We start from the raw sequence: 72,089 nt of genomic DNA, 5'->3' as shown, positions 1-72,089 counted from the left end.
GATCAGTAACAAAAGAGAGCCAAATCTTGAAGACTAAACTTGGACTCAAGACTTAAAGTGAGAAATTCTCTATGAAGCATAAGAGAAGAATAAACACTAAAACCCAAAACAACGAGACTAGAAAGAACAAAAGAAGCCTTCGGCTCTCTGGATACAGGGAAAATTATGCAGCTTGGTCTTCACATGAGACTCTTAGAAGGGAGCAGAGCCTGTCTCTGACTCTGTTGCCTGCCGTGGGATCCCTTTTCCTTAACTGGGTAGCCTTGTCTAGCCTCAGTGGGAGAGGATGCACCTAGTCCTACTGCAACTTGATATGCCAAGGCCAGTTGGTATCCATGGGAGGCTTCCCCTTTCCTGAAGGGAAAGAGAGAAGGAGTGGATAGGGAGGAGGAAGAGGGAAAATGAGGGGAGGACCGGGAGGAAAATAGGGAGGGGAAACTGCAGTGTGAATATGAAGTTTAAAGAAGCCTTCAGAGCTGGGTGTATGGATGCATTCCTAAACTCCCAATTCTGGGGACTGACGTAGGATGTTCAGTAAATCAAAGTCAGCCTGATCTACTTAGGTACTGATGAGGAAAAGGGTACAGGGTGAGAAATCTAGGATGGTGATGCCACACACAGTCCTTCAAATAAAATTAAATGACTTAAGAATTGCAAAGCTTAAGAGCACTAATTGCTCTTCCAGAGATCCTGAGTTCAATTCCCAGCAACCACATGGTGGCTCACAACCATTTGTAATGAGATCTGACACCCCCTTCTGGTGTGTCTGAAGACAGCTACAGTGTACTCATACACATAAAATAGATGAATAAATCTTTTTAAAGGGTGGGGCTGGAGAGGTGGCTCAGAGGTTAAGAACACTGGCTGCTCTTCCAGAGGTCCTGAGTTCAATTCCCAGCAAGCACATGGTGGCCCACAATCATCTGTAATGGGATCAGATGCCCTCTTCTGGTGTGTCTGAAGACAGCCACAATGTACTCCTATACATAAAATAAATAAATTTTAAAAAAGAATTGCAAAGCACTGTTAACAGTGCACAGCATAAACCAACTATGAACATCATTAGCTTCCCAATGAAACCGGAGGAACGAAATCCCAGGATGTGACAGAAAAGGTCCACACTTGATAAAAACAGTTCTGTTATATTTTTAAATATTTATTTATGCATTATGTTTATGAACATTCGCCTTTATATGTGTGTGTGCATCAACCACCATATGCATGCCCGGTGTCTGGAGAGGCCATAAGAGGATACCAAGTCCTCTAAAAATGACTTGGTGGTTGTGAGTCACCATGTGGATGCTAGTAAATGAGCCTGGGTCCTGCACAAGAACATCAAGAGCTCTTAACTGCTGAGCCAACTCTTCAACCCAGATTTTGTGTGTGTTAACTCTGTGATACATACCCTTCCAGACACACAGGTAACTGGTTCGAGACAAGGACATTGTTGGAATAATCACACTAACATTCACCTATCACTGTACCTTGAACAAAGTGCTGTCAAGTGTCTTTTCCTTTAGTTCTCCTCAAGAACCCCAAAAGAGAGGCAGAGGTGAGGTACAGGCTCATTACTATATGCTCAATGCTTTCTCTGTCTCCAGCTCACATTCTTTGGGAGCAAGAATTGTGTCTTTTTTTTTTTTTAACCCTTAGCATGCCCTAAAGAACCTACCACTCAGCAGACAGTTATAGGGATTCACTTGAATACAACAGCAATATTAAAACAACTTACTCATGGGATGGAGTAAAATGCCTGATAGGCAAGTATGAGGAATTTAGTTCAGAGCCCCCAGCACCTACGAAAAAAATAGGACATGGTAGCATATGCCTTTCAGCCCAACTGTGGGGAACAGAAAGGAGGATCCCAGGGACTTGCTGATCATGTGGTCAAGAAGATACTGTGAACTCCATGTCCACTCAAAGATCCTGTCAAAAATAAATCAATGAATGAATGAATGAATGAATGAATGAATAAGGAAGAGTTGATGAAGGACAGTTTCCCTGATATCAATCTCTGGCCTCTACAGACACCTGCTCAGGTGTACACACTGCATGCAAATACACACACACACACATACACATATACACATGCATGCACATGAACACACACAAATACACATGCGCACGCACACACACACACACAAACACACACGCATGCACGCAAACTACTGACTCAAAACCAAAGAACCAGGAACAGAAGACCAATTTTACCACTGTGTAATCTTAAGAAGCTAGCTTACCTATAAAGCCTCAAAATATCCCATGTGTAAAACAGAAGCAATCGCAGTCTTTTTCTAAGATAGTGTCCAGAGAAACAAAAGAGATAATACACAGAATGCATTTGGCACAGGATCTGCCCTGTGTACAAGAAAAGATTGTTACACTTGAATGTATGAAACACAATTAACAGAGAGAAACTAAAGAGTAATGAAAGCAAGAATTAAGGTACAAAACTTTGAGATGGTTTTGTCCTACAAAATAATGATTTAAGACAGTATGTGCACAAAATGAGATTTGCACAGCATAGACCCAGTTCCAGGAAAGGAACAAAGCACGCTGAAGGTGAAGAGGAAAAGAGATGAGGGAAGAATGTCCAAAAATAGATTCAGAAACCCATCACTTGGCCTGGAAACCTAAAAACTGGAAAGTCAACTCCTCTGAATATTGGTTTTTTGACTTGAAAATGTGAGGTCTGTTACATTAGGATCAAAATACCCTGGCATGAACTGCAAACATCTGGGCTTTTGCTATAAATTCCTGCCTGTGACGGAAGTATAACGAAGTTGTGGCTTTTTGCATTTATTTTTTAACCTGTGTTGGGAAGCTAGAGCTCCAGAAAAGGAAGAAATGCAACTGTTCCTATTAGAGTCTATTTGAGTCTATTTGAAGCCAGAAACAGCAAGCGCTTGCCAGTCAAATCTAAATGTTTTCCCAAGCATCCCAGCTGAGCAGAGAGAAGGAGGCATATGCAAGAGGTCATTTGTCTTCCTCCAAATCCTGAGATACATACAGCCACTTTTCTTTGGTACTCTAAAGAACCCCACCCCAGCCCACCCATAGAAGTGGCAGCTAGGTTTGACATGTGAAAGATGGTAGCAAGGCAAATGCTCCTTCCTCTGGCTCCGTGGCAGCTCTTAGTGCCCACGAAGATGGAGTTGTTGAGCATTTGCCTACTCTCACCTGGTGTCCTCCTGGCTCGTAAAGCAACTTGTATCAAAACATTGTAGATTTGAAAATGATCACAAACCTACTTCTGACCATAAAGGACTGCTATATGGTTGTTTGTCCCAGAACATTCCAGGCACAGATATGGTTAGAATTTAACCTGGATGGGATAGGAACGGAACTCCACAGGAAGAACAACAGGGTCAACAGACCTGGACCCTTGGGAACTCTCAGAGACTGAAACACCAAGCAAAAACATACACGGGATGGACCTAGGCTTCCCTGGACATATGTAGCAGATGTGCAGCTTGATCTTCATGTGGGTCCTGAACAACTGGAGCAGGGGCTGTACCTTAAGTGGCTACCTGTGGATCCTGCTCCCATAACTGGCTTTGTCTCTTCTCAGTGGTGAGAGAATGTACCTAGCCCCACAGTGACTTGAATAAGCCCAGGCTACCCTTGAATAGTGGAGATGATTTCATGAGGACTCAAAAGTACTTCTAGAACTGAGGTTAGTAAACTTGAGGTGTAAGAAGCCACAATCTACAAGGTAAAAGGTTAAGGATGAAATTGTTCGTATATCAAAACAATCTCATAAGTAGTATAGAGTAAAAGGAAAACTTATCATGATTTCTTAAAGATAAGGCAAAGAATTCTAATATAGAACTGTCCTGATTTAAAGTGGCACACTGGGAAAGCACCTGACTCCTACCTGCACTATGGATTCCCCATGTGCCTTCTGATCAAATAAAAACAGTAAAAGCATTGTGTTATTTAAATCTTATAATTGAACATTTTCTGTTTAACACATTGGAGATAAACTCCCAGAAGTTGGGTATTGCATCTACCTTGACTTCAAATATGAGCTACATACTTTTAGTAACATCCATACTTTTAGTTTTACATCCATGGCCTGGTCCCTACTCACCTCACCAGCATCGTCTCTGCTGCTTTGGCAAACCCAAAGGTCCAATATTGACAGAATTGTGTGTAATTGCTGGGCATGGTAGAGTACACCTCTCATCTGAGCATCTGATGAGATAAGGTGTGTGCAGGATACTATAGGTATAAACGAATGCCAACATCTGGTGAGAGGATTGTGAGTTCAGTGGCAGCCTGGGCTGCATACTGAGACTCCATCTCAAAGAGGCAAAACAAAAGTAAAAAAAAAAGAAAAAAAAAAAAAAAAAAAAAAAAAGATGATACTGTGCAGCCATCTCTTAGCTAGCTGAGCAGCCCCAAAACTCTAAATAAGAAATTCTGCTTCTGGTATCAGTTTCTGTGGTAGGATGTCAGAATACACCCTAATATAATTTATAAAATGATTCAGGGCCAGAGGAGCGCGCCGGCCCAGGAAGCCAGAGCGCTGCCCAACCATGGGGCGAAGCGCACGCGCGCGCGCGCGCGCGCGCGCGGAGAAACAGACTGGGCCAGGGGCTGCCCGCCTCAACCCCGTAGGTGACTCCTCGGCCCCCCAGCCCGGACCCAAGATGATGAAGAGGCAGCTGCACCACATGCGGAAGCTGGCCCACATGGGCAGCTCAGGACGCACCCCAGAGACTGCCGAGTTCTTGGGTGAGGACCTGCTGCAGGTAGAGCAGCGGTTGGAGCCAGCTAAGCGAGCAGCCCACAATGTTCACAAACGGCTGCAAGCCTGTCTGCAGGGCCAAAGCGGGGCTGACATGGACAAGCCGGTGAAGAAGCTTCCTCTCATGGCTCTTTCTACCACGATGGCTGAAAGCTTCAAGGAACTTCCAGCATGGGGAAGGCCTTGCAGATGAGCTGTGCCATCCAGAACCAGCTGGCCCGAATCCTGGCAGAGTTTGAGATGACCCTGGAGAGGGATGTCCTGCAGCGGCTCAGCAGGCTGAGAGAGGAAGAGCTGCCTGCCATCCTTAAGCACAAGAAGAGCCTTCAGAAGCTGGTGTCTGACTGGAATATCCCTCAAAAGCAGGCTCACCCAGGCAGCCAAGAACTCAGGAAGCAGCTAAGGCCTGAGTAGTGGCTCAGGCAGTCACACCCACAACACCACTGCCAACAAGGTGGAGATGCTGAAGGAGGAAGAGGAGGAGCCGAAGAAAAAGGTGGAACAGTGCAAGGACGAGTACCTGGCAGATCTCTACCACTTCCGCCAACTACTTTATTCATCTCCTGGAGATTCAGGCTGACTACCATCGCAAGTCATTAACCTCACTGGACACAGCTCTAGCTGAGCTGAGGGACAACCACAGCCATGCAGACTCCTCCCCCTTGGCGGCCGCCCCCATCTGCGCCTTAAGCAGACCATGACCTCAGATCCCCACAGCCTAGAGGAATTCTGCTCAGACCCCTGTGCCGTAGCAGGTGCCCTCAAGTCCTATCTCAGGGAGCTGCCAGAGCCTCTGATGACCTCTGACCTCTACGATGACTGGATGAGAGCAGCTAGCCTGAAGGAGCTAGAAGCCCGCCTGGAAGCCCTCCGTGATGTTTGCAGCCGTCTACCCCAAGAGAACTTCAACAACCTGATGAAGTTCCTGGCACTGCTGGCAGAGGAGCAGGACATGAATAAGATGATGCCCAGCAACATCGCCATTGTCCTGGGACCCAACCTGCTGTGGCCTCCTGAGAAAGAAGGGGACCAGGCCCAACTGGACGCTGCCTCTGTGTCCTCCATTCAGGTGGTGGGTGTTGTCAAGGCGCTGATACAGAATGCAGACACCCTCTTCCCTGGAGATATCAACTTCAATGTGTCAGGCATCTTCTCAGGCCTGGCCTCCCAGGAGAAGGTCAGTAGCCAACAGGTCTCAGAGGAGTTGCCACCTGTTGCTGTGCCTGCCCCAGCCACCACCCCAGCCGCCACTCCAGCTCCAGCCTCAGTGGCTGTCAAAGAAAGGACAGAGTCTGAATTGCCCAAACCAACTTCTCCCAAGGTCAGCAGGAGCCCCACAGAAACAGCTGCTTCTGCAGAGGACGTGACTCGCAAGACCAGGCGCCCAGGACCAGCCCGGCCTACCATGCCACCTCCCCAGCCCTCCAGCTCACGCTCATGCCCTCCAGCTCCATCCCTGGCCCCTGGCTCTGTCAGCCCTGGCACTCCCCAAGCTCTGCCACGCCTTCTGGTGGGCACTAACTTCCGGGCCCCCACTGTACCTTCCCCATTACCCCCTGTTCCTCCACAGCCTGCCCGGTGCCAGAGCCTCCCACTGCCCAGCCTCCCCTGGCCTAGTCATTTCAAACATTCCTGCTCAGGTGGACCAGGGAGCAGCTACTGAGGATGGAGGAAGCCCTGAGGTTGTGGGTGGGCACCCCCCCTCTCCCAGCTCTGCCACCCCAGCCCCGGCCCAGGGACCTCATTTCTGAGGCAGATTAAGCAGGCCCTCCTGCCTGGCAAGTCCTCAGTGTCCCCTTTCTCTCTGTCCCTCCTTCCTCCCTTATCCTCCTAGGACAGCCCTCTCCTGTGCCTAGGTGCCTGCTGGGCCGGCCCCTATGGCCAGGAGGGTTCAGGCCAGCCCTCTAATTTCTGACCTGTTCCTCTTCCATTTGAGCTTGGAGTTCCCACCTGACTCCACACTCTCTGGCAGGGTCTCAAGAGAGCTATCAGAAGGAAGGACTGACTTGCCTGTTCATACAGAACTTTTATTTTTTTCTCTTGCCTATGTGTTTTTGTAAGGCTCGTAAATAAATTATTTTTAACAAAACTGAAAAAAAATAAAAATAAATAAATAAAATGATTCAGAGGGAGTAAAGGGAAGAGGAAATGGAAGGGGAGAAAGGAGAATAAGAGGAGAGGAAAAGAAAGGGGAAAGGAGGGGAAGACGGAAGTGAGGGGCAAGGTGGGAGGAGAGGAAAGGGGGGGAGGGGGGAGGAGGGGAGAGGAGAGGAGAGAAGAGGAGGATTATAAATAAAGTGAACTGGATAGCAGTTCCTCAAAATATAAAACAGCATGTCCACTTCAAGCCTTGCAATCAGAGACACAGTAGACAGCCTAACAATGGAGGCAAACTAGAGCCAACCTGCCACAGTCATGGAACACCTGTACCACCAGAAGCTAGAAGAAGCAAGGACATATTCTCCAGACCCTTGAGAGAAACAACACTAACACTTAGATTTCAGACTTTGGCTCTCCAAAGTTGCTAATTTTCTGTGTTTCAAGCCACTCATTCATGGTATTTTATTATAGCAGCTTTAAGAATTGAAAAGACCGGAGGGTCCCCCTGACCTTCTACCTCCTGCTGTTGCCTGTTTCTATTTTTTATGCTGGCCCTCGGGGCTTCATTCCTTTCCCCTCACTCAATACCAAATCAGGTTTTCCTCTTCCCTCCCACCCCCATCCGCATTCCCTCCCAGGTCCCTGCCTCCCTACCCCCACTCTGTGGTTGCTTTCTTCTCCCTCCCAAGTTTGACTGAGGCATCCTCACCTGGGCCCTTCTGCTTGTTGACCTTTTTGAGTTCTGTGGACTGTATCTTGAAGAAGAAAAAGAAGAAGAAGAAAAATTGAACATACACAAAGATGGTCTCCCTGAGTAGTTTTAAACTGAACCTTGGATCACGAGAATTAGTCAGCCATGGGGAGGTTGGATCTGAGAGAATGCTCAAACAAAGAACAGAATGTCTAAAGGAGAGGTCCTGAGGCAGAGATAGCTTGATAAGCTCACAGAACCGGAATAGGAGCAGGATGCCTGGAGAACCAAACAAAAAAAACAAAGAAAGGTTCAGAGGAGGAAGATTGTGCAGGGTTAATAGGCCACAGTAAGGAATTCAGCATTTGTTTAACGTGTGATGGAATGGTTTAAAGTTTTCCACTACATTTAGAGTAAAAATCCTAACTCCCAACCATGCACTAAAACACCAAGCAGGATTTGTGCTGACCCTACTCCTATCCTTTTCACTAACACTGTTCTACCTTCAAGGCTATTCCCTTCTTCAGGGTCTGTGTCTTCTGAGTCTTTTATCCTGGAATGACCTCACACACCTCTGACTGGCCTAGCTTTTTCAAAACAGTTTTGGGTGTCAGCTCACATATGCCCTTTTTTTGTACCTGACATTAACATTCTAGTTTTTATCATTAGCGTGTATTCTTTATACAAAATAAAGGGTTTCATTATGACATTTTCATGTATACATTTGAGTACTTTGATAATATCCCCCACCTTGTCTCTTCCTTTCCCCACTCTGCCCTTCGTTGAGTCTCATTCATCTTCAGAATTGCTGGAGTACATAAAAAAAGAGTAAAAGCTGGAGAGATGGCTCAGTAGTTGAGAGTGCCTACTTCTCTTCCAAAGGACCTGACATCAGTTCTTAGTACGCATAGTGGATGACTGAGAACCAACTCTAACTCCAGCTCCAAAGGATTGGATGCTTTCATAGATTCTGCAAGCATGTGCATGGTCCCAAACCAAAAAAAAAAAAAAAAAAAAAAACACATAAAAGCATAATTTGAAATAATAATAATTGAAATAATAAACAAACAAATAAATAGGTAACATGAAGGAGAAAAGAACTGATGGAAATTTAAGCAGTTACATTTGGGGAGTGGTATTATGGTGTGTATGTGCTACATGCCCTATGTGCACACACGTAGAGAAACCAAAGGTCTTCCACATTCTCTCTGTGCCTTATTGCCTTGGGACAGAGACTCTCACACTTTTAGTTAGAGTGACACACTAGATAGATCCACAGCATCTATTGCTGGTATTACAGAAACATGTATTTGTCATACCCAAAACTTTACATGAGTGATGGAGATTCAGTCTCTGGTACATGCTGACTCATTTGTCTACCTACCCCCTAGAAGTTACATCTTATTAAAGTATTGCTTTAATAACTAATTTGTTGTGTCCCAACAATGTAAGAAAAGAAATTATTTTCTCATCAATACATATTAATTATTACCCATTAGGAGTCAGGCATTGTTTGGGATCCTTCAGGATACAAAAATAAACAAAAGCTGTTGTCCTCTTGGAGAGTATAGTCTAATGAAACTCAGTTGTGGAGTGATGAAGAAGGTAATGAAGGCCTGGGAAAAGCATGAAGCAGTACAGGGAGACAAATCTAGCTACATTTGTGACGTGCTTTGAAAAGAAGATAACTCGATAAAACTCAGAATTAGAAATCACTTTTTCCAAGACTGAAGATATAGATCAGTAGCAAAGTCCTTGCCAGGAATGTTCAAGGCTCTGGGTTCAATCTGCAGCCCTGCAGAAAACAGACGTGATGGCACATGCCTTAATACCTCAGGAGGTGGAGGCAGGAGTTCGAGGTTATCCTTATCAACATAATGAGTTTGGGGACAGCCTTGGATACATGAAACTGTGTCTAAAAAAGAAGCCCTGGGCATGGAGAGATGGCTCAGCAGTTAAAAGTACTTTCTGCACTTGTAGAAGACCTGGATGCAGTTCCATAATTCCACCTCTAGGGGATCTAGTGCCTTCTTAATTCCCTCTTCTGGGCCATGCTGTTACCAGCTTGTATGTGGTGCAAAACATTCATGCACATAAAATAAAAACTTTATGTACACTTCACCCCCCCCCCAAGAAATAAACATCCTAATGAAACTCATTATTGTATATAATTAATATATGCTGACAAAAAAATAAATAAAATTTTAAAGAAAGAAAAATGGACCACTTCTTCCACAAAGTATTCTAAGTTTTCCCCAATCTTAGATTATGTCACAGCACCTCATGTTTGTCCTACTGGAACACACCCTGTACTGTATTCATTAATTTGTCTTTTTCCTGTCTCTTCAACACATCATACCAAAGTCCATGGTATGATGCATAGCTCAGAATAGGTACTCTGTACATTTATTAAATAAATTTATTTATTATACTTATCTCTCAGTATTCATGGAGTATTGATTCTAGGGCTTCTTACAAATATTTAAACGTTTTAATTCTAAAGTCCCTTATATAAAATAGTATAGTATTATATATAAACCTAGTATATTCCTCCACAGACTTTAAATCATCACTATATTAATTAGAATACCTAGTGCATTATAAAAACTATGTAAATAATTATTGTACTATATTGTATAGAAAATTATGATAATAGAATGTCTATGATAATAGAATGTCTATATGGGTTCAGTATATATGCTATTGTTTTCCAATGTTATGACCCTAAGTTTTCTGAAATGTGTGAATTTAGAATGTACAAATAAGAAGTTTAAAATGGGTGGTGGTGACACACACCTTTAATCCCAACACTTTGGAGGTAGATCCTGGCAGTTCTCTAAGTTCTAGGCCACCCTGGTCTACAGACCAAGTTCCAGGACAGCAAGGGCTACACAGAGAAACCATGTCTCAAATAAAATAAAATAAGGATGATGGACTATATTTTGATAGTCATCATATTTATTATTGATTAAATTTACTAACTATATAAACCAGGTACCTTATCAGGATAGCATTTATTGACCATCATGTGGAAATTTCTTTGTTTTAATGTGCTGAAACTTTGATCAAGATTTGTATTGATACAAAATTTTCCTTTCTAGATTGACATAAGATTTCCTATTTAAGTCCTTCCAGTCTGGGCCTGAGCATTGAGCAGATCCCTGGCAGCAGCTCTGCCCCCAATCTCACAGAACCCAGAGAAAGCAGGCCTCCCAGGAGCTCCAATCCAAGCAGTATCTTAGGTAAGGAGACAGAAACATCCACCCCAAACAGGGAGTAACTGGGACCCACTGGGACCCAGGAATTCACTCCTAGCCCGGAGCACTGGTTCCATCCAGTCTGGGCACCAGGCACTGAGCAGATCTTGGACCCCAGTTCTAAGCCCAGTAGTAACACCCACCCCACGTAGTTTTGATAAAACCAAGATAATAGGAAAGACAGGGTCCAGTCAGAGACAGTGAGCGCAGATAGCACTAAGGAGATCCAGATGACAAAAGGCAAGTGCAAGAACATAAGCATCAGCAACCCAGGGTATTTGGCATCATTAGAACCTAGTTCTCCCGCACAAGAAAGTCCTGAATTCCCCATATCACCAGGAAAGCAAGATTCAGATTTAAAATCACTTCTAATGATGATGATAGAGGACTTTAAGAAGGACATAAATAACACTCTCAAAAAAATTGAGGAGAACACAGGTAAACAGGTAGAAGCCCTTAAAAAGGAAACACAAAAATCCCTTAAAGAATTACAAGAGAACACAACCAAACAGGTGAAGGAATTGAACAAAACCATCCAGGACATAAAAATGGAAGTAAAAACAATAAAAAAAATCTCAAAGGGAGACTACCCTGGAGATAGAAAACCTAGGAAAGAAATCAGGTGTCATAGACACAAGCATCACCAACAGAATACAAGACATAGAAGAGAGAATCTCAGGTACAGAAAATGCCATTGAAAATATTGACACAACTGTCAAAGAAAATGCAAAAAGTTCTTAACACAAAACATCCAGGAAATCCAGGAAACAATGAGAAGACCAAACCTAAGGATAATAGGTTTAGATGAGAGTGAAGATTCCCAACTTAAAGGGCCAATAAATATCTTCAACAAAATTATAGAAGAAAATTTCCCTAACTTAAAGAACAAGATGCCCATAAACATTCAAGAAGCCTACAGATGCCAAATAGACTAGACCAGAAAAGAAATACCTCCCATCACATAATAATCAAAACACAAAATGCACAAAACAAAAAAAGAATATTAAATGCAGTAAGGGAAAAAGGCCAAGTAACATATAAAGGCAGACCTATCAGAATTACACCAGACTTCTCACCAGATACTATAAAAGCGAGAAGATGCTGAACAGATGTCATACAGACCCTAAGAGAACACAAATGCAGCCCAGGCTACTATACCCAGCAAAACTCTCAATTACTGTAGATGGAGAAACCAAGATATTCCACAACAAAACCAAATTTACACAATATCTTTCCACAAACCCAGCATTACAAAGGATAATAGCGAGAAAGCTCCAATACAAGGAGGGCAATTATACCCTAGAAAGAACAAGAAAGTAATCCTCTTCTAACAAATCCAAAAGAAGATAGCCACACAAAGATAATTCCACCTCTAATAACAAAAATAACAGGAAGCAACAATCACTGTTCCTTAATGTCTCTTAACATCAATAGACTCAATTCCCCAATTAAAAGACATAGGCTAATGGACTGGATACATAAACAGGACCCAGCATTTTACTGCATACAGGAAACCCACCTCAGTGACAAAGACAGACACTACCTTAGAGTAAAAGGCTGGAAAACAATTTTTAAGCAAATGGTCCTAAGAAACAAGCTGGAGTGGCCATTCTAAAACGTCCAGCCTGAGAACACAAAGGAAGGGACTCATGGCTCCACCTGTATAGGTAGTTGAGGGTGGGTGGCCTTGCCAGGCATCAGTGGAAGTGGACAGCCTTGATGCCTGAAAGTTTGGATTCCCTAGTGTTGAGGAATTCAAGAGCAGGGAGGCGGGAATGGGAGGATGGTGGGAGCACACCCTCATAGAAACTCCCAGAATTATATGGATTAGACATGACAGATGCAGGCCGCCAGATGCTCCAACGTTTTGTAGTATAGGGACTGTCTAGGTGTTCAGCAGTCTCTATAAATTGGCTAAATTTTAGAAGCTATGCTTTGTGCTTCTCATAATTTCAGTTAACTCAGTCATTCTGAATTCCTGACGGGGTTGAAGACTTATAGTCTCATAGCCAATCCCGGCTATTTACTTTGAGAGAAAAGATTTGAGAGGATGGTTTTCAGCTCACATTCATTCTAAAGCCAAGAAAAAAAAGCCAGGTTCAGAACTAAGTCTTTTAGTTAGGAGAGATGACAGAGGTTCTGGTTAGTCAACAAAATGATGGACTGGGTATTAGGTCTATCTTACACCTTACTGACACAAATTGGTATAGTTATGCTCTAATTGTATTTTGAAAGAAAAGGTTTTTTTTTTTATTTTAACAAGAAGGGTGATATGTAGGAGGAGCTAAGGTGGGAGGAGTAAGGAGAGGAAGAGGAGGAATAAGGAGAGGAAGAGGGAAAGAAGAGGAGGAATAAGGAGAAGAAGAGGAGAGGAAGAGGAGTAAGGAGAGGAGGAGGAGAGGAAGAGGTAGGGGAGGAGGAGGAGAGGAAGAGGAGGAGGTAGGGGAGGAGGAGGAGAGGAAGAGGAGGAGCTAGGGGAGGAGTGGGGGGGACATGGAGGCAGATGTTCTTGTGTCTCCGCCAGTCAAAGATAGTTGGTATATCTAGGTTGGGTATTGGGTTACACTTCTGATTATATGGGCATCTTGTTGAGCATTACCAAACTTATAAAACCTTTGATTAACATTTTTTAAAAGTTACTAATAAAAAAAGATTTCCTATTTAAACCATAAAAACATTTGTGTAAATACTAGAAAAATCACACTTTCTCATTTCGGTGTCATAAACATTTATCCTGATTAAACATTGCACAGTGTCATACAAGTAAAAGAATTTGAGATTATAAAAATACTGTCAGAAATATTAATAAGGAATCAAATATTCATTCAGAATGCTATCACAATTTACCAACAGGCAGAAGCATGGCACATCTTTAGATAATTGTCACCACAATTATACTGCAGAAATGCAGCTGAAAAAATATACTAGCAGTGAACCTTTTTATCATTTCATTTATTATTATTGTAAGAGGGCGGTGTCCCAGTGCGTGTTTAGCAATCAGTTCCCTCCCTCCACTGTGGGTTCCAGTGAACAAGTTCAGATCATTCGGCTTTATCAAAAGCACCTTCACACAATGAGCCATTTCACCAGCCTGGAATTAAAGTTTTAATAAATTCAAAATTTACATTATCTAAAAATGGACAACCAAATTGAACGTGAAATAAATAAAAATGTCACATGCTGCCAAATACCAGTATCTAAAAAGCAACGATAGTGTTACATTAAAAAACATCTTTCCACATCTCTAGGACATCTAGTATTATGGAATTTCTCGGATTATCCAAGGAAAGGTTAAAATCCTTGTTCTCAGTGACTGACATATGACTAATTTCAAATCTTCAAGTCCACTGCAAGTTAATGCATATAGATGTCTGTGAGCTGTTGAGCACTGACTCCTGAGTTACTACTTGTCAGAAGGAGGATAGGCGAATGCGTCAGGCTGACTCTAGTAGATCTCCTGTCCTGAAAGGAATCAACTCAACTAGGCAGCATAGTGGCTGGTTCTCTTCTAGACAAACCTTTCTAAAGAACCTAGTTCCCTTGTGACTGATCACCACTTCTCACATTGTACAATCGGCAGAGGAACTGTTAGTTTTCCTCTAGGGTAACATGGCAATTTCACAAAAAAACCCCAAAGCCCCAGCATCTAATTTTCAAAAACTGATTAGAATAAAAGATCCTGGAGACTCCATGGCCCAAAACTTCACAAAGAAAACACCCATCACCGCAAATTCCACCTTGTTTCACCTGAAATTTTCTGAAAGCCTCCACCATCCATAAAATATTCCTAGGCTGATCAAAGGACAGCAGGTGCTTTCTCCAGTTCCATGCTTTTGACTTATACTGTAACTAAAAATCCTCAAATCCATAGAGAATGCAGCAGTGTTTACATTTGCAGTTTTTCACGTTAATTTTTCTAAAAATCTACCAGTTAACCTATGCTCTAAAAAACAGGCATTAGGTACACTGAGAAGCACAAAAACACTTGTCCTGGAACTAGGGCAGCTGAGGCAGAAGGACTGCAGTAAATTCCTGGCCAAGCAAAGCCATAGAATAAGACACTCCCTCAAAAAATATCCATTACAGGGCCTATAGAGATGTCTCAGAAACTAAGATCACTTGCTGTTCTTGCAAAGGACCAGGTTCAATTCCCAGAACCCACTTGACAGCACACAACCATCTGTAATGCCAATTCCAGGGGATTCAATTCCCTATTCTGGCTTATGTGAACACTGTATGCATGAGGTACACAGAGATATATGCAGACAAAACACCCAAACACATAAAATAAAAATAAACCATATATATATATATATATATATATATATATATATATATATATATATCATATGATATATATATAGCAAACATAATAACAACAGAAGAAAAGGATGTGACTTTTATGATACTCCTGTCTACAATGAATAACATAAACCTAATCATAGTATACACTGAACAGTTAAATTCAGAGACATTCTTTTAAAAATAAAATAAAATAAAATAAAACTAGTCTGGACCCTTTTACATTTAGTGTTTTGTTTTCCCCATCTTTAACATCTTCTTTTGTTCTTCTCATGGTCCTATTTCTAGTATTATCTGCATGATAACTCTTACTCATGGCTTTCCACATTTTTTATGAAAGGATGAAATCTCCAGGGAATCATTTTCAAACATCTGGTAAATGTAAACATAGCCTGCTATTTTTAAACATGAAAAGCTGAAAGCATTTTAATATTTTATGTGTATGTGTGTTTTGGTTACATGTATATCTGTATACTATGAGCATGCCTGATGCCTACAGAGATGAGAAGAAGGTATCACATCTAGACTGAAGTGACAACAGACAGCTGTGCTCAAGCATATGGGCACTGGGAATCAAACCCAAGTCCTCTAGAATTACAGTCAGTTCTCTTAACGACTGAACCATCTATCCGGCTCACCTGAAGTTTTTTATTTGTTTTATTTAAAGAAATGCTTGTCTTTATCTGTTTATTTTGTATAGACTTTCAGCTAATACTACAGGGGAAAATGTTTGAAACCAAGCATTTCTGTTTTGTTGTGGTAGGGCTAGGCTGAGATAGTAAAATATCAAATCCTTTAAGCCAGGAGAACAGCAATAGAACACTTCAGTTGTACAGTAACTGTGCCTGCATCTGAAATTTTTTAAATAGCATCATTATTAAAGAAGATTTCAAATTAAAGAAGGGTCCAAGAGACATAACAATTGTGTACGTTAGGATTTTTGAATAATAAATAAAAATATTATTTAAATATTAATTAAAAAGACATATCAAAGAAGCTAGAGATATAACACCCTTAGAACACTTTCACAAATGAGTCTCTGAAGCCCTGGGTTCATACTCAGCATACACAGAGAGAAGAAGGCAATGGTTTAGCTAAACCAGAACATGATTTATATTTGTAAAAGTAGATGTTAGAGAAATAATTCAGAAATTTGAGTAAAAGCTGCAGATTAGGAAAGAGTGGTGTTCGTGTTCATTTTAGATAGTTGTACTGTGGTTTTATAAGTCTATGTCCTTGTTTATGAAAAATGTGTACTAATTTAAGCATAAAGGAGAACTAATTTTCAAACAGATAAAATATACACCGTTATAATTAAGGGCAATTATAAAGCAAATGCGATAAAATGTTAAACTGAGGAGAATCTGTGTGAAGATTATCCTAGAAAGTGTTTTCGCTTCATTTGCAAGTGTTCCATAAATCCCAAATTATCTTTCTCCTTTTTCTCAGGTCTTCTTGGCCCACTTACCTTAAAGACTACACAATAAGATTTTAAACTAAATATATATATATTTTTAACTGTGATTTCACTAATAAACCTGGCACGATTATGCAAACATGTTAAGAACAATGCCCTAAAGGGAAAACATGCCAACTTTCATGAGAAGTCATTGCCAGGTCTGGTATAGTAGCACACATGTTTGTTCCCAACACTCTTCAAGAGCAACCTAGTCTTCATAATGAGTTCTAGGACCACATAAGGTTAAGACATGGCTTCAAAAGCATTTGTTATTTAAAAAAAAAAAAAAAAAAAGTCATTTCCTTTAGATTCAGTGTAACTGGTTTTATGTTGAGGTCCTTGATCCACTTGGACATGATCTTTGTGTAGGATCTATTCAAATAGATAAATATGGATCTATTTGAATTCTTCTACATGCAGACTGCCAGTTAGTCTAGCACTCCTTGTTGAAGACGCTTTTTTTCCATTGTATGGTTTTGGCTTCTTTGTCAAAGATAAAGTGGGTATAGAGGAATTCTCCTCTAATTAATTGAATAATAAAGATGACAAGAAGTCAATCGCTGGGCAAGGAGGAGGCTGGTCTTCTGGGTCCGAGAGAAGAAGAGGGAAAGCAGGAGGAGGGCACTTCCTTTTGGACAGCTAGAGGAGCAAAGCAGACAAAATATAGGCCGGGAGCTGTTAGTTCCGCCACCGGAAGTTTTCTAACTTAGAATAGCTGGTGAATTTAACATGATAGATTCCTTGCCCAGTGATTCTGTTATCTGTTGGTTCTAAACTAAAATTGTCTGGTGTTTTCCTTCCCCAGTGAATCAGGTAGGCCAGAGAGAAAGAACACAGCCGATGTAGAATTCAGACAGGCTTTGGGACGAGAAGATTGGTCAAGGACAGACTGGGCTCCAGGGGAAAGGTAACTGCAGTGGAGCGTGGGCTGGTGAGAGCACACCCACAGCTGCCCACGGGAACCAAGAGAGCTTTCTCAGAGCTCTGGAGAGGCAGAGCCAGCTTTGGTGGAAGAGGCAGTGGCTGGGGGAAACAGGCTCAGGCTATGTGCTAGGCTGGGAACAGACCAAGACCGCCGGTCAGTGCTAAGCTGGCAATAGCGTGGACTGTTTTTAATTACTACACACAACATGTGGGTTTATTTCTGGGTCTTCAATTCTATCCTGTTGATCTACCTGCCTGTCTCTGTACCAATACCATGCAGTTTTTATCACTATTGCTCTGTAGTACAGCTTAAGGTCAGGGATGGTGATTTCCCCCAGATATTTTATTGTTGAAAAGTTTTTGCTCTCAGGGGTAAAGTGGAGGAGAGATGGTGGAAGAATTCTGTGAGGGGGCACCAGGAGGGAGAAACAGCATTTGTTATGTAAATAAATACAAGAATTTTTTTAAAAGTCAGTGCTGCAGTATGCTATTTGGCCACATGAGGGCGTGCTAAAACTATTTTTTTTAACCCACAAATTTCCAGCACCTTAGGAGGAAAACGTGTGGAATATATGAGGTATCTATCCTCAGATTTCTCCTAAGCTTCCTTACTGGACAGAAATAGAAGGATTTAGCAAAGCTAGAATGTCTTCAAAAATCCAGCTTCAGCGTGGGCTAAATGCATCGCCAGTCCCTTTTGCCTTATCAGTGAACTGCTTCCAAATATACCATATCTCTTGTTCTACCTGGTTTCTGTCCCCTTCCTCCAACAGTTTGGCGCAAAAACATAGATTACCACTCATGAGTAAGGCGATGCAGGTGATAATCACAGAAGCAGAATATGGCAGTGCAATAAGGCTGGAGAGATGGCTCAGTGGTTAAGTTGCAAAGGACCAGTATTTAATTCCCAACACCCAAATGGTACCTCACAAATGTCTGCAACTCCAGTCCCAGGACAGCTGATGCACTATCCTGTCCTCCTGGAGCACCAGTTACATAGGTGACGCATGGGGAGAACACAAAATATTTGCATTATAATAAAATACATAAAGGTCTTTTTCCAAGAACATGGAAGTGTAAGAAACTGATTGTGGTGAGAATCTCATGCTGGAAGAATTGTCAGCTCTCTCATAGAAAATTTTAATACTAATAGGAATTTATGCCTTACCAAACTGGCGAAGGCGTATATAGGAGCCTTCGTCACTCTCCTAACGAAAGCTTGGTCTCTCACTACCCCAGAAGGTAAGGAAACAGAGTGAATAGTAACTGGGAAGAATTTTCATTTCAAAACAAAACACTAAAGTTTAGAAACATGCCAGCTGAAATGTAGAGAAACCGACGGAATGAAAAAGATCACACACCTTAGGGGGTTTAGCAAGTCGTCAGAGTTATCACAGCCTAAGAAAATGTTCAGTGAATCAAGGATGTGTGAATACATCTATAATGCCAGTACTTGGCAGGCTGGATGATCCAAATTCAAGGACCACCTGAGCTACACAGTGAACTCACGGTCTGTCTGGAATATACAGTGAAACCCTGTCTCAAAATTAAGTAAGACATTAACACAATCGTAAAGCAAGTTGCTTATTGTTTTGTAACTGCCTTTACTGCATCTCCTCAAAGCATACTACTCTGTGCTTTAAAGCAGAAAAGAAAGATGAGTTAGGGCTCCTGGGACAATTGGTACTACCAGAAGATCAAAATCTATGTCTTAGTTAGGGTTTTCCTGCTGTGAACAACACCATGACCAAGACAACTCTTATAAGGACAACATTTAATTGGGGCTGGCTTACAGGTTCAGAGGTTCAGTCCAGTATCATCAAGGTGGGAACATGGCAGCATCCAGGCAGGCATGGTGTAGGCAGAGCTGAAAGTTCTACATCTTTATCTGAATGCAGCCAGAAGGAGACGGTCTTCTGTAAGCAGCCAGGAGGAGGCTCTCTTCCTTACTGGGAGGAGCTTGAGCACTAGAAGCCCTCAAAGCCCGCCTACACAGTGACATACTTCCTGCAACAAGGCCACACCTCCCAACAGAGCCAGTTCCTATGGGCCAAGCATATTCAAACCACAACAATCTACAAAAAAGAAAATTTAATCTCTCATAAAAACAGAATTAAAACATCTGGTGCCCACCATTTATTTTAAGAGAATTGACTACTGATGTAATTACAAAATATTTTTTTTTCTTCCTGCAACTGAAGGTAGAGGTAACATGTTCTAAGTCACACCTCCTGGAAGGTGACACATGTATGTCTTTCATCAAGGAGCCTGTACCAACTATATCCTCTGACTACCTGATATCTGCACATTTCTGGTTTAATAAGTTTTAAATGAGTCAACTTAGGAGTTGGAAGTTAGTCTGAAAAGTCACTTTTTTAAAGTGACATGCCACTTCAAACTGACAAATCCAAATCACACACTTCAACTCCATAATGACAAATTTAATCTCAATGAAAACCACATTCCTTAAAATATAGGAAGACAAATATCAACAACCACGACAAAAAGACAACCTTTGTGAGTGAACTTTCATCTATATTAATTATTTGACTTATCACACACCTGTCCTTTAATTAACTTGAAAGACTTAGGTCCATAAGAAACACACTGTGGGTATTCATCCATGCAGAAGAGTGGTGTGATGTAATGAACAGAAACATCTGCATACTGCCAAAAATTATCATAGCAGTATTACTAGCTAAGCGTGACTGTCTACCAGGACACCAGCTTTTTTTTTTCGAGACTAAAACCAAGGGTTTCCATTTCCCATGCCACATTTCTCTTTAGAGACATACCCCTGTCAGCCAAGATTCCTCCAGTATTTCTCTCTGCCAGGCGCTTGCTGTGCCACTACACACATCAGCCTTGTCCAGGGCATTCTTAATCACATTTGTCTGCTCCTTTATTCCACCACTCTCTTCTGCAAAAGATCCTGGCTGTATTTAACCTTTTAGCTCTGTATTTGATAACGTAAGATCCCTTGGAACACGTCTTATATTTGGATTTGTTCCTAGCTGTATATTATATTTGCCTGCCTGCTGTTCCTTTTAGTTGTAACCTTCCAGCTGATTTCTCCAAAGGAAGTTAAAACATTCAATCTTTAAACCAAGGAGGACGCTTGAAGCCTAGTTGTCCAGCAGAGGGAGCTCCTGATCAGTTCAGGGTGAGTCTGGCAGCTAGCCGCCCCAAACTGCAGCCTGGCTCTCAGCCTTGCCAAAACACTACCTCCTGCTTCTCAAGAAAACCTGTTGTTTTTTTTTTTTTTTTTTTCCAGCACAAGTAACTGGATATAACTAGTAACAGTACATGGTACAGGTATCTTTTCCAAGAATATATATGTTCAGTTAATAATCTAAGATGCAGAAACAGTAGGAAGATAGTAGTCTCTGCAGTAAGCATTTAATCAAGGTGACAAATGCCTCCAAATAATAAGTCTTGTTCTAATTATAAAATACTTGATGTGAGCCCTATAACAAGTGTTTTGCCTTTGCATTAACTTTCTGAACAAGTCTGTAATATAGAAGCCACTGTTTCCTCCCACTTCACAGAGGTTCAAAGAAGCTGATAAAACTTTCCTATTCATATAAGAAATAGGCATTCAAAATCTGTCTTAGTTGATTTAGATCCCCCACACCTGTCTAGTGTGCTCTACTGCTTTGGGTATAAAAATAGCAACAGAAATGAGGATTGTAAATGTGGGATGACAGGATGGTTCGCTGGGTATAAACCCTAGCCACCTTCCATCCTCAAGACACCCACATAGTGGAAGGAGAGACCTCTGTCCTCTGACATTCTCCTGTGAACCATGGGATGATCTCATATCTCTCTTCCTCCCCCTCCTTTCCCCTCCCCTCCCCTCCCCTCCCCTTCCCTCTTTCTCTCTCTCCTCTGTAAATAAATAAATAAAGTTTTTTAAAAAGAATAAGAAATGTGTAAAGCATGGTGATGTACATGTATAATGAAGGGCAAAGATATGGCTCCACAGCTAAAGGTGTTTCCACCCAACCATCAAAGTTCAATCCTCAGGACACACATGGTAGAAGGGGAGAACGGACCTACCCATTATCCTCTGACCTCTCTACCTATGTTTCAAGGCACAATCCCATACAGAGGGAAGAACAAGCAGGCAGGCAGGCAGACAAAATAAGACATGGATGCAGTTTAAATGTTTTAAAGAACAGGAAATGTGACTCACTTAACAAGAGGGAAACCAGTCCTGATACTGGAAACCCAGGGCTAGTGACATCATGGACCTTGGAAAAGTAGTTACAACCAAACCAGCACAATCCCTAACTACACTCTAAACGTTTGTCCTTATTCCCACAGAAGTGTAGTCCTCACCCCTTAACAAGGAAACTTTTCTTTGCAGTAGATGGAGACAATTACAGAAAAACCCAACCAATCAAAATGTGGACAGTCCCAGTGGACAGTTACATCTACAAAACAACTCCAGTACCTAAGGTCAGGGGACATGGCAGAAGATGGCAGCAGAAAGATTGTCAGAGCCAGAGTGACAGGGAGTTTGCTGTGAGATTGTGTCTCCTAAGAATTTCAGAAGCTGCACACATACCGTCTCACCACAAACGAAACAAGGACAACAGACATGTCAAAGTGAACAGGGGAAAGACTAAGAAGCCTCAACCCTACAAAAAGGACTACAGGCAAGTAAGGAATGGTAAGAGTGAGAGAAATAGTCCTCCCCAGGGAAGAACATACCAAGTGGTTATCCAATACCAAACCACCAGGTCTGAAGACATGTATGCAAGTAACATAAGACTGAGAAGCTTATATTTAGAACTATATATGTATGCTTATATACATATATGCATACAACAACAATAAATGAACAAAGAAGCTATACATTTGAAAGAGAGAAAAAAAGGGGTATATACAAGGTTTGGAGGGAGGAAAGGGGAAGGGGCTGTAATTATATTATAATGTCAAAAGTAAAAGAAACCTATTTTAAAGAATAGGATATGTGCTGTGCATAGTGCCTGTAATTGTAACAATCTTGGAGTAGCTATTACTTCGGAGGTTAAGAACTGGCCAGCACCCACACGGTGGCTCACAACCATCTGTAACTCCAGTTCCAGGGTATTGGATGCCCTCATCTGGCCTCCTTGGGCACTAGGTGTGCATGTGATACACAGACTTACATGCAGTCAAAACTATACACATAAAATAAACTTATTTAAAAAAAAAAAAAAAACACTCTTGGGGCCCAGTGAGATGGCCTAGAAGATAAAAAGTACCTGCCAACAGTACTGAAGAAGAAGACTGACTTGTACAAGTTGTTCTAAGAGTACCATATGTGTGCCATCAAAGATGTGTAAACATGCACAGAGACAGAAAGTAAATCAATGTGATAAAAAATATGAACACCTTTTGGATGTGGTGGCCAAGAGGACCATGAGTAGGGGACAATGGACCTTTCTAGGAAACTTGGTAAGGTGGAGCAGGTCTGAGTTCCCAAAACCTCAGGTACACACCTGAGATGGTAGGCAGCTCCCTGCTCCCTGCCAGAATCCTGGCCTGGAACATACGCCACACTTCCCACATAAAGAAGCATGACTTGTGGTCACACAGGCACAGAACAGAGGTCTCCATGCTAATGAGGTTCCTAAAGGTCCTGAGAACTTAGCCAATAAGCTTTCCTTCCCAGACCCTCCTCCCTAAAAAGGATATTAATCTCTGGCCCACCCTGAAAAGTAGGTGCACATCCATCTTCCAAGATGAACAACCAACAAATAGTTTGGAACCAAGGACTGTCTCTTTCATCTACCACTGTCATGCGGAGCATGAAGAAGGTCTTTACCTGCTGCTACCTTCGCAGATGAGCTAGACCAGAGCTCCCAGCCCAGGCTGCCCCTAGATGCTGTCCTCAACCAGCAGTCCTCCAATGGCCCTGGTCTTGTCACAGGCTATGGACCCCAATCCTTCGTTCCTGTCTCCTCTGTGCAGCACTCTAGCAGTGACTGGAGGTTCAGGGGTCACAGAATACCAGCTTTGGCTTCCCACATCTCAGACTGTGTTTTCCCATCGCTGAGCAGTATCTCAGCCCAGCACCCACCCAGCAGCCATATTGGGATGCTTAGTAAAGCTCCTCAGGGTCTCACCTCCCTAGCGGCCATGCCCAGCAGCAGGGCAGAATACAGCCCCACATATGAGTTTTAGGATATCCTGGACTTCACAATGAGTTTGGGGCCAACCTGTGAGATTCCCGTCTCAAGAAAAATAACAGGAAATATGGTCAAATAGGATACAACAACATGGGTTAGTTAAAGGGTGGTTCATATTTTTAGAAAACTTGTCTCTGTCACCTAAAATTATATTTTCATTATGCATGTGTGTATGATAGTGTGACTGTCTATGTATATGTGAATGGTATATGTGGTGTGTGTGTGGTGAAGTGGGGTGGTGGGTGGTTTGGGTATGTGGTGGATGTGTTTGTGGTGTGTGTGTGGTGGTGGTTGTGTGCATGGTATGGTGTGTGTGATGTGTATAGTGTGTGTGTGCTGATGGTTTTGTGTGTGGTGTCTTTGTGGTATGTCTGCGTGATGTGTGGTATGGGTGTGGTATGTGTATTGTGTATGTGGTGTGTGTTTTATGTATGTGGTGTGTGTATGGTATTTTGGTATATGTGTGGTGTATGTGTGGTGGTGGTGTGTGTGTGTGTGTGTGTGTGTGTGGTATGTGTGGTGTGTAGTGTATGTATGTGTGGTGTTTGTGTGTGTGGTGTATGTATGTGGTGTGTGTATGGTATTTTGGTATATGTGTGGTGTATGTGTGGTGGTGGTGGTGTGTGTGTGTGTGTGGTATGTGTGTGGTGTGTAGTGTATGTATGTGTGGTGGTTGTGTGTGTGGTGTATGTATGTGGTGTGTGTGTGTGATATTGTGGTATGTGTGTGATGTAGAATATGTGTGGTGGTGTGTGCGTGTGGTATGTGTGTGGTGCGTGGTGTGTGTGGTGGTATGTGTGTGGTGCGTGGTGTGTGTGGTGGTATGTGGTATGTGGTGTGGTGTGTGTGTGTGTGTGTGTGTGTGTGTGTGTGTGTGTGGTGGTATGTGGTGTGTGTGTGTGTGTGTGTGTGTGTGTGTGGTGGTATGTGGTGTGTGTGTGTGTGTGTGTGTGTGGTGGTTTGTGGTGTGTGTGTGTGTGTGTGTGTGTGTGTGTGTGTGTGTGAAGTCAGAATAGGATGTCAAATATCCTGCTCTATCTACCAGTCTCTGCCTCATTCCCCTGAGACACTGGCCTCTCACTAAACCTGAAGCTCACTCTTTTGTCTAAACTGACTGGCTACAAGCTGAAGAAATCCACATGTCTCCACCCTACAGCGCTAGGGTTACAGGAATTTATGGTTATCCTAGACTTTTGTGTGGTTGCTAGGTATTCAAACTCATACATGCATAGCCAGCACTCTTACCCACTAAACAATCCCCTCAATCCTTGGAGTTAACATGCCTAAAACAATATCTGTTCGTAGATTAGTGCATTTCTTAGCGATAATCTGAGAAGCTTTTATTTGCAGTGGATGGTAATTATCACAGAGACCCACAACTGGCCAAGATGCAGAGAATAAGAGACTGTAGAATGCTCAGCCATAAGTGGGGAAAATATACCAGTGCCCCACCCAAGGTCAGTGATGGGGCAGAAAGATTGTAGGGGCCAGAGGCAGAGAGTAGCTATAGGAAACTAAACATCTTTGGCATATATCAAGGCAGCTGTGCATAAAAATTAACAGTGCTTATGACAGCATGTAGAAAACCTTTGCAAACCCAGGCCAGACAAAATCCCACTAAATAGAGGGGAGTTGGGCACACAACACCACCCCTAACTGTTGAGCACATGGTAGTTGTTACCTGATGGGAAGGGACGGGTTAGTTTTCTCTGAGACTGTGGCTCCTAGTGGCTCAACCATGTCCACTGCAGGATCACAGAAATAAACATATTTTGGACAGTACAAGTTTGTCTGGAGGGCATTTATTAAAGGACACAGGGTTGATCAACAGGGGACAAGATTGGATCTAGAAGTACTATGGATGAACATGGTTAAGACATGTGCAAAACTCCCAGAGAATCGATAATACTATATTATGTTATATTTAAGTTAGTCTTTGTGGCATAAACCTAGGAAGAATGAGGCAAGATCATGAGCTACCTAGTGAACCACTGCCAACTAAACTAAATTAGCCTTTTTTTAAAATTGTCTTCCTAATAAACCAGAGGAAACAGAACATCTCCCCTCCTGCTCACTATATGAGACTGAGCAGCCTGTCCCTGTAGCCTGAAAAGGGAGGGAATTGAAGCAATTAGCATAGTGTCTTTTAGATTTATTACAGCCTTGCCTCTAGATACCAAACTTCAAGGCATAGTTCGGGCCAATTAGAGCATTATTCTTCCACTAATTACAGCCTTTTGAAAAATGGATTTTTATCTAGTGCAATTTTGTTCCTGGCTGACCTGGTACTCCTCCTGTCTCTGCCTCCCAAGTGCTGGCATGTAAAGTATACACTGCCACACCCAGCTACTGTGCTGTTTCCTTGCACCTGTCACAGCACCTCACCCGTTTGTGAGGCAACCAGGGCAAGTTTTTCTCCCCAGCCAAGGTGAAAATTCTTGCAGGGCCAAGTAGACATCACTGATTGGGGCTTGTCCTAGCCAGAAGTCTGGTACAAATAGTCTTGGCTAAATATGCTTGCATGATTTTCTCAAGGCACCCATGGAATATCCAAAGACAGCTGTTGAAAGCCAGCTGGCTGATTTGACTGGCAGGTCCTTTTTGCTCAGACAGCCAGGGCAGCAAGGGAAAGTCTCACAGATGTTAATTAGGGAGCTGTCCCCACAACATCTTTGTTTGTTTATGGGGAAATTGATGCCAAGAGTGCTTACAAATATCAATTTAAAGAACTGTCATTAATATTAATAAGGAGAACCTTTACAGTTGCTTGAGGGCAGAGCCAGTGAGATGTCCCAGTGAGTAAAGAGAAAGGCATTTGATGCCAAGCCTGACAACCTGAGTTCCATCCCTAGGACCCACATGGTGGAAGAAGAGAAACAGTTCCTGTAAGTTGTCCTCTGACCACACACACACATCACACACACACACACACACACACACACACACACACACACACACACAAATGAGTGAAACAGAAAAGTTTACAATCAAATTACTACAGTTCTCAAAGGCTACACGCTGGATCCCTCTTCTCCTGACAATGAGAGCCACTGAGATGTCTCTAAGCTCAGCTCTCTGAGGAAGACAAGTGTCTGTCATATTTTGCCAGCCTGAGAGTAGCTATTATGGCTCTATTGCCTTTATAGACTAGCCTCCAAGGGTAACTAACTGCACTGCTATATATGTCACCTCAAGATGTCTGAATCACATTCAGTCAATTCTTTATAGAGAAGAGGAACACCAATGAGAAGGGCCTTTTATTATCCTAAGCAGGGCCAGAAACCAAGAAGGCATTTTGCAAAGCCTTACAAAAACACTCCTGCAAACAACTGAGCAGAATATAAAGTCACAAGTAGAGGCTTTTCCCCACCCCAGCCAAGACCAGAGCTGGGTTTTGTATAATTTTTGGTCCCTGCTCCATTTCTAAGTGGAGCCTAATATAAACGCTAAGCAGTGAGCCTTGCCTAGGAATCTGTGTTTCCAGGGTTCCTTGCCTGCAGTATTGATGAAAATGAGAGAGCTCTGGGGAAGCTGTATGCCAAGCCTACTGCTTCTGCTAGAGAGGCCATCCCAAAAAGCTTGGTTTTAAGGAGTCCTGGAACACATTTGACAAAAGTAAAATGGACACCACAAACTGTGATATCATGAATCACGTGGTTAGTGGGGGGGAGGCAATTAAAAGATAATTCTCGTGTTATTGTCCCCTTTTAGGTTAGTATGTCTATTGGTATTGTTATTATTCAGATCTTGTTTAGGAAGCTATATTGTTGAGGTATTCTTGGGTATAGTTTCCCTGTCATTTGTAGGAGACAAAATCTTATTGGACTTCTGGCTCTTATAGTCTTTCCACTACCTCCTCTCAGATGTTGTTCCTTAATGGTTTGGTGTGCTGTTCCTTGTTGTGATGGTTTGTATATGCTCAGCCCAGGGAGTAGCACTATCAGGAGGGGTGGCCCTGTTAATGTGGGTGTGGTCTTGTTAGAGTAGGTGTGGGTGTGGGCTTTAAGACCCTCACCCTAGCTGCCTGGAAGCCAGTATTCTGCTAGCAGCCTTCAGATGAAGATGTAGAACGCTCAGCTCCTCCTGCACCATGCCTGCCTGGATGCTGCCATGCTTGACGATAACAGACTGAACCTCTGAACCTATAAGCCACTCCTTATTAAATTTTGTCCCTATAAGAGTTGCCTTGGTCATGGTGTCTCTTCGCGGCACTAATTATATAATTTTAAAAATTGTAAAAAAAGAAAAATCATAGGTATCACAAAACTATGTTCAACTCCTTTTTTCGAGGTGGCAGTGGTGCACGTCTTTAATCCCAGCACTCAGGAGGCAAAGGCAGATGCATATATGTGAGTCTGAAGCCAGTCTGGGCTACAGGGTGAGTTTCAGGACAGGCAAGGCTACACAGAAAAATTCTGTCTCAACAAAACAAACAAAACCGGTACTTTTTATATATTGGTTAAAAATAAAATTAAGAAAAATTAGGCTATACTTTAATGTGGTTTTTTTTTTTTTTTTTACTTTTGAAGTTCTTTTTAAAATGTATAGGTATGGGTGTTTCGCCTGCATGAATAGCTATATGCCTGCAGAAGCCAGAAGAGGCTATTGGAACACCAAGGCTAGAGTTACAGAAGGTTGTAAGTTGCCATGTAGGTGATGGAACACAAACCTGAATCCTCTTGTAAAGCAGCCAGTGCTCTTAACTGCTGAGCCATCTCTTGAACCCAGTCAATTAATCAATCTATAAATCAATTGAAATAAAATATTTATTAAATGATAACATCACAGGGTTTACAAAGGTAAATGATAAAAAGGAAAAAAAATTTAAAATTGTGGGTCAGCAATATGGTTCAATAGATAAAAGCACTTGTTGCCAAGCTTGATGATGGGGGTTCATTCCCCAAGACTCACATGATGGAAGGAAATAATTGACTTCCAGAGGTTGTCCTTCGACATACATACACACACACACAGAAAGAGTGAATAAATTTTTTAGAAAAGAAAAATAATAAATAAATAATAAATTTTTTAGAAAACTGGCCGGGAGAAGGTCCTTGTGAAAATCATATTTAGAATTTCCTCACTCCTAGAGGAAATCCTCACCACAGGAAGCTTAGTCATTGAGGTGGTGGAGAGTATGCTCTCCATGGGAGTGGACTCAGTACCCTTCACTTCCTCAAAATCAGTCTCTCTTGCCTGTAAATGAAGAACATTGCACACTGTTCAAACAGAGAAAGATGGTTCACACTTATTATGGTACCAGGGCCAAAATCTGCTCCCATCTAACAGAAACCTGAGTAAGACTTCTAGGCTGATTTCTCATTCAGCTTAGAGAGGTAGAATGATGGGGCCTCGTTCATATATTAAAGGAAACATTTATTTTCTTCTTGTCCCTTTCCTCATTTTTTTCAATTCCATAAAATTTTCAGACCTTATTAGGCTTAATCAGATAATGTGTTTGAATTAATTACCATTAGGGGATTACTGAATTCAGAAAACAAATGCTTACATAAAATAAACTGCCTAGTTAGTTCAGAAAACATAGTCTTTTTCGCTTTGATTACATGTTTATTGTAGAAAAATTCATAATCTCCAGTCAGCTGCATCTCTTTTTCTTTCTTTCTTTTTTAACCATGCCATGAGGTGTATTTTATTTTTCATCAATCATACAAAGAATTTTCTACAATATTCCAGGGCAAACCGGTGAAATTTGGCAGTCCGATTACTGGGGAGGGTCCCCTTCAGAGATCCGTAGACCGGTGGAATCGGCGCGGAGAGGGTGGGTGGGTTCACAGTGCAGCTTGTGGCTCTGTGGCTCGGCAGGAGTTCTCCTGCATCTCGGTTTTCTTCAGCTTGGCCTTATCGAAGCTGGCGATTTCCCCCATGTCTGGCTTGTCTGCCATTTTCTTACAACTTGCGATTCTTGTTCCGAGCTCACGCTCTAGGTGCTCCCACTCGTGTTGCTGCAGCAAGAGACCTCAGCTGCATCTCTTTTTGTGTATGTACTGTCGTCATTATATTATATAAATACATGCTAATATGAAATCTGTTTATATTCTATTTTGAACAATAAATCATATTACAAATATATCTTTGACAGTCTGTGAAAGATTTCCGTGGTAGGCGCTCAGTCTCCACAAGGGTGAAGGTCTGGGTCACTCATTACAATAAGTCACTGGGCCAACAGAAGTTTCAGCTTGGCAATGTGAGCGACAGACTTAGGACCCAGGACGTTGCCTCATCAGTGGTGGTGAATATTTCGTCCTATCTGCCATTGTAATTGGTCTTAATAGCTTCCACCAGCTTAGCCACAGCACCCTGTCTTCTGAGTTAACCTGTGTGAAGGCAACAGTGGTGCATGTCTTCCTGCGGACCAGGCGCCCCAGCCTGGCCTTTCCCTTGATGGTGTCGTAGGGCACCCGCATCTTTCCACACAGGGCAGGCAGGAGAACCACCAGCTCAATGGTGTCATGGGCAATCACCACGGTGAGCTGAGCCTTCTTGTTCCCCACCAACGTGGTGACCCCCGCTCGGATGACAGTTTCTCAGTCCTTTGCCAGCAGCTTTCTTCTCAGCACAGGCCAGCAGGCTTTACTTCTCTTGCTTTGTCTCTGGCCTGTACTTGTGGGCAAGCTTAAGGGGATGAGTAGCTGTTTGCCTGTCCAGGGCCTGGGGGAACTGGTTAATGGCAGGAGGTACTTTGAGCCGCTTCTAGAGGATGTCTCTTTGTCGCTGCAGCGCTGCAGCCTGTAGTGGGCCCTGTAGCGGGGCTATCTGACAGGAAGCGTGTGATCTCTTTCGGGCTGGATGTCCTGCCCAATGCCGAAGTTCTTGGGCCTTTTCTCAAAGGATTGACCACCGTTTTGGCCTCCTGTTTCTTCACGATGGCGCGGGGCCAGGGTCACCTAGGCCTTCTTTCCTTTGGGCATCTTGCTTGGCTGGAGGAAAGAGCTGCAATTAACTCTTAACTCCAAACTAAATGTCTTTATTATAGAAAACTGAGGCAATTTCTAGATTGCTTTTACTGTCTCTTGCAACCAGTAATATGAAGTTTTGTGTCTATAGTGTGAGTTATACGAGTCATCAGAGGACAGCAGTTTGGAGAGGTTTTCTGTTTACTGAGAGGCCAGTAGCAGCCCATTCACAGTACTTCGTAATTTCTAATTCTTTTCCCTACAGCATACTCTGTAGCTAGACACTTAAAACTTTTTCACGACAGCCCCCAAATAGCCACCCCAAATATTAGCCACCAGAGTCTGATAGGTGTTTTTATTAAACATCATAAATATAGTTTTATTCATCTCAGAATCCAAAATCATCATTTTATTTAACTCCCTTCATTTTTTAAATAAAAAAATTAATGGGAAATTAAATGTAAATAATTTCTAGTCTGCTAGATTCCCAGTACCTAGATGACAGCTTCATACTCATTAATTATTTTACACATATTGGATAGGCAGGCATTACACATCTCTACAAGTATAAGCCAGAGTGAGCTGCCCTGACTCAGCACTGAAAGAGCTTGGTCGTGCCACCACTTCCATTTACACTGATCTTTCTGAGACACTACCCATGCGTCCATCAGTCCTTTCTTATTTAGGTACGTGGGATGCCAACACTAGAAAATTTCAACTGCCAGAAATGAGTAACGAAGTTCAACGTCAAAACATCAAGTCTCTTAGCTTGAGTTGAAAATACGTTAAATCTAAACGTAATGCTAAAGTGTTAATGTCATCTGTAATAAAAGCATCAAGTACAGACATTTATTAACAAATACTGAAACCCTGGGAAGTGATAAGCAAAGCAGAACTCATGGTCACCATAGTCACACATACTCTTTGTTGTGTTTCAGTGCCACATGATTTGATTCAAAGTAATAGACACTGGGGTCGTCATCTTTCTCTTCGGCTGTGTGCTGACTGGCACTGTCTTTGGCAGATGGCAAATTCCGATATTCATTCTGGCCTCTGAGGGTGGCTTACTTAATCCCTCACTTCCGTAGTTTGTAGAGTCACAACAGAGAACCTTTTCGTCTCTTTTCATCTCGAGAAATTTTGACAGAATCTCTTAAGGATGACGGAATTTCAGAAACAACCTGAAGCTGACGGCAGTCAGCTGATTTCGTGGTTCCTCAAGCAGGCAGGCAGGCAGGCAGGCAGGCAGGCAGGCAGGCAGTTACTAGTTTGTGGTCCTCCAACTTGACCTGCACATCTGACTTTGTGCTAGGCACAAAATGGTCTATACAACTGTCCTTCCTACCACCACAGAACACTGAAGTCTGGGTTTCTGAATCCTCATCTCCAGCTACTGATTCTTCCTGCAGCACACGGGAACCAGGGTTATTTTGTCTAGTGTTCCTGTCAGGCTGACAGTCATCACAGTTTATAACAGGTGAGTCACTGCCATCAACACCATTGACAGTCAAATAGCCCGTGATTTCTTCTACTACTGCAGCATTAAGTAGCCTTTCCTCACTGACATTCACCTTTTTAACTTCCCTTTTCTCACAATCATCCAATATCGATAAGCTCGTTTAGCCCCTTCAAAGTCTGCATCACGGTACTGTCCTACCGTGTTCTGCTAGCTCCTTGTCTGTTTTTTGCAGGCAAATCTTCTTCTAAACTGTTGATGGCTTCAGCTCTAAGACAGCATTTAATGTTTTTTTAAGACTGGCGGTGCTGGTCATGTCTGCCTTCCCTCACAACTCTTTAGGGCCTGCCTTTCTCGGTCATTTGTTTCTGAAGATAGTCTTCTTTTCGATTCTCGAGCACTCTGCTGTTTTCACATCAGAAGTTCTCCCGTTATTATTTCCTTTCTGACTCTGGTCTCTTCTTTGGTGATCTTGATCGTACTTGAGAATGAGAAGAGATTTCTTCTGGGTGAGCAATGCTACGATTCCTTAAAGTTCTACCACAAGAAGATTCATCCAAGCCGTTTAACCCCACTGTTGATCTTGTAACAGAAGTAGATCGGGAAGCAGCTATATATACTACAGCAAGTCTCTACCATGTGGTCATCATGATCCACTCATCGGGAAACCTGTACAACCAACGATCTATCATTGTGGAAATATTATATTTTTTCTTTATATCTTGAAGGAGATGGAGCTAATGATCTACAATTGAGTTTAAGCTTCGGGCTTTCAGACTCTCAGCTTCGGCCTCGGAGAATACAAGAACCTCTTAAACACCTCTCTTTTGAAGTGTTTCACCTAGTACTTAATGTCCAAGCATCTGTATTTATATGTCATCACTGTTAATGTCCATGTTACACTGAGACTTCAGGAATTACTTACACTGCTGTACTAGTACAACTTGTTATCTCTCACGTGGGACCGGCCACCGCGGGCCACTCCGGGAGGCGCAGCAGCCGCCTCCGGTGTGGCTGCCTTTGGCCTCTGGCCTCCGCACTGGCTCCAGCGAGCCCTCCGCTGCAGGATGTTCTACAGTGGCGCTTCCAGATGGGTCCCCGCAACTCCCTTCAATTTTTTTTGTTTGTTTTAATTATTGGATATCTTATTTATTTACATTTTAAATGTTATCCCCCTTCCAGGTCTCCCCACAGGAAACCCCTATCCCATCCCCCTCCCCCTGCTTCTCTGAGGGTGCTCCACCACCCATCCACTCCTGCCTTCCGGCCCTGGCATTCCGCTACACTGGGGAATCGAACCCCCACAGGCCCAAGGGCCTCTCTTCCCACTGATGTTCAATAAAACCATCCCCTGCCACCACATACACAGCCATGTCTACTCTTTCGTTGGTGGTCCAGTTCCCGGGAGCTCTGGGGGGGTCTGGCCGGTGGACAATGTTGCTACTCGCACGGGGCTGCAAAACCCCTCAGCTCCTTCAGTCCCTCCTCCAACTCCAGCATCTGGGACCCCGTGCTCAGTCCAATGATTGGCTGTATTTTTCAGGCTCTGAAAGAGCATCTCAAGGAGACACAGCTATATCAGGCTCCCTCCCCTCCAGTCAGCAAGCACTTCCCGGCTTCATTTTTAATAGAGGGATTTGTGCACGGTTAGCAAGCACTCCGCCCCAGGCATATACTGTTAGCCCTGAATTTTAAAAGTCAACACAATTTGTTACAAAAAAAAAAAAAAAAGTATGAGGCATAATGAGACTTCTCTTACCTATCCTTTGGGGAACCACAATTTTTTTTCCCTTTGGACTCTTAGGATCTTCCTACACTAGTGATGGAACACAAAACTCACTGAGGTTACACACACACAGAGAGAGAGAGAGAGAGAGAGAGAGAGAGAGAGAGAGAGAGAGAAGAAAAGCGAAGAAGAGGCAAAGGATCCGTGTGTGAGTATGTATGTATGTATACATGTATATATTACATATGGTGTATATGTATATGTGTATGTGTGCCGTATGTGTATATGTATGGTATATAAATATATAGTCATATATGCATATATTATATGCACACACTAATATATATTATTTTATATATTATATAAAATGACATTTACCCTTGTAGGTTCATTCCATGAAACCAAACCATTTGTACACTAAATCATGATATGGAGGCTGGGGCAGCTGATTTTTTTTTTATTACAATCAGAAGGCAAGAGAATCATGAATCTGAGGCCAGCCTGAGCCGCATAGAGACCCTAACTCAAAAATAATTTACGTAATATTACCTTAGTTTTAAAAAATAGAAAATAACGAATGCCAACAATGTAAAAAGGAACCAGGGGAAAGGCTCAACAGGTAAAGCATTCGCCTCCCAAGTCTGACTACCTGAGTTAAGTCCTCAGAACACATGTACAAAGCTGGAGGCAATGACGCGGACCTGTAATCCAAGCACTCTGTCACAAGATGGGAGGCAGACATAGGATGTAGCCTAGAATTCATGACCAGCTACCCTGGAGTATGCATCCTGACAGAAATAAAGGGGATTCTGCCTCAACAAGGTAGAAGAGATCAACTCCCCAAAATCATTCTCTGACCTTGAGATGCACACCCACTCCTAGACACACAAAATCAATTCATTAATTGTTAATTATTAATTAAAAGAATGCAAAGGGACCAAATCTCTTTCAAAAAGGCTAGCAGATGGCTCATCAGGTAAAAGCACTTGCCTTGCAAGCCTGGTGACCTGACTTTCATCCTGAGAACACCTATTGTGAAAGGAGAAAACCAGCTCTAACCTGCACACCTAAGCCAGCTCTCTCTCTCTCTCTCTCTCTCTCTCTCTCTCTCTCTCTCTCTCTCTCTCTCCTCTCCCCTCTCTCTCACACAACAACAACAACAACAACAACAATAATAATAATATATTTTTTAAACAACAACAACAACAATAATAATAATAATATATTTTTTAAAGAACCCTTTACCAATACTGATTGAAATGCCTTGGAGTTTGTTGTTGCCGCTTGTTTTATTTTTGATATGTAGAGATCAGGCTGGATTTGAGTTTGTAGCCATCTTCCTCCCCATCTCTTGTGTTGTAATCACAGGCACATAGCATTACATCAGACACTATTTGTATTTTAGTTTGGTGTGGGTTTTTTAAATTATGTGTATGAGTTGTGCTTATGCATCACATGAATGTCTGGTGCCTGCAGAGGCCAGAAGTCAGTACTGGGTCCCCAAGAACTGGAATGCAGAGGGTTGAGAGCCACCACATGGATGCTGGGAATTGAAGCTCCTCAGTCTGCTTCAAGAGCAGCCAATGCTCAGCCTCTAAGCAATCTCTCCAGCCACTGATTTGTATTTTTAACGTGGATTTAATGTGATTCAGCAGGCAGGTAGTTTTACTGAGATACATACATCTCCATCACTGCTAATGAGAATGTGAAATGTTCCAGCCGCTATGCAAAACAATCTAGCAATTTCCCAAATAAATGGAATTATCAGATAACCCAGAAGTTGTATATTATGCAAATAATTCTCAAACAAGTATTCTAAATACACACATGAACCTATAATATACACACATACCCTATGATAGGTTTAATTTATGAATTAGACACCATAATGGGTTAATAATAATAAAATATTAATTAATTAATTAATTAATAATGATGGCAATACATATAAACAAAAGTTATGTGGATAGATTTCTCTCTTTCAAAAAGTATTAGTGTTTTGTATTTGTGATTCATCACAATTGAAGTCTCCCTTTGAATGGCATATTTTCTCCTTACATTCTTTTTTAATGTTTATATATTTATTATTGTGTACATAAGTATGAGTTGCATACGTTTTACCCACTGAGCATGTTTTTGCCTTGCCAGTCCTCAATTAAATTCAACTCTGCCCGAATATGGCCCTGTCTTCATCATCAACTTCTCCAGTATTTCAACAATATTTCCCAGTGGAAATCTACTCGTGAATCTAGACAGTGATCCTTATTTATGCAGTGCACTTTCCACATACCAACTTAATTCCATGGCCAGCCCAGCCTCAGAGCTACACACACACACACACACACACACACACACACACACTTCAGCTGGAGCTTTTAAAGAGCCTGCCTGCTGAGGTTGCTGAGATGGAGGCTAAAAATTCCTTTTCTATGAAATTGTGGAGGGAAAAAAAAACTAGCGATTCACACAAGTTGTGTTACCACAGGACGTATCTGAGACTCCAGCACTCAGAAGGCTGAGCTAGAAAGATTGTCCCAAGATGAGGCCTGGCTCTACATAGTGAGTTCCAGGCCATCACGTACCAAAGAGTGAGACGCAGGCTCAAAATAATTTTTTTTTGACTTACTACCCTTCTTTAGAAAGGATCCAACATTATTAAGGACAGAAGGGACCATTAAAATATAAAGGAGGAAAACAAAGTGCTTTCAATTTCAGTATAAACCTGAAAGTTACGCCGCCACCACCGCGCCGCCGCCGCCGCCGCCGCCGCCGCCGCCGAGTCCACCAGGGAGGAATCAGGCTAGGGAAAAAGGCCCGAGGCTTTGGCAGCCCAGAGAAGTCGCCTTGGGACCGGACTAAACAGGCAAATTACTAATGGACTAGGCTTGTACTGTTCTCACTCAGAGCCTGCATCCCTACTTGAACTGGAGGCAGCTGGTAACAGTTTAAAAAAAAATCTAGGTTCAGGGAGCTTCCCTGAAGTTGAGCCCAAGTTTGTGATCGAAACTACAAGGCATTCAGGCCTGCACCCACGCAAAAACAAAACAAAACAATCGGCGAGCCTTAAAAAAAAAATTAACTCGCAGCAGAGTGTGCATAAAGAAATATTTAATGTCCCCCAAAATGTTCTGCTGACCCTCGCGTTGTTTCCTAGCCCTTGGTACATTTGGGGAGCAAGGACGACACGCCTCGGAAACCAACCGTTCTGAAACGTTGTGGGTCTTAGCTCGAAATGCCGAAATGTTGTAGAGTCTCGGCCCTAGGCATCCTCACACCATTTCTTTTCCCCCTCTCTCCCTTTTTCTAGGATCTGCTCCTTTTCTCCCTCCTCGAGTCTCCTAAGGAAGAAAATCTCCAAGAACTTTCTCTGGGAAGGCACCTTAGAGTTTTTACCTGAATGCCGGTATACATCAGTCTTCGATAGTGAGATAGTGGCGTTTTAACTACTGTCGAACCATGTGAATCAACTATGTCTCTGAGACTGGCCTTGAACTCAGGAACCTCCTGCCTCTGCCTCTCAAGTACTGGTTCAGGGAGCCTCCCTGAAGCTGAGCCCAAGTTTGTGATCGAAACTACAAGGCATTCAGGCCTGCACCCACGCAAAAACAAAACAAAACAATCGGCGAGCCTTAAAAAATAAACTTGCAGCTGAGTGTGCATAAAGAAATATTTAATGTCCTCGGACCCTCCCGTTGTTTCCTAGCCCTTGGTACGTTTGGGGAGCAAGGTTGCTGTCTCTTAGCTCCAGCTTTGTAGATGTTTAAGATGAGGCCTCGAAAACAAAACCAACCAACCATTCCTTTTCTTCCTCCACGGGTCTCCTAAGAAAATCTCCAAGAACTTTCTCTGGGAAGGCACCTTAAGAGTTTTTAACTGAATGCCGGTATACATCAGAGTCTTCGATAGTGGCGTTTTAACTACTGTCGAAGCATGTGAACCAACTATGTAGCTGAGACTGGCCTTGAACTCAGGAACCTCCTGCCTCTGCCTCTCAAATACTGGAATTACAGGCCGCCACACGACATCTACTCACAAGACTTATGAATTGGCTTCTTCAGATCCAATTATCTAAATGTCTCGGAATTTTATAGCTAAATTTCATGTTGGGTATATAATCTAGAAAATGTAATTAATATACTTGTCAGTTGAAAAAGTATTTTAACCTGTAAAATGTATTTTGGGAATTCCGTTTAGCATATGAGGACTGCCAACACCACTCCTTGTTCGCTAGTACCATTACTTAGTATAGATAGATAGTAAGGGTCTAGACTACTACTCATGCCGTAGGCTTACAGGGACACGGTCCACAAGAAGATAATTTACCTCCTAGGCAGATTGGCCAGCAGCAGCCTAATGTGTCCTCACAATTCTCCGAGTAACACAGAAGTTCCAATTTAAGGTACCCAAGGGATTCCAATTCTGTTTTAGAAGTTTCAACAGAATATATCCCTGCTTGTGGTGACCAAAGGCAACTAAAGCCCAGAGAAACAGACGCCCTGTGGTGGTGGTGGTGGGGGGGGCGGTGGGGACCTTCCTTTCTTCCCTAGGGCTCATTTCGGGTCTGCCCTTTTAAATTCTCTCCGTGCCGCTAAGCAAATTGAAGGGGTAACTTAGAAATTCAGCACAACTGGATCCCAAATCGCTTCTTGTTCAAAGCAATACAGGTAAAGCTCTGGTGCTAAGGGAAGCGGCCTGGTCTCATGAGAAGCAAATCCTCAGATCCAGATCTGAATCCTCCATCCAATGGTCTTTTCCTTCAAATTAACATCCCCAACTCTCTCTCTCTCTCTCTCTCTCTCTCTCTCTCTCTCTCTCTCTCTCTCACACACACACACACACACACACACACACACACACACACACACAACTGCCTGGAACATCCTTCGAATTAAGACACAAGTAATAAAGTGAAAAGTGCACGGATTTTGTAGTGAAACTGCGAAGTTGCCTGGTCTCCTGCAAAAAGGGCAGCCATTGTGAGTCCGGGGCAGCCAGGGCTGGCTCCACTGGGAAAACCGGCTCGAACCACCCCCCCCCCCCCAAAAAAAATCTGAAAATGCCGACCAAAGTGCCTGTAAAGGTAAAAATGTAGACTAAATCCTGCAGTGCCAAACACAAGGACCACAAAACCAAGGAAGGCATTTAATATTAAGGATATTAACACACCGTGAGGCACTAGCGAACATCTTTTGGAAAATTACACAGCCATTTTATATTTGAACCGCCATTTTTCAGTCAGGGGTGCGGGGGAGGCAAGACAGTCCCAGGAAGGGGGGAGGGGCGTGAAAGTGGAGGCAGAGCATTCTCCCGCCTTTTGAGCGGAGAATCCAGAATTTTAGGCGGGCTTTTGGCGCAAGGCAGAGCAAGTTTCTGCGATGCATTTTGGACTAAGAGCGAGCTATCTAGCTCCACAAAGGCGCCAAATGCAAGTAACTTCAGCATTTTGGGGTACCTTAAGCTTTTGGCAGACTCCTTTACAGTAAGCTGGTGCCAGTTAATTCCTAAAAACTACGAGCCTCTGCAAGGTGTCCGTCCTACTTGCACCTGTGCCACCCTGAATCCGCTGCGAATTTCTCTGCAATGCCAACTCGCTACGCTTTGGGAAACCTTCGGGGACTCCAATCTGAAAACCAACTCAAAAGCTCGAAAAGCTGGCCGTGGTGGCTCCCAGCACTCGGGAGGCAGCGGCGAGCGTATCTCTTAAGTTCGAGGCCAGCACAGTCTAACACTGCGAGTTCCAGGACAGCTAGGGGTACACAGAGAAATTTTGCCTCGAAAAGCCACAAGAAAAAAAGACCAAAAAAAAAAAAATTTTTAAAAACACCCCCCCCCAAAAAAAAACCCTACAAAACCAGGCTTCCTGCCTACCTAAACATTGCCCTGATTCAGACTCTAGGTGGGAACAATACAAAAACAACAACAACAAAAAAGCCCTAGTCATAAGTCACCGACTCCTCGGTAGAGTCCAGTGTCCAAAGGGTGGCGGGAGGAGGGACCCATTTTGTTAGACTGCGCGTTCCCAACCCGCGAGTCCACGTATTTTTTCCTTGGGGGAAGTAAAATGTCAACGAGCTACTGGTACATGCTTCAGAACATAAATACTTGAGGGTGTGCGAGCTGGTACGAACTCGGAGCAGCTAAATTATGATTTGGAAACTTGTGCAGCCTGGTCCTGCTCTGCGACCCCTTGGTGGAATCGAGAAGCCAGTTAACTTCTTCAAATGGTAGCAGGTCTCCGCGCAGTGAGCTCAAAGTCCGACCGGCACTTTAACAAACACTCTCCGTGTCACCAGAGCACCCCCTACAGTGTAGTCCCACCCTACAGCTTAGTCCCACCCTATGGTGTAGTCCCACCCATTCCGAAGTGAGACACTCCTATTTCTATTGGGGGTCTTGAGCGGAGGCACACTACGTAAAATCTAATCCCTAGGAGGTACACAGGCTGGCAACCCTATAAAAGGGGGTGTGGCTGCTCGACGAGCGCCACTCCAGTGCCGGACTAGCAGCTGGCACCACCTCTGGCTCCGACCTCCGCACCAGCTCCGACGCCGAGAACTCCGCCGGCAACTCGACCACCCACCCCGCTCCAGCCATGGACTCTCACAGAAAGTGCAACTGCTGCTACTGCACTGACATCAACACCTTTGTAGGAGCAGTGAAGGAGGAAACACTCCAGGGTCAGTCGGTGCCTCGACGCGGTTAGATTCGAGAAGACCTCGGGCGGAAAACTTTTTTTTTTTTTTGTGCGCGCGCTTGCGCGCGCACGCGCGCGCGCGCAAAAGGTGACGAAGTGCCACCAAGCTCGACGACCTTCGCAGTCTCAGCCGCTCCTTTTGAGCAGCGCTTCACTCTTCCCGGGCTCCAAACGGCTTTTCTTTCTTTTTTTTTTTTTTCTTTTTTTTCTTCCTTCTCCAGATTCACAGTCTAACTTGAGCTCGACACTTTTGGGGGAAGCAGACTACCGGGAAGACGAGGATTTTGAAGCAACTTTCTTCTCCAACTTTGGAGTCAACCAGCAGGAGGGCGAGGAGATGGAGAGTTAGTACCTGGACGGGGAGAAATTCCTAGAGCGCAACTTAATTCGGGCTCAGCTTGATGTTCCCGCGTTGCGCGAGGGGGGAGGGGGCGGCCGGGAGGGAGTCGTGGCGTGGGGGCCCGGCGGCGGCGGCGGTGGGGGGGGGGAACAGCGTGGGGAGGCGGCGGCTGGGGGGGGCGACGGCGGCAGGGGGAGCACGCGTCGTGGAGTGGGGGCGGCGGCGGCGGGGAGAGGGACGGAGGGAGGGGGAGCACGCAGCGTGGAGTGGGGGCGGCGGCGGCGGGGAGGGGGACGGCGGCGGGGGGAGCACGCGTCGTGGAGTGGAGGCTGCGGCGGCGGGGAGAGGGACGGAGGGAGGGGGAGCACGCAGCGTGGAGTGGGGGCGGCGGCGGCGGGGAGGGGGACGGCGGCGGGGGGAGCACGCGTCGTGGAGTGGGGGCGGCGGGGGGAGCACGCGTCATGGAGTGGAGGTGGCGGCGGGGAGGAAGACGGCGGCAGGGGGAGCATGCGGCATGGAGTGGGGGCGGCGGCGGGGGGCGGCGGGGGGGGGACGGCTGCGGGGGGAGCACGCGTCGTGGAGTGGAGGTGGCGGCGGGGAGGAAGACGGCGGCAGGGGGAGCATGCGGCATGGAGTGGGGGCGGCGGCGGGGGGCGGCGGGGGGGGGACGGCTGCGGGGGGAGCACGCGTCGTGGAGTGGGGGCGGAGGCGGCAGCGGGGAGGGGGACGGCGGCAAGGGAGCACGCGGCGTGGAGTGGGGGCGGTGGTGGGGAGGGGGACGACGGCAGGTGGAGTACGCGGCGTGGAGTGCGGGCGGTGGTGGCGGGGGTATGGGGCGCTGGGAAGGGGGGCAGCAGCGTGGAGAGGGGCGGCGCAGAGGGCGGCGGCGCGGAGGGCGGCGGCGGCTTCGGGGAGGGGATGGCAGGTAGAAGGGCGGCGTGGAGCAGGAACGGCGGCGGGAAGGCGAGCGACTGATGCAGTCAGACGCCACCCTTCTAGCGGGAGGCCCTCTCTCTCCCTTTCCCGCGCACCTCTTGAGCGCCCACCCCTCTAGAGGGAGCCACTCATCCACTTTTTCCCGCGCGTCTTTTGGGCGCCAACGAGCTAGTCTTGTGTGCGCTTTTACCTTTCCCCAGATTCTCTGTTCAACTCACCATTTCTGGAAGAAACAAACTACTTGGAACCCAAAGGATTTGAACCCGCAAGAGGAGAAGCAGCAGCCTCTGTTGCAGAAGCACCGCAAGCCTGGAATGGGAATGAAAATCGTGGAGGCGGCTTTCTGGAGTCCAACGCTCAGCTGGGGGAGGCGGATGCCGCCCCCGTGCCGCAGTCCCTGATGCAGCCTCTGATGCAACCTGTTGCACAGTCTTCGCTGAAGCCTTCGCTGGAACCTCTGTCAGCAAACCCGCTGCAGCCCCAGCCACAGCCCAAGCTGCAGCCTTTGCTGGCAAACCCGCCGCAGCCCAAGCGGCAGCTCCGGCTGGCAAACCCGCTGCAGCCCCAGCCGCAGCCCAAGCGGCAGCTCCAACAGGCAAACCCGCTACAGGTCCCGCTGCAGCCCCAGCCCCAGCCTCAGCCGCAGCCGCAGCCCAAGCGGCAGCCCCGGCTGGCAAACCCGCTGCAAGTCCCGCTGCAGCCACAGCCACAGCTGCAGCCCCTACTGGCAAACCCGCTGCAAGTCCCGCTGCAGCCACAGCCTCAGCCCCTGCCGGCAAACCTGCTGCAAGTCCCGCAGCAGGCCCAGCCACAGCCCCTGCCGGCAAACCTGCTGCCGATCCCGCAGCAGGCCCAACCACAGTCCCTGCCGGCAAACCTGCTGCAGATCCCACAACAAGCCCAGCCGCAGCCCCTGCCGGCAAACCTGCTGCAGATCCCGCAGCAGGCCCAGCCGCAGCCCCTGCCGGCAAACCTGCTGCAGATCCCGCAGCAAGCCCAACCGCAGCCCCTGCCGGCAAACCTGCTACAGATCCCGCAGCAGGCCCAGCCGCAGCCCCAGGAGCTGCCCCAGGAGCAACCCGAGCAGGCCGAGCAGGCCGAGCAGCAGGCCGGGCAACAGCAGAATCCCCGACGGTACCGCATCTGCTTCACCCCGTTTCAACTGCAGGAGCTGGAGGCCTATTTCCAGCGCGTCCAGTACCCGGATTTGCTTGCTAGGTGAGTGGCTTTTTCCCAAGGTGGCGCCCATTTCTCGGGCGAGCTGGGGACTTTGCTGGGTGATAGCGCTCCAGAGTCAGGGGTCCGCTAGGGGGCGCGAAGAGCCTGGGGTCCATCTTAGACCTGTAGACTCCGGGCGAGAGGAGCGCGCAAAAGCGCAAAAGCCGGTACTGGCGGCCGGCCGAGCAAAGGGTAGGGACCCGACGACTGAGCTACCTCGCTCGGCGGAGCAGGAACCTGCTTTACTTAAAACATCGGTAATGAGTTCAGGATGAGTTTTTGAAGTTAGTTTTAAAAATATTATAGCAAAATAGTGCTTTCCCTCATTTAGTGAACTTTTAAAAACTTCGATTATGCGGGCAAAATGAGCGCCCCTGTGGACTTCGGCAGGGCAGGGCTACACGAGGAGCTATTCTTCCACACCGCCCCGGAAAGTGCTAAAATTTCCTAAATCTGAGATTCACTGAGGGCTTTCCCATTCTGGCCCAGGTGAAATGCTGGACCCGGGTCGGTGGGTGTACTCTCTGACTTCTCTCATCTTTCAGCTTGGAAGCAGAAAAGAATAATTTCCACTGGGCACACTCGACCCTAAGTAGTTTGTACTTACTTCTTTGAGAGTTTACTTCACCGTCTTAGAATAAACAGAAATATTCAGGTTTAAACACTACTTTGAGGTTAGGGTTTATCTCAGTATTAAGAAGTTTTGTCAAGGAAGGCTAGAGTCCTGAGTTGAAGCCCCAACAGTAAGACAGGGGTGGGGCACTTTATGGATAATTTAGCATTTTGGGTTTTGTACAGAGCAGTCTCAAGAAAAAGATTTCTAGGATTCTCCGCTGTTTCACAAACAGGAAAAGTCATATTTCGCTAACTACCAGACATTTTTACGTGTTTACCTTTTTAAAAAAATGTTTACACTGAACAGATAATTTGTGAATAGAAAGCCACCGCCTAAATCAAGTCTCTTTTATTACATTATCATATTATTATTATATACTATATCAATAATTAATAATGATTAATAATTAATATATTAATATGCTGTATTATTGTATTATGGAAAATGCATTGGGAGGTGGGGTCACAACCCTATCTTTCATTTTAGACACAACTCCAAATACTAACCATTGCCTATTTTCTCCCATCAGAATGGAGCTTGCCCGACGCCTGGGCTTGCCTGAACCCAGAGTGCAGGTTAGTAAATTTTTGAAAAAGTTAAGTGGGACAGGTATTCTAAAACACACATCAGGTTATGTTTTGTCCTGAGCATTATTAGTTTGGTGCGTTTCTGTTGTCTTTTCTGGTTTTAACAAATGAACTTGATATCTGGGTTGGGAAGGGGCGGTCTGCAAGCCTGGATGTGTATACTATTTTTCTCACTGCCAAACTACATCTATGGCATTTTCTTAGTATATATAAAGTTCAGGGCTCATCCCCAGCCTTGCAAACAAACATAAGCAGAATAACAATTTTATATAATTTCACTGACCTATGAAGGATAGAAAGGTTATAAACATGTGATCTGAATAGGCATTTCTTTTCAAATTCCATAACAACTTCGTTATAAAACTACAGGTAAAGTTCAAGTAACTTGTCTATTCAGAAATTTATTTCTTTTTTCCAAGTTTAAAGACCAAATTTTATTTTCTAAGTTGCCAGAAGAGCTATTAAGAGTAAGTCCAAATGATGTTTCTGTTTTATTTTCCTGTAATGTTCATTTAATTTAATGATAACTTAATTGATCCTATGGTCAAAGGTTCTTGAAAGGACATTTTCTTACATTTAAGATTTTGTTTTCCTATTTTGGGTGGTGTTTTAATGTATATTTTCTGGAATGTCACTGAGAAATGCTCTCTCTTCTCGTGCTGCCTTCTTATCTGTGTTAACGTAAAATAGCCTTTTCATTTATTCTGATGTTGATAAGCTTTCTATTTCAGGAAATAAAAAGGTGACTACTTAGGGTTATGGGAGAAAATGTTTAAAACATAGTTGCATCAAATAACTATTTAGTAGAAAATCAGGACAGATTTCTTTTGACATACAATGGGTATGTGGTAGAAATAGCTGTATATTTATTTGGGGAGCATCCAGAAAGACAGTTCATCTGCATCTATGGCTCAGAAAACAGTTTAAAAATAGTAAAGGGAGAGAAGAGACATACAGCAATATTTCAAGCTCTACACCAGGTTTAGTTTGCTACTTATAATTTTAACGGCATGTAGTTTTGTTTTCTATTATGACATTCATTGTCCAATATTCTAAACGACTATTTTTCCTCCTGATTGAAGGTTTGGTTTCAGAACAGAAGAGCCAAGTGGAGACGACTTCGGCGGGCACAAGCATACAGAAACATGGTTCCAGTCGCTATGGGTCCCCCTGTGGGTGTATACGTTGATGATCATTATGGTCCCATTCCGATTGTGGAGGTTATTTGGAAATACTTCCCTATGATGCCGCGTCCCATGCACCCTCAAATGATGCCTCTTCCACCCAGGGGCCCTCCACTATTCAGAATGCCACTACCATTTAGGCCACCACCTCCACCTCCATTTCCCTGGCCACCTGTACCACATGATCTCCACATTCCCAATGCAGCAATGGGATATAACCCTAACCCCAATCGCAACCGCATCCCCAACCCCATCCCCAACCCCATTCCCAACCGCATCCCCAACCCCATCCCCAACCCCATCCCCAACCCCATCCCCAACCGCATCCCCAACCCCATCCCCAACCCCATCCCCAACCCCATTCCCAACCCCATCCCCAACCCCATCCCTTTCCCCTTTCCCTTCCCCTTCCCCTTCCCCAACCGAAATGGCAATTTTCCGGGTCCCAGATACTGAAGTCTACATCAGTTTTCCCAAAGTGTTTTCCAACCAGATTTGTATTGTTCGAAGACACTGTCAAGCATTACTTATCAAATAACTGTTAAGTTACATTCAAAGTTAATGCCTTCTTTGTTATAAGTTTCAATAAAGTTTGAATTAGCATCATATTGGCTTTGAGAGTTATACCAACTTAATGGTTTGGATGGCGGGGACTGGCCCACCTGGGGATCATTTCTGTCTGCAGACACCAAACCCTGTTGCCTTTGCCAAGAGGCACTTGGTGACAGGAACCAAGTGTGGCTGGTTACTGGGGAGGTGGGGAGGTCTGGCCAGCAACTGACCAATACAGATGTGGATGCTTGGAGCCAACCATCAGACTGAGCTCCGAGACCCTGGTAGGGGAGCTGACAGAAGGACAGGGGGAGCTGAGGGGTGTTGCAACCCCGTAGGAGGAACAACTTCAGCTGACTGGACTACCGAGTGCTACCAGGGACTAGACCACCAACCAAGGAGTGTACAGGGAGGAACCCATGGCTCCAGATACATATGCAGCAGAGGATGGCCTTGCTAGACAGCAACAAGAGGAGAGGCCCTTGGTCCTGGGGAGGTTTGATGCCCCAGGATAGGGGGATGCTGGAGGGGTGGAGCTGGAGAGGGTGAGTGGGTTTGGGAGCACCTGCATAGAGGCAAAGGGGAGGAAAAAGAGGGAGGTTGTGGGGTGGGGGCTCATGGAGGGGCAACCAGGAAGTGGGATATCATTTGAGATGTAAACAAATGGAATCATGAATTAAAAAATTAAATTTTTAAAAAAAGGGTATGGATGGAAATTGCTAAGGAAATGAAATGTAAACAGAATGTTGAAGAAGACTCCTTTTATAAGATAATAGCCCTAGGTTACTTTCAATCGGCCATGTTCATTATGAAGTTTTCCAAGTGCACAAAGCCAAATAGGTATACATGGAGTAACCCACTGTAACTATACCTCCCACCCTCTCCATTTGCATTACTATTTCGTTTAGGTGAGAGCACATGTATGTGCCAGATGGGTTGGGGAGTGTTTCTGGAAAGGAAATAGACATTTCCAAGCAAGGTAGTGTTGCATTCAATCAAAGGAGCCCATGCCAAATCCTGGACTCAAGAGAAACACTCCAGGTTACTCACCACTCTAAGGGAAGATAGAAGCCAGTTGCCTGACCAATGCCCCAGTTTTGTAAAATGCTTTCTATGGAGGACGTGGTGATTGGAGTCATTCCGATCCGATCCTATAGCCTTCCATCAAACGTGGAAAAGCAGGTCAGAGAGATAGCTCAGGAGTAAAATGTCTTGCCTTGCAAGGCTGTCCACCTGAATTTAATCCCTGGAATTCACAGTGTAAGGGAAGAACTGACTCTGACTCCCCAGACTTGTCCTCTGACATCCACACATGCGCTGTGGCACATGCACACCAACATTCAACTCACATCATACATACATGAAATTTTATTAAAAAAAAAAAACAAAAACATAGGCTGGGGGTGATAGCTCAGACCTTCAATCCTAGCCACTGGGAAGGCAGGCAGATTTCTGTGATTTCGAGGCCAGCCTAGTCTATACAGTGAGTTCCAGGCTGGCCAGGGATAAACAGACTGACCCTGTTCTTTTCTTTTTCGATTTGCCAAACTGTGACTGTTTATTAACTGACCAAATTACAAAAATAGCACGGCTGACACCTTAGTTCATCTGTCTATTAAGCCTGTTTATTTGATCTTCCCTGTTGCCAGCACCTCCACCTTCCACAAATTGAGTTGTCTTTTTCTTCATTCCACCTCATGGGAAAGATAATTTGAAGGGCCACAGGAAGAGTTATTCACTTCCTTTGAAGCGTTTCCCAGCTGTATACCTCTTATGAATTAGATCCTCCATGCAGATGGTGCCAAATTTACTAAGAGATCAAGTAATCAAACAATTATCTGTCAAGGCAATGTGCTTCTTAATGATTTTTGCCATAGCGTCCCTTGTAGATGAGCTCACTTACTGACTTCAGGTTGGGGTACCCATATACAAGGTAGGGTTCCACAATCCTCAGCTTGTTATTTGAAGCCTTGTTGAGCTTAACAAAGGTGCCTGTTGCAGATCTGTCGAAGCCGAAGAAGTTGAAGTTGCAATACCTGTAGGGACCTTCGGCCTTGCTCCATTGATACTTCAGATTCTGATGACAAACACCAATTTTGGTTCTGCGGATACTTAGACGTTTCCAGCTTTCCTTGCCATCCTAGCCATCCTAGCCACCAGAATCTCAGTCCGGTACACCTGCCTGCACTCCTTGTGACAGTGCTTTGTCTTCTCCTGGAAGAGCTTCCTCCTGTCTTTCGCAATGTCTTCAAGGGAAACTTCCTCAGGCACTTCACCTTCAACTCTGCGAAATTCCTTAGGTTTCTCCTCTGGCACAGCCTTCTTGGTTCTAGCCAGGAAAAAGAGGGGTGGCCCTGTCTTTTTAAAAAATTATTTTACTTATTTACATTTCAGTGTTTGCCCCCCTCCCTCTACCCCCTCCCACAGTTCCTCACCTACAGTTCCTCACCCCACTTCCTCCCCGCCTTGCCTCCCAGGGTGCTCTCACCCCAACTCCCAGGCATCATTCTTCCCTGGGACTACTAAGGCCAGACTAGGCAGCCCTCGGCTGTGTGTGTGTGTGTGTGTGTGTGTGTGTGTGTGTGTGTGTGTGTGTGGCGGGCGGGGGAGGGGAGTGTTCTGACCAGCCAGAGTATGCAGCCTGGTTGGTGTCCCAGTCTCTGGGAGCTCCCAGGGGTCTGGATTAGTTGAGACTGCTGGTCTTCCTGTGGGGTCTCCCTCCCCTTCGGCTTCTTCTATCCTTCCCCTAATTCAACCATAAGGGTCTCCCGACTTCGGTTCATTGATCAGGTGTAAGTATCTGTCTCAGTCAGCTGCTGGTAGAGCCTCTCAGAGGACAGCCATGCAAGGCTCCCAACTGTAAACACACCATAGCATCAGTAATAGTGTCAGGCATTGTTGCTCCCCGCGCATGCACTTGTACACACACACACACACACACACACACACACAAACACACACCCCGCCCCCTCCATGATATGGATCTCAAGTTGGGCTGTCACTGAACTGCCTTTCCTTCAGTCTCTTCTCCATTTTTTGCCCCTGAAGTTCTTTCAGACAGGAAAAATTCGGGGTCAGATATTTTTACTGTGGGTTAGTAACCCTATCCCTCCACTTGAGGCCCTGTCTATCTGTTGGGCATTTTGGCTAAGGTCACCCCCTCTGAGTACTGAGAGTCTCTCACCTCCCAGGTCTCTGGTACTTTCTAGAGGCTACCCCCACCTCCCACCCCCAGAGGCTGCATGTTTTTAGTCATTCTCCTGGCCCTCTGGGTTTCTCTCTTGCCCCTCTCCTTGCAACCCCATACCTGATCCAGTTCCCCCTTTCCCCCTCCTTCTCCTCTCCCACACAGGTCCCTCCCTCTCTCTGCATCCTGTTATTATGTTGTTCCTCTTTCTAAGTGGGATTGAAGCATCCCACTTAGAAAGGAAGGCCCAAGCCTTCTTGGGCCTTCCTGCTTGTTAAACTTCAGTCTTTAAGAGGGAGAGGGAGGGAGGGACATATGGGCAGAAGAGCCAGTTCTATAGAGTTCCCAGCTAAAATGCAGACAGTTTCACCATGTATGTTTTTTTACATTAAGCAACTTGAACAGAATCCTAGTTCCTACAGGTTCGATTCCCAAGACCCACATGGCAGCTCCCAATTGTCTGTAACTCCAGTTCCAGGGGATCTGAGGTCTGGACCTCTGCAGACACCAAGATACACATAGTGCACAGACACTCATGCATGCAAAACACCTATGCAGATATAACAAATAATGAATTGAATTCCCATAGCTGACTCTCATATCTAGTCTGATCCACACAAACTTTTTTAAAAGGAAGATACGAACTTTATTAGAAAAAAAAAATAAACAAATCAAGAAAGGAAATGGGTTTGTTTTGACGAATGCCTTGGTGGATAAGAGCTACTTTTAGCTACACTGGCTCCCTCCCCCCACCCCCACCTCTGCTCCCAGGAAAGGTCAGGGTCCAACTCAAAAGCAGAGCCACAACCATAGAATCTCATAGGCTACTGCTGATGCCACTGTGGCCCCATCCAAACTCATCGTAAGACTCGGGGCCCTGGCTGTGTGACCTTTGAGCTCAGCCACTTTGGCCATGGTTGGGTACTTCCAAATAATCAGCTGGTTCTGGCCAAAGCCAAGACCTGAGATAAGTTCCTTATAGTGGAGAGACCAGAGGATGGAGCACACTTGGGAACGTACATCCACAGCACTTAGGCCCCAGAGCAGACATTCCAAATGTGAATGTGTCCGGTCACTGGTACCTCCTCCTGTTGCCAGGATATTGGACTGCCAGGGACACCATGCAACAGCCTTGACAGCACCTTGATGTTGGGTGAATGTTTGCAGGGGAACCCAGCCACTTTCTCCAGGACCACTAGGCCACACATTGGCAATCTTATTATTGCCACCGGTTGTCAGATGTCCTCCAACTGGGGCCCAGCGCAGCCCACATACTCCCTGGCTATGGCCACTCAGTGTGGCCACATGGTGTTCTGCTACTCAAATATCAGGGTGGTGGATGTGGCCAAACCGTGGACCACTGGGCAGGATATAGCTGTTCCAACTTAGGGAGCTTACTGGAGCGGTGTAAGTGGTCATGTTTCAAAGTAGTTACTACTGCTGTACATCCCTCAGCTTTACCGGCCCACAACTAGGTAGTTTTCCTCTTTGATCCAGGCAACCGAACATATGTAGTCCCCAGGCTGCTACATTTGCAACAACTACAGGATGTCACCCGAACCAACATTCCATAACTACACACTGTTGTCCAGTGCCACAGCCAATACATTTCCAGAGCTCCGATGAACAAGATTCAGGTAGTAGTCATTCCGGATTTCAGGAACATCAAGAATCCTGTCTGGCAGGGAAGGAACGTATCTACAAGCCTTCCGGCTGAAGCCAAGCCTAACTTCTGACTGTAGAGTACTTTCAGTCGGTTCTGGTAGGTAGCCTTCAGGGACATTCTGAGGTTTTCTACTGAGCCTGAGAATCTTGGCTTCCTCCACATCAAAACCGTTCAGGTTCAGAGCCCAGGCTTTCTGATGCTCTTTCTTGGTGGGCGTCCCCCACCATCCTTGTCTTCCAGCTGGTTTTCCTTGCTCAATAGGAAGCTGGCCACCTCTATTTGGGAAGCAATGCCTTGGGGGATATAGCGGTCAGCTCCAGGCTTGCTAGGGGTGGTCTGAACTTTGGAATTAGATTTGCCAGGAGTTCCGCCCCGGGGTTCGGCCAGCGCTGTGTGATCCTTGGTCTGCCCTCATCGGCGGCGAGGGGGCTGGGCCTGTGGCTTCGTTTGTTTTGCGCTGCCAGCGGGTAACCGGTGCATTGGGGATGGGCGCCTCAAGTTGAAGGCAGTGAGTGCACATCGCTCCTCAACACGAAATGCACCGCGGCACAGTTCGTCCCCGTGGCGTCGCCAAATGAGTTGCTTTCTGGACCAGCAGACCCACACAAACTTTAAAAGTTTTTTTTTTTTTTTTTTTTTTTAACGTAATGTACGAGGGCTTCAAGAGACGTGCATATTACTTTTTTAAAAGAAGATTTCGTTTATTTTTTAATGTGTGCATTAAAGGAAACAAAACACGAAAAGGCAAGAACAAAGTCACCCAGTCACAAGCAGCTCAGCTCGATGTGTCCTTCTAGATCCTGCAAGCGTACAAACACTTGGGTAATTGCGATTATACAGTATGTACCATGCTTTCTCCACATTGTGAATATTCACCAACTAAAACCCCCAAGCTACACAAGGATTTTGATAACCAGGAATACACCATGCCATCTCAATCTGTCAGACGAAATTGTAATTCTGTCTTTTTTGACAACAGAAATTCCATAGAAAACAAAAAAAGTAAACAAAAAACAAGAAATGTCAGCAGGCCTCTAGATAGATACTGGCAAAATTACATTTAAATTCTGCATTCAACTCAGTGCTCAGCGTGCAACTGGAGCATTGGGGATGGACGCATCCAGTTGAAGCAGTGAGTGCAAAACTTTCGAGTTTACCAACACAACTGTGCTCCGTACATAGTGCAGTAGGACTCCTGAGCGCATTCTTTTCTGGACCAACTAACCCACACAAACTTTAAAACTCCTCTCTCTCTCTCTCTCTCTCTCTCTCTCTCTCTCTCTCTCTCTCTCTCTCTCCTTCCCTCCCTCTCCCTTTCCCTCTCCCTCTCCCTCTCCCTCTCTCCCTCTCTTCCTTTCTCCCTCTCTCCCTCGCTCTGTCTCCAGCTAGGAATGCAAGTATGCTTTCACATAATGTACGCCTCTGGATAGATAGATGTACTGGCAAAGTTACATAAAATTCTGCATTCACTCAGTGCTCGGCTCCCAAGGAGACACAAAGCAACAGACCACACTAAGTATAGGGTTCCTAAGCTTATCATCAGATCTATACACTCACATATGTAGAAGGAGAGGTGTTTCCCACTGAAGAAATGTATTTCTACGGAGTAGCTGGGAAATGCTCCTTCAGCAGGACTCTGAGGACATCAGTCTCAACATAATAGGATCCATTTGATAGGAGAAAAGCAATTCACAGCTTGTCTTTTAGCCCCCACACAAGTGCAGTGGCACACGCGTGCCCACATGCATATACTAATGCACGAATATAAAAATGCAGAACTTGCCCTGTGAACCTCTCTGCCCCTCCAGTCAGCTTGGCGACATGAATTTCTTTACAGTGTCCAGACGTTGCTTAACAGTTCTGTGTTCAAGAGGAACCCTCGTTGTCAATTCTACCATATCCACTAGCTCTACTTTCAACCATGTGCTCTCCTTTAGGACATAACTAACGTTCAGATGACGAGGAATGAACTCTGCGCACAATGAACACAAGTATTTTACCAAGATGCACATAATGCCCCTGGGTACAGCTGTCTTCTGGACACAGAGGCACTAACAGTCTTTCCCTCATCCATCTTCTCTGCACAACTCCTAAATGCAGATGGTACTAGTTGAGGGGATTAACAAAGGCCATACCCAGAAGACAGTGCTCCCCCAAAACTAGCCTGACATTTAGCAATTGTTTTTTTTGCTAATTCTAACATCCTTTAGGCACTAGGACGTATCTCTAGTGTCTGGCAACATTAACTGAAATGCACACCTAACCAATGGCTAGACAGCTTGAACCAACCAACCAACAGCTACAGTGCCCTTTTCTAAGCACTAATCTTTCTAAGCACTAAAATTTCAGTTTTTCCAGTATGCATACATCACAGTGAAATTTCACTTCTTAAGTGGTTTTTTAAGAAGAGTTTTTTTCCCCCACAAATTTTATCATAACTTACAAACATGTCTTTTCACTGAGCCTACTTTGTCACACACTGGCACCTCTTTGCTGTCTAGGAACACTAGGTGCCGCAAATTTGGACACGTCTTCTATACATTGCAAAATAAGATGCACAGATATAGGAGCAATGACTAATCTTGCATTACCAAACTTACATTAGCTCTAGGCCCTTCATTCATTTTTTTTCTTCCTCCCGCCCACCTCCAAACCCTCGAAAGCAAGGCTGCATTGCTCAGAAGCGGTTTTCTCTTTCTAGTTCCAAAAGACAGCATTTCACCGTACGTTTAAACAGGAGAATCTACAACACGTATTATTTACTATGTCTACTTTTAACATACTTTGTGAACTTCTAAACACCTAGAAGGACTAGATGTTTCAGACAATGTCATAAATTTGTTCCATATGTATGTATGTGTGTATATATATATATATATATATATATATATATATATATATATATATTGCTGAAACCACACACATGTAACTAGTTAGATCTCAAAGTGTCTTCTGGTAAGAACATTTTGGTCTCTGACCTTTCTTCCCCTTCAGCCCCTGTCCTGTGTTCTGTGACACAGGCACTGGTCACTTGGATGACACACTTTCACAACTCTTCAGGAGACAACCTTGCTATGAACTAACAGAGTATATAGAATGTGTGAGTTTACTAACTACTTTTGTCATACATTGACAACCTCTTTAATACCTAGAGACTAGATATCATAGGATTCGTTTGTCTTGTATGTACAATATGTACAGTATAGCAAAGTTAAATGAGATGCACACAACATTCAGGGTAATGGGTAAGCTAGAAATGTCTACACACTATTGGATTTTTTTTTGCAGTTTCTTTCCTCCTACCTCCTCAATCCACTGAACAAGTACAGCTGGTTCACTCTTCTCAGAGGTGGGTTAACAATTCTATTTCTACACACAGTATTTCTCAAGTTTAAAAAACTATATACACAAAAAATTATTCTACTATTTGTACCTTTAAATGTATCAAGCACTTCCAAATATCTGGAAAGCCTAGATGTTTCATGTAGGAACTTATCTGCTATTGACATGGCATTGTAAATAAAACTGTATGCAAAGCAATGGACATTATCTGAGGTATCTTCTAAATATAACCATTTGGGCTTCGACCCACTTTCTTCTCCCTTCAAACCCGTAGACAAACATAGGCATGTGTAATGCTTAGAAACAGCTGAACAAATTCCTATCCCCAAGCCGTTTACAGAACAAAATTTCCTATGAATTTTAACCGTGTACACTATGTGCTAGTTTTACTACTTTGTCATACATTGGCAACCTCTTTAACATCTAGAGTCTAGATGTTGAAAATTTAGACACATTTGTCCATTATATACAGCATAGTTACAGCAAAACAAAATGCAAGTATATAGAAATGGCATCTGAAAAGGTCTCATGTACACACACTACTACATGGCTGTTGTCGCTGCCTCCCAGCACCTCCTCCAAACCACTGAGCAAGTACGAACAGTCCTGGTCATCAGGGCTTGTCACTCCACTCCCAAAAGACAACTCATGAGACTTTGCAAAAAGATATTTACAAAGTGATTATTTCACTACCTCTATATTTAACATACGTTGGGCACTTCTAAACATCTAGATAGACCAGATGTTTCAAGTAAGGACTGTTGTCCACTATGTACACAGCAGTCCAGTAAACAGCACACATGTGACACGAGGAATTAAAAATTCTTTAACACAAAATGTAAAAAAAAAAAAAAAAAAAAAAGAATTGTTCTACTAGTTCTACTTTGTCATACACTGGCAACCTCTTTAACATCTACAGTGACTAATTGTTGTAAATTAGGACCGCTTTGTCCTTTACATACACTATGTACATAGGAAAACAAAACGAAATGGGATAGTGGTTCCTTTCCACCCACGAACCATAATGACTTAGAGCTCACACACCTCAATGACTTGGATTTCCATCTCCTGGGAAGCAGGGCACAAACACAATGTGGTCAACTCGGGGGAGGTTTGGCTATTCCTCTCCAAACAATATTTCAAATGAATCCAAACAAAAAGGTATTTACAGAATGTTTTACTAATACTTATAAAATATGTCAGGCACTTCAGAGCAGCTAGAAAGACATTCCCCCCCCCCAAAAAAAAAAAAAACTGGCATTTTCAAACACACACACACCACACAAACACACACACACACATTGGGGAGGTAAGAAATAAGGAATAAAATGCATACACAATACAATAGAATAAAAAGCGAAAGAGAAAGAGACACATCTTCTTCGGCTTCGGACCTCTTCCTCCTCCTGATGGGTCCTCTAACCTGAACAAACTGGGTTGAGTGTCGCTCTGGGTCTTTCTAGAGGTGGCCTAAACAATTCCATTTCAAAGTCATTTGTAGAAGACTTGTCTACGATCTTCTTTTTATGAAGACTGGGTACACACGTGATCTCCTACCTCTACTTTACTCTACAACTATAGGTTTAGATTTAGCCAAAAGTTTAAAAACGGCCTGGGGAAAGGTTGAGAACAGCTTTTTCACAGTAAGTTTTCACCAGCTTTTCCAATTGATTTCATGCGGTTGTTGTGTCTCGGCTTCTCTTGAGTAGAAGGAAGACCCGCGGCCCAACAATCGATCTTTCCTCTCATCGGCTATTGGGGGCGGGGGGGGGGGCGGCTCTCACCTTCATCCAGGCCCACCGAGGACTCTGTTCACCCAGGTCTGAGTGCCAGTCCATGGGCAGTCCCCTCCTGGCGATGGCTGGTGGTTCTTTCGAAGACCGAAGACCGGCCACCTCAGGCCGCAGAAGCCCTGAAGAGCCAGCTTTGACTTGCCGTGCTCGCTGCCACCCAGAGACATCCTCGAACGCCTGGCTGAGGCTTCTCTAAGGACCTGAACCTGGAACGTAGGGGACCGGCGGGGAGTCCTGGAAGCCGAGCCCAGAGGCCATAGCCACCCAGGTGCATCTTTGGTAGGCAAAGAGTCACTGCAGATTTGCATTTCCCTGATAACTAAGGATGTCGAACATTTCTTTAGGTGCTTCTCGGCCATTCGGTATTTCTCAGTTGAGAATTCTTTGTTTAGCTCTGTTTCCCATTTTACAATAGGGTTATCTGGTTCTCTAGAGTGGATGTAGGGTTAGTAATGATCGATCTTTCTCCAATCTGTTGGTCGCCGTTTTTGTTTTTGTTTTGTTTTGTTTTGTTTTGTTTTGTTTTGTTTTTTTAGCAGAGGATGGACTTGTGGGGCATTAATGGGAGGAGAGGCCCTTGGTCCTTTGGGGGTTTGATACCCCAGTGTACGGGAATGCCAGGATAGGGAGACAGGAGTGGATAGGTGGGTGGGTGGGGGAGCACCCTCATAGAAGCAGGGGGAGGGGAGTGGGGGAGGGGGCTTGTCGAGGGGAAGTCGGGAAAGGGGATAACATTTGAAATGTAAATAAAGAAAATATCCAATTAATAATAATAATAATAATAATAATAATAATAATAATAATAATAATGAGTCGCTGCAGAATCACCATGTGGCCTGGCCGGTGGCTGCCACAAGGCTCCGGCAGGACTGGGACTGAGGCTGCTCCCGGGCTCTCCTGCCCCCTCCCTTCCAGTTCACCACCACCCCCACCACCACCCCCACTCCCACCCCCGCCCCCGCAAAAAGCTGGGCAGATTCAGCTCCACCTGCCATCTTAGTGTCCCAGGATCATGGGCAAAAGGGCACAGGCTGAGGCTGTGGGGGACCTTGTGGAAGGTGGCCTGACTAGTCCTAGCTCATTTGCGCTCTCTGCCAGAACTCGTACATGCTACTTTTAAATATCATACATATTTCTGCAGATTGATGTTCCCTTCAGTCTAGCTTTTAAATAGTGTTGCTAGTGCACATGTGCCATAGCTCATATGTGGAGGTTAAATAACAACTTGCAGGGGACAATTCTCTTTTCACCATGTGGGACTCAGGTCATCAGGCTTAGCATTAAGTGTCTTTACCTGCTGGGCCATCTCACTGGCCTCAGACTAAGAGAGAAGTTGTGCCAGGCATGGTGACACAGTGCTGTAATCCCAGCATCCAGGAAACACACAGGTAGTTGCATCACACGTTTGAGGGCAGCCCATTCTACATAGTGAGTTCTGGATCAGCCAGAAATATTTAGGGAAGCAATTTTTAAAATGATCTCATATAAAGGATTCCTCTTAAAGTACGTTTCAAGTTTACATAAGTTATAGATCAAAAATATATTATCTTAATATACAGATTTAATTTATATTTATATTTATCAATAGCAGGTGATTTGAAGGTGTTAGTTTGGATTGAAAAGTTACACACACACACACACGATCTCAGGAGAAGTGAAGAGACATGATAACTGTACTGTTGTCTTATAATTCTGGATGTATTCTTGGCTTCCAGAATTGTTTCACATTGAAGAACACAGGCTGGGAAACTCTCAGGACCAGTAATTACCATCTTCAAATACTTCAAACAGAAGAGAGGAAATATTTGAATAGGAAATATAAGCTTTTAATTATTTAAACTAGACTCATATAACCAAAAAGAAAACTCCTCCCAAACAGAAGTAATCAGAAGTCTCGAGATCCTAACCTGAAAGTACTTGTGCATCAAAATCTTAAGCGATTGAACTGCAAGTAGTTAGGAAAGAGAACAAAGAAGGAAGAAGAAAAACACTAGCTAAGAATAAAAAATTTGGGGGGCTGGTGAGATAGCTCAACAGGTAAACAATCTTGCTTACTGACAAGTCTAACTGAGTTAAATCTCCAGGAACCACATGGTGAAAGAAGATCCTGCAAGTTGTTCTCTGATAGCCATACATGAACTATGTGCTATGGCATGTACACACACACTCGTACACACCACATACACACACACACAGAGAATGTGCACATGATATATATATATATATATATATATATATATATATATATATATATATATTTATATTTATATTTATATATATATATTTATATATATAATAAAAGTAAAGTGCCTTCCTTGAATTAGATGGGAAAATGATCATTTAAACAAGGAGGGAAGATACTGTGATACTGTAAATACATAGAAAACAAGGGAACAGACCTTGTTTTGAATTGTTTTCAAAGGACAGACATTTGCCTTGTGCTGTAATCATATCTAATATTGGGAATGCTGTGAGCACAAGTGGATGTGTTGGGGGCTTTTATCCAATTATTTAGGGTCGGTTTGATTAGTTTTACAGTTGTTGAAGACCTCAAAGTAAAGTGCAGTGCTCAAACACAGTCCTTAACTGTGCTTCCTGATTGATAGTTCAAGTTGGTTTTGTTTTTGTTTCAGCCCATGGTCTCCCATTGATACAAGGTGAGAATTTGGTACAAATTGGCCCATACAGTTTGGCCACGAGTTCTCAAACTTTGAGTGGACAAACTCACTGCAAGAAACAGCTATCTTGGTATAAATCTCATCATATACTCCCTTTGCTGAAAAAAGTGCAAGACGAGACTTCCCTACAGTCTCAATTTTACAACGTAGTTAGAAGCCAGCAAGAGAATGAGCCCTTAGCGCAACATCTCTCTCCAAGGAAATACATTCTTGTTTTCTTTTGAGGTACCTTCATACAAGATTACCTTAATTTCCCATGTGAGACAGATCTATGTTTCTGGGTCTCTTAAGGAAAGTCAAGGACAGGAACCCAGCCCTATCCTTTCACACCACTCTTCAAAGCGCTTCCCCAGTTCCCTGGTAGACCCCAATTTAAAGATAAGACTACAGGAGCTTATAGTCACGCAGTACACTCCCTTCATTTTACCCAGGAGGGAGCACAGGACTGGGACAGTGCAAAGGTCTACAATGACACAAGGATTTCTCACAAGAAAAGGCCGTCTTCTACGTGATCATGTGCTCTCTTGGAACCCCAGACTGTCCAGTGAGGAGCAGTGAGCTCAGATATAGCTCCTCAGTGCTTATCCCTTCCATCTGCCCGGAGTGCTTTCTTTTCTTTCTTTTTTTTTAAAATGTAGGTTTAAGTAATTTAATGTAACTAGTTTTATTTTATTTATTTATTTATTTATTTATTTATATTGGATATTTTATTTACATTTCAGATGTTATCCCTTTACCCCATCCCCCCACTCAGAAACCCCTCATCCCCTATCCTCCTGCTTCTACAAGGGTGTGCTCCCACCCACCCCCACTCCCACCTCCTCACCCTCGGAATTCCCCCACACTCGGTGTCCAGTGCTTTCTTGAAAGAGATCAGAATCTCCTCCTCAAGCTTAGGCCCCCAGGCCATGTTATCTGGAGGAAAAGTAAGCAACTTCTCCTGAAGACTTACAGTATCCCGGTGTGCATTCCCTCCTCACAAAAGGCTGAGTGTCCTTCCACTACAATAGCCCTCACTTCCCCCAACCCCCTTGGAAAGCTGTGTCTGCACCACAACACATAAGCAACAGCCAGCTGTGGGCTTGTGGGCTTGTGTTGAATTAACTTTTTTTTATTTGTTTGTAAAGTAGGCTAATAATTGGGAAACTGTCATTATACAATTTGTATTCACTTTGAAACGTGGTTAAGCCTTGCCTTCTTCAATGCCAGTCCCTCCTTCTCAGATGTCACTGTGGAACTGTGGGTCCAGGACTTAAGGTACAATTAGCCGAAATGTAATCTTTTTTTTTCCTTTCCCTTCTCCCTCTTGCTCTGGCCCCTGCTCGCTCCAGGCCCAAAGATTTTTTATTTATTTATTATATGTAACTACACTGTAGCTGTTTTCAGACACACCCTTAAAGAAGGCATCAGATCCCATTACAGATGGTTGTGAGCCACCATGTGGTTGTTGGGATTTGAACTCATGACCTCTGGAAGAGCAGTCAATGCTCTTAACTGCTGAGCCATCTCTCCAACCCCAGAAATATAATTTTCAAGTGCACCCCCAAATTGTTTGTGCAAAGTATAGATCTTATGGAGACTGTCTGGACTCCCAACATTTACATGCAAATATTTTTAAACTGGAGAAACACATAAAAGACTCCTTCTGAAAGCCCATTCTGTTGTGCTTCACAAAGGGATACAAGTGACCCAAGAGGTAACATCTAGTCATGGGCAGCATAATTGATACACCTGGGCCCTTCAGAAAGACAGCCACCACAGAAAACTAAGCCCTCTGAGAAACGTCATGTTTGAACATAAATTTCCATTCCAGGCCTACAGATGTTGCATTGTGGTTTAGGAAACAAACAAACAAAAAAACTGAATAAGATAGAAGTTAAAAACAAACAAACAAACAACAACAAAAATATGCCCAGTCTCTATTCAGGTCTCCTTGTAAAAATGACACAAATAAATAGAGCAAAAGGAATTTCGGTGGCTAGAGCAGAAAGAAACTCTCCAGAGAATGGAATTCATGTTAGTGGCTGGGTCCTGTGCTGTTGCTGGATTTAGGGAGCTGTATGATGAGTGGTCATTGTCACATGGTTGGTGTCTTTCAGAGGTAGACAGTGAAGACCAGGGAGGTAGTTCCGGCCATCTGGGCTTAACAAAAGAAAGGGAGAACTGAGACTGAGGCTCACAATCCAGAAGGTGGTAGGGGATATAAATGTACAGGATTGCTATGCTACATGTACTCCATCATTGATCAAACTGTCCTTGTGTGGAGTATGATTTAATATTAAGACTTTAATATCTCAATTAAATAGAATCACACTTGCTAAGAACACAGGTTCATCTGGATTGTACATGCATTTTTTTAAAAAAAAAAAGGGGGGGGGGTGCACATCACCAGGAGATTCCTTTTTTCCTATTTGTCTTTTTACATTTCAATTTCCATTTATTTGCTTTTGTCATTCTTTGCGCTCACCGTGTTGAGCTTTGTACCCCCATGTTGACAGGAGTTAGCACACATTCAAACCAACTGAATATTAGTCTTCTTCATCTGTTGTTTTAGCAAGGAATATGTCTCCAGCCTGACTTTGTAACACTATAGTGTCATAATAGAGGACCATGCCTTGCTTATTTCTGATGAATACTTTGTGCCACTCTGTCCTTCTTCCTCTAGTTCAATGTCACATCACATCTGAATGCTTGAAATGTGCATCACTTACCTAATAGCTTCTAGCATCTGACTGAAACTTAGCTATTTAGTGAAAATAATCTTTTGTGTCCCTTTTTGTACATTCCAGGAATAGCCTTTATTGAGTATCTTTGTTCTTTAGCCATGTTGCCTAATAAACATTCTAAACGTTGAGTACAGATGGATGTGGTAACTCCTGTCTTTTACGCCAGCAGTCAGGAGATAGAAACAAACATATCTCTTTAAATTCCAGGCAAGTATGACCTAGCAAGTACAAAGAAAGCCATAGTGACATTGCTGTAGTTATCAGAAGAATGACTACATTCTGTTCTTCTTTACCCTGTGCCCCAGAGTGAACATACCTACAAAAAATTTGAACCAACCAGCAGCAGTAAGTGAACTCCATACATAGCTTGAAGCACAGTCTCCCAACCTGTCTTGATCAAACAATCACTAACGTATAAAAAAAAAAAAACAAATGCTAATTGTTGTGTCCAGTTTGAATTTTGTACTTGGTTGTTATACAGCATTAGTTGACTAACATTGGAATGAAGAATAGTAGGTGACATTACTCATTCTAGAACACGACATCTGTATAGAAATCCTTTCCCTCCTGCTTCCCTTCCACCACACCAACAGGCACAGAGTCTTTGCAAATAGGGGCTCATCTCATAGTGGCCTGGAAACCTTTAGAATAATCTCACCACACAGTTGTTACTACATTACTAGCATTTCTTTCCCCAACACCATGAAAAATAATAGTTACAGAAGTGGGAAGGAGTAAAGGAATACATGTGATATGAAAGCTGGAGAGACTGCCTGGGGAAAGGAAAGGAAAGGAATGGGCTGGAGGGGCCGTGTGTGTGTGTGTGTGTGTGTGTGTGTGTGTGTGTGTGTGTGTGAAGCAGTGGAGGTGAGAAGGATAAGAACAAAATATAATGGCACATACGAATGAAAATTCCATAACAACATCCATTATTTGATATACTACCTTAAAATTATTTTTGGCATATAGAAATGTTCAAAGAAAGTAGTCCCTGAACAACAAATATCTAAAAATTTAGTAAGGAAGTTCAGAGTAATTTACTAAGCTAGACATGTTGGCTCACACCTATAATCCAGTACTAGGGACATTGAGGCAGTAGAAGAATAGCCACAAGTTCAAAGTCAGTGTGAGCTACATGGTAATTCCATGCCAGTATGGACTACAGAGCAAGACCTTGTCCTCAAAGTTAAATAAACACAAAAATGGATTAAGTGGTAGGGTTTTTTTGATTTGTTTTGGTTTTGTCTCTAAGATCATCTGCTTCTTATAGCACAAATAAAGCTGACAGAAAATGTGGGTGGCAATAGCACTCTGGGAGCAGTTCACAAAATAGAAACACAACCAGCACACATTACAAAGTATAAAGAAGTTCTCCAGAGCCTTTATGTTTTGTTTTGAATTGCCCCGAGCCTTCATAAAGCCTAAGTTTGTACTTTCTCAGCCTGTACCTTCTTGGTTCAGTCTCTGAAGAAGGATCAGAATCCTGCCTGTTAACGGATCATCTTCCTGTCTCAACTGGACCATATGTGTAGAAAACCATGTACCACAGTGTATGTATAATTAAAGCTATTAATTCAAACTTGAGGCCTCTATCCTGAACTTGTCTCAGGCTTAGATTCTAAAGCCAGCCATTTAAATGATGTTTCGTATGCCCCTATGGGCTTTGCAGGTACAGCTGCTATAGGTGGCAGAGAGGAAAGAGGCTATGTCTATGCTCAGTGTTCTGATCTGTGAACATCTGAATGATTAGAAGCCTAACAGTATCTGATGCCAAGGGGCCCAGACAGGGAGCTAGCGATGCTGCACAGGCCCACATGGCTCCCAGGGAAGGGAACAAGTAGAAATCTAGAAGAATCCCACCTGAAACCACAGGTCCTGGGCAGGAGTGAGCCAGAGATGAACAACCCTTGTATTGGGGCCATTGGGGCAGTCCTAGGTGAGGAGCAAGCCTGAGACAACTGCCACATCAGCTCCATGAGGATCTGACAGGGAGCTAGCCTGAGATGACCACTAGTTTGGCGCCACACAGGGCTTGAGGAGGAGACCATGTCTAAGATGATCCTGGTCTGGCACCATAATGCACGAACATAGCACTCCTGACACCACTCCTGAAACAACCCAAGACACTCAGAGATCCCAAGTGCCACTAAAAGGAGCATAAAGAGGAACCGCTTGATGTGCTTAGCCTGTGATGCCACCTGGGACAATGGTTGGTTCCTGGCCTGCGCTGACACTAGAGGCCTTATCTGGCTCCGTGGCCCTGAAGCAGCAGCAGCAGCAGCAGCAGCAGCAGCAGCAGCAGCAGCAGCAGCAGCAGCAGCAGCAGCAGCAGCGGCGGCGGCAGCGGCGGCGGAGGCGGTGGTTTGTCACCACCAAAAGCCAGGTGGATTTAAGTGATCTGGGCTGTAGCCCAGGGACATGTTTGAGGGCTGTGCAGAATTGACCCCACTTCTCACCTCGGTATCTTGAGAAAGCTCACCTTTGGGGTGTAATAATAGCAGGAGAGCTGACCCCACCCTTATCCAGCTGCAATCAAAGGCCCTGTACTTTGTGGAAGTTGCAGGTGAGCTGCCCCAAGGGTGTGAGCATGAAAGAGCTGACCCTCCGGCTGAAATCTCCTCCGGTACTGCTATTGCGGTGTGGATAAGGGAGAGATACTCTCCTCCCCACCACATTCCTCAACACCTTTGATTAGGTGAGAGATCTGGCACTGAGATCACGAGAGCAGGAGAGATGTTTCTGCCCCTCACCGGCTACAGCACTCAAGAGAGCAGGTCCTGTACCTTGCCTGGGCAGCATAGTAGAACTGGCCCTGATGGAGGTTGCTGGTGAGCTGGCCCCTGAGGGCACAAGCATGAGAGAGCCAGCCCTGCCTGTTTTCTGCTGTGTTGTAGAAACATCAAGGGAAAAATCCTCTCCGCTCCCTTTTATCCACCCTACCATGGGCGGGCGAAAGAGATGGCCCAGAGAGATCGTGGGAGCTGGAAAGCTGGCCCTTTCTCTCATCTGATACAGTACTTGGGAGAGCAGGCCCTGAATCTTACCTGGGCAGCACAATAGAGCTGACCCTGATGATGGGGGTTACAGACAAGCCAGCCCTGAGGGTGTGAGCATGGGAGACCTGGCCCTGAAACTTGTCTGCCAGTGTCACTGTTGCAAATGAGGACGGGACACTCTCCTCAGTTCCCTCATCCCTTGCTACCTATGCTGGGCAGGAAAGCTGGCCCAGGGTCATCAAAGTGGGAGAACTGGTCATGCCCCTCATTGTCTGCAACACTCAGGAGAGAGTTATGCATCACCCTCACCTGGGCAGCAGGATAGATAGAGCTCCCTCAGGTTGGGGGGGGAGCAGTTGTCAGTGAGCCAATCCCAATGGCAGGTAGGCTGACCAACTTAGACCTCTCAGGCCCAGATCCAGGGCTTTGAGTTGGCCTATCCCAACATCTACCCCATTGCTGAACTGCTGGAGTGCATGAAGGGGCTGGTCCTACAGATCCAAAACTACAGGATCTCTGTGACACAGGGCAACAACAGGATGTCCAAGAGGAGTCCCAGTATTGACAGAGTAACAGAAACCAGAGGCCTCACACCAGACCAACAAGTCTTTGCAATGAACATTTGTAAACAAAGAAGTGTGGACAAAAGGTTATACTGTGAGACACTTTTTGTTTTGTTTTGTTTTGTTTTGTTTTGTTTTGTTTTTCGAGACAGGGTTTCTCTGTATAGTCCTGGCTGTCCTGGAACTCACTCTGTAGACCAGGCTGGCCTCGAACTCAGAAATCCGCCTGCCTCTGCCTCCCAAGTGCTGGGATTAAAGGCATGTGCCACCACCGCCTGGCATGTGGGACACTTTTTGACACCCTACAACTTCCATAATTAGATTTTTTCCCCTCTGTTCAGGGGAGGTTGCAGTTGTGGAGGGCAGGTACAAGGGGAGGAGGAGATGAGTGGGACTGAGATGCATGATGTGAAATTCACCAAGTTCCAATAAAACATTTAAAATTATGCCACACTTAGAAAATGGAAATTCTTACAATTCTGACCCAATTGACAGATTCTGCCAGTCTCCCACTTGTTTGTCCTGCTTTCTCTGTTTCTGCTGGGGAGATTCACTTTTTGTATGTACTGAGTTGTATGCTACTCAGTCTTGGGTCCTACCTCAGCCTGTGGTCAAGTCTGGGTTATTGTACTTTGAGAGATTCTCCTCCTCCTCTTCCTCATTTTCCTCCATTTTTGAGCCAAGGTCTCACTATGTAGCCCTGCCCTCTAACTCTGCATCCTGCATGCTGGAATTAAAGAACTGCTCCTGGCCCCCATTTTCATCTTTTTGAGGTAGGATTTTGTCATACAGGCCTTGATTGCTCAGAACACACTAAGTAGACTACACTAGTCTTGAATGTTTAGTGATCCTCCTGCTTCTCACTCCCAAATATTAGGATTATGTGTGTGTTCCACTGTGCTGGACATCTTCTTTTCTTGCTGTGTAATTTATCTCAAACTAGACTACTAGCCAATTTCCTAATGCACCTATATTTTCTCTTATTCTCATATCATTAATCTTTGTGAAGTAAAACTACATTTGTCTAGACCCACTGGCCAATGATTCTAATGTACTGTTGTACAGGGCAATATTGGGTAGAGCTTGGGCATCATCCCCTCTAAAAGCTCTCCAAGTAACAGCCAAAGCTGGGAGCTATTGATTATTGATATTGCTGTAAACTGTGATTCTTTTTTTCCTTTCATCCTTCTTTCTTTTCTTTCTTTGTTTTTGTTTTGTTTTGTTTCGTTTTTGAGACAAGGTTTCTCTCTGTGTAGTCCTGGCTGTCCTGGAACTAGCTTTATAGACCAGGCTGGCCTCTAGCTCAGAGAGTTGCCTGCCTCTGCCTCCCTAGTTCTAGGATTAAAGGCATGCACCACCACTGCAGGGCCCTGAACCATTATTCTTAGAGATTACCCAGATCAGTTATGAGATATTCACCAAAAGAGCAGATTTCTGGGTTATATGACAATCAGCAGTCAAAAGTATTTGGGGAGTGTGGAGATTACTGGGGAGATAGCCCTGTTGATAGTATGCTTATTGCCCAAGTATGAAGACCTGAGTTCAATCCTTCATCCACTTAAAGCATGGTGGTACATTCCTGTAATCCCAGAGCCTCAGGTTCAGACAGAGACCTTGTGTCAAAAATAAGGTGGAGAGCAATTGAGAAAGACGCTGGTGCTGCTTTCTGGCCTCCACATGCATGTGCATGCTTGCTGGATGCATATACGCCTGCCTCCATGTACATACTTGAACCCATATACATATATGTTCACACACACTAGCTGGGTATTTGAAGTACAAGGAATCTACCTTTGAAGACATTCCTCGGATATTTTTTTTTCCCTTCCTAGCATTCTCTTTACCCCTTCATCCAAATACAAAATTTCCAAGCTATTACATGATAAAACATGAACCCAATTACACACATTCACTTAGGGAGCGAGTCATTGTCTTTGGTCTCAGGACAAAAATTTAAATCTCTTATCATGTTGGGGATATAGTTCAATACCCAACCACGTTACACAAAATCAAGTCCACCTGTGCATGAATGTGTGTAGTGGCCAGAGGTCAGTGTCCTCAGATATTTGTAGCAATTGCCTTACCCACTGAGCCATCTGCCCAGGCCTTTCACAAGGCCTCTCTGACTGCTGAGGTTAGTCTATTTGTTTCCTTTTTCTCCCTTCTTTCTCTCCAATCCCCACCCCTTAAACTGAAAACTCTAGGAAAGAGTATCAAACTCATCTGTTTTTTTTCTTGTTTGTTTATATGTATGTATGTTTGTTTGTTTTTTAACATTCAAAATGTGTTTAACAAGTGAGCAGGACATTTGGAAAATTAGGTGTCTTGAGCCAGATTTTATAGGTCACAGCAATGTGTCTGAAGAGGAAATGGCTTTTCAGAAAGGGCTTTGAGAAGAGCTTATGAACTAAATTTGCTCATAATTGAAGGGTCAGATTAGGGAACAATAAGCACTGTCATTAGATGGACAGGAAAAATATGAAGCAATGGGATGGAAAGCCACATACACTGGGATGAGGATTTTGTATGTTCCAAAAAAGTAGTGTGCACATGATCAAACCAGCTTAAATTCTAGCACAGACTAGGGAAGGTCTCACAAGGTTCCACTCTTAGCTGAGGAACCACTGGCAATCAGTAGAGGGAGTGTTAAGTTTTCTTTGTATGTTGTCTGTAATAGGCTGCTATGTTCTAGTAAATGGCCCTATTCCGACATAACTGTCAGCATTACATGGACTCAGTGAATTTAGAAGAGTCCACAAAGTTGAGAGGGAAAAGTGGTTGTACGTACTTGGTCTCCCCCCATCCCCATCTCCTAGAGGCTGACCAGATGTCTGAATTCTCTTTCCCTCCCCTTCACCCTGTGTGATCGACCAGATATCCAATCTGGACTCTGTTTGTTTGTTTGTTTATTAATATTTGGAGGGAAGGGTGAAATGATGCAATTATAACTTAAAAATAAAGGAAATTAATTTTTAAAACTGCATAAAGTAGATATAGTGACTAGTACCACTTTACAGAATGAGAAATGGCATACTGGGGAGGGGAAGAAATAACAGAATATACATCTAAATATGGCATGGAGTTCCATTAACCTTATCTGTAACAGAAATTTCCAAAATAAAATCCCATTTGTAAATGTATTGGGAGAAGGTTTCACCTTCAAAGAGGCAAAGTCCTCCAGGTGTGTTGGTGCACACACCACTCAAAGAAGCAACTGTAGAAGAATCAAGTTAAAAATCAGCCTCAACTACATAGTGTGTTTGAGGCCAGCCTGGGCTACACGAGAGTGTCATTTAAAAGAGGGTGTGGGGCATAAAAGCAAGTTAGAATAGGATGGTTTCTGGAAACCACAGCATCAAATGAAACTTGTACTCTGGTCTGAATACAAGGCAGCCTGATTGTTTTGAGGCTCCGTGGTGGAAGTATCACAGAGCTGCTCGTTTCAGGGCGTATGACCAAGTTATAGAATCTCCCTGAGCCTCTGCTGCCTCATCTACTAAATAGATACGACTGTGTGACTCTTGAGATCTTGAAGCAGTGGAGTTTAAATAAGCTAGCATAAGAAGCTGCCAAATGAGAAGATAGAGCATCAGTATTAGAACAAATTGGATATGACTTCAAATTTAGCTGAGCAATTTAGTCGCTGTGACTGTGCGTGGGATATTTTACCTTTTAAAATATTGTTTTTAAAAAGATTTTATCTTAATTTTAATCATTTCTATGTGTGTATATCTTTGTGTGCATATGTATATATGAGTGCAGGTGTCCTGTGGTCAAATCTTCCTGGAGCTAGGGTTATAGACTGCTGTGAGCCACTTGACAAAGGGGCTAGGTAACTCAGAGCCTACACAAGAGCATACCTGACTCTTAACTGCTGATCCATCTTTCCAGGTGTGAATACTTCATTATGTGCAAAAATGTGAGAACTAATACAGTGTATTTTCTCAATAAATATTTGTCAAATGCTAAGCACTGTACTCCGTGTTCAGATGAAAAGCTAAATAATCTGCTCTTAATAATCTTACAGCCAGGGTTAGTGACACATGCCTGTAAGCCCAGCACCTGATCAGCTGAGGCCAGAGGGTTGATATGAGTTTGAGTTCAACCTGGACTACAGAATAAGTTCTAGGCACAAAACGAGGCTCATTCTCAAAGAGGGAGAGTGGGAGAGAGGAAACTTACGTTCTTTTTTTGTGTGTGAAATGACAGACAGGCATAATACTTTAGTGTAAGTACTATGCTACAACAAGGGACCAAAGAAAGGAGCCAATAATTTTATGAGAAGGCAAGGCTTGGGAGAGGAGACAGGGAACTGGGAGGTTGAAATTAGATATTTTAAGCATTATATGAAAGTAGGTTTAAAATGCTAAACGATGTATAGATATTTCATTTTTGTTTGCTTTGTTTCTTGTGGTACTGGGAGCTGAACCCACAGCCTGACACATGCTAGGCAGCGTCCTATCACTGACTTATAGCCACAGTCCTCTTTTCACTTTTTAAGGTAGGAGCTTGCTGCTTTGCCCAGGCTGGACTTAAAAATTATTTTGTAGCTTTCTTAGTCCCTGAACTTGCAATCTTCCTGCCTCAGCCTTTGTAGCAGCTGGGATTTCATGTCTGGGCCACCAAGTCCAGCTGTGACCTAGGCATTTTTGTTCTTGCTGTTGTTTTGTTTGACCATGTCTCAAATTCTTGGATTCGATCACAGTCCTCCAGCCTCAGCCTCTCAATTGTCTGGGACTAATGAGTAGGAACATGTACCATCATCATGCCTCACTGAAATAATTTTAAAAATTAAAACACACAGTCAGGCAGTGGTGATGTATGGCTTTAATCTCTGTGAGTTTGAGGTCAGCCTGCTCTACAGAGTGATTCCAGGACTGCCAGGACTACACAGATAAAACCTGTCTTAAAAAAACAACACACACACACACACACACACACACACACACACACACACACACGAAGTAAATGTACAGTTGAATGCATTGACACCGAATTGTTACAAATTATAAATTTGTAAAAGCACCATGAAGTCCTCAACAGCATCCACTGTGTTTCCCTAATATTCCTGCTCTCCACCACTATTTCTTTGCTATTCAAAGGTTAGCACCATTCCCATTTTTATAAAAAAGACCCGGACTGAAAAGATAGGTCAGTGGTTGCTCTTCCAGAGGAACCAAGTTCGATTCCCAGCAATTATATAGAGGCCAATAACCTTCTGTAACTCCAGTTCTAGGGGATCTGACTGTCTTCTTCTGTCCTCCTTGGGCACAAGACATACAAATGTGCAGGCAACACACACACACACACACACACACACACACACACACACACAAATTTACTAAAATAGAAAGATAATGAAAAAACCAGAGACCATATAAAGACAAATACCATGGTTTTGCTCATATGTGGAACCTAAATTTTAAATAAATAATATGTAATATAATTTTAAAATTGAATAATTTAAATTTTAGTTTCTCTCTGTCTCTCTGTCTGTCTCTCTGTCTGTCTCTCTGTCTCTGTCTCTGTCTCTCTCTCTCTCTGTGTGTGAGTGTGTGTGTGTGTGTGTAGGTTACAAAGCTGCAAAGGACACAATGAGAGGGAAGGATTAGGTGAGGGTGGAAACACAGTAGGTAATGGATTACATATAATAGGAGATCACAAGGTGCACTAACTAGGGGGAAAAGGGCATCAACTGGAGGAGACAGGAAGGAGTACAAAGAAGCAGTGTAGGAAGAGCACAGTCATCTGTTACTGTATGCAGATGTCACGATGAAACTCAATCTTTTTCATATGCTAACCTAGAAAATTGATGTAAAAAAGGCAAAGATGAGTTGTGCCTGTTCTTGAAAGACATGTTACAAATGGAACACTACAGTATATGCTCCCTTTTGTCTGGGATAGTTCGTTCCCATTATAATTGTGAGATAATTCATGTGGTCATTTGCATTCCCCATGGCGTGTGGTGTGAGTATTCTGAAGATGAGTGCTTTGTAACTTTACCTGGACAGATGCGAACAAACATCTGTTCAATCCATACAGGGTGAAAAAACAGACCCCAAAGTTTCCATCCAAGCCCAGATCAATAAGCCAGGGAATTTATTGGGCTTACTCCTAAAACTGCACTGAAGAAAAGCCCAACTGCGGCACAGGTGACAACCTTCCCAAAGTCCAAGAATGGGACATTAAGATACACATGTATTCAGCCATAGTCAGTATTGTTAAATTTAGCAATATTGAACACATTCTTCAACCCAATTGCTATTTTTAAGCTATGTAAGTTATTGCTTTATTTTTTTTTAAAGACAGGGTCTCACCATGTACCCCTAGTTAGCCTGCAACTAGCTATGTAGAAGAGACAAGGTTTGAACTCACAGACATCTGTTTGCCTCTGTCTCCCAACTGCTGGGATTGAAGACCAGCACCATCACACTAGGCCTTGTTTTTGTTTTTATTATCCCACAAAGTAGATACTTTAAAATCTCTGTAGGATTCAGATTCCACTCATATTTTCTTTTCAGAATTTGCCACTGATTGTTTTCCAATGTTTTTGGAATGTAATTAACATGCAACTAAATGCACAAATCTTAAATGTTAAAGCACAAGTTTTTTTTCCTTTTCTTTTGCTTTTTTGTAGTGCTGAGGATTGAACCCAGGACTTTGCATATACTAGGCAAGCACCCTACCACTGAGATGTTCCTCAGCCCTGTCCTTCCTTCAGACTCCATTCTAGAATTACATTCTTCTTCCTCAAATGTGTTATTTATTCAGCAAGAATTTCTAGTAATCTCTATTTTTAATTCTGAAAATGCCTTTTATTTTGTTTTCATCATTAAATTCATCCCAACCATCCAATCCCAATCAAGGAAAGATCAGCTTCAATAATGTATTCATGCTAATTTTTTATTATATTTTAGTCAATACATAAAACAACAGGCTTCATTATGCTATTTAAAAAAATTATACATATTTTTACATATATACATACCCACATATACACATATATTTTTAAAAATATACTAACTCTTAAACATTTAATTATTATCATATCATTACCACACCAGAAAAAATAATGCTTCTTTAATATTTAAGATATTGTTCAATTCAGTCATTGTGAACAAGTGCTGATGTTTAAAGAATAACTCACACAATTTCCTTGAATCAGGTCTTAAATAGGGGACCTTCACTGAAATCAGTTAATTCATTCCTCATTGATCTCTTTCTTTTGTTTGTTCATTTGTTTGTTTGTT

The 72,089-nt window shown here is 43.8% G+C and overlaps 1 protein-coding gene and 4 pseudogenes across 1 annotated transcript; 3 read left to right on the top strand and 2 right to left on the bottom strand.

Annotated features, from left to right (window-relative positions):
• The first annotated feature begins 4,655 nt into the window (after positions 1-4,655).
• LOC117694709 (SH3 domain-binding protein 1 pseudogene) lies at positions 4,656-6,514 on the top strand (annotated as a pseudogene).
• A 25,282-nt stretch (positions 6,515-31,796) lies between these two features.
• Positions 31,797-37,172, bottom strand: LOC117695062 (ZZ-type zinc finger-containing protein 3-like; annotated as a pseudogene).
• Positions 37,173-40,345: 3,173 nt separating this feature from the next.
• Esx1 (ESX homeobox 1) lies at positions 40,346-45,874 on the top strand. Its single transcript, XM_076918991.1, has 8 exons — positions 40,346-40,438; positions 40,677-40,799; positions 41,932-42,194; positions 42,327-42,402; positions 42,727-42,949; positions 44,095-44,140; positions 45,235-45,658; positions 45,786-45,874. The coding sequence occupies exons 1-8, from the start codon at positions 40,354-40,356 to the stop codon at positions 45,872-45,874; spliced, it is 1,329 nt and encodes a 442-aa protein (XP_076775106.1). The 5' UTR covers positions 40,346-40,353.
• Positions 45,875-47,487: 1,613 nt separating this feature from the next.
• LOC117695059 (cell division cycle protein 20 homolog pseudogene) lies at positions 47,488-56,043 on the bottom strand (annotated as a pseudogene).
• A 6,884-nt stretch (positions 56,044-62,927) lies between these two features.
• Positions 62,928-63,042, top strand: LOC117695630 (small nucleolar RNA SNORA17; annotated as a pseudogene).
• Positions 63,043-72,089: the final 9,047 nt, after the last annotated feature.

Source organism: Arvicanthis niloticus, chromosome X, assembly GCF_011762505.2.
Source record: "Arvicanthis niloticus isolate mArvNil1 chromosome X, mArvNil1.pat.X, whole genome shotgun sequence".
Classification (NCBI taxonomy): domain Eukaryota; kingdom Metazoa; phylum Chordata; class Mammalia; order Rodentia; family Muridae; genus Arvicanthis; species Arvicanthis niloticus.
This window is presented reverse-complemented; position numbering and strand designations above follow the sequence as displayed.

What these genes read in the sequence shown, in the direction of transcription:
- Esx1 (XM_076918991.1), top strand. Translation starts at nt 40,354, where the DNA reads ATGGACTCTCACAGAAAGTGCAACTGCTGCTACTGCACTGACATCAAC. An exon ending in CTTCGCTGGAACCTCTGTCA is followed by an intron (nt 42,195 to 42,326) that starts GCAAACCCGCTG and finishes CAGCTCCAACAG; the next exon opens with GCAAACCCGCTACAGGTCCC. An exon ending in TACCCGGATTTGCTTGCTAG is followed by an intron (nt 42,950 to 44,094) that starts GTGAGTGGCTTT and finishes TTCTCCCATCAG; the next exon opens with AATGGAGCTTGCCCGACGCC.